The 72089-nt window shown below is 38.3% G+C and overlaps 5 protein-coding genes and 1 pseudogene across 5 annotated transcripts; all 6 read left to right on the plus strand.

The window, feature by feature from the left end:
- Positions 1-13627: 13627 nt before the first annotated feature.
- LOC110322596 (olfactory receptor 6N1-like) lies at positions 13628-14616 on the plus strand. The gene has a single exon (XM_021199290.1). It carries the CDS (start codon positions 13638-13640, stop codon positions 14580-14582), a length of 945 nt encoding a protein of 314 aa, XP_021054949.1. The 5' UTR covers positions 13628-13637; the 3' UTR covers positions 14583-14616.
- Positions 14617-21502: 6886 nt separating this feature from the next.
- LOC110322063 (olfactory receptor 10C1-like) lies at positions 21503-22441 on the plus strand. Its single transcript, XM_021198596.1, has one exon. The coding sequence runs from the start codon at positions 21503-21505 to the stop codon at positions 22439-22441; it is 939 nt and encodes a 312-aa protein (XP_021054255.1).
- A 692-nt stretch (positions 22442-23133) lies between these two features.
- LOC110321173 lies at positions 23134-23664 on the plus strand (annotated as a pseudogene).
- Positions 23665-41291: 17627 nt separating this feature from the next.
- LOC110322573 (olfactory receptor 6N2) lies at positions 41292-42245 on the plus strand. Its single transcript, XM_021199271.1, has one exon. It carries the CDS (start codon positions 41292-41294, stop codon positions 42243-42245), a length of 954 nt encoding a protein of 317 aa, XP_021054930.1.
- A 15965-nt stretch (positions 42246-58210) lies between these two features.
- Positions 58211-59153, plus strand: LOC110322536 (olfactory receptor 6N1). The gene has a single exon (XM_021199220.1). It carries the CDS (start codon positions 58215-58217, stop codon positions 59151-59153), a length of 939 nt encoding a protein of 312 aa, XP_021054879.1. The 5' UTR covers positions 58211-58214.
- An 8381-nt stretch (positions 59154-67534) lies between these two features.
- Positions 67535-68483, plus strand: LOC110322332 (olfactory receptor 6K3-like). The gene has a single exon (XM_021198962.1). The coding sequence runs from the start codon at positions 67535-67537 to the stop codon at positions 68480-68482; it is 948 nt and encodes a 315-aa protein (XP_021054621.1). The 3' UTR covers position 68483.
- The last annotated feature ends 3606 nt before the right edge of the window (positions 68484-72089 follow it).

The raw sequence follows: 72089 nt of genomic DNA on the forward strand, positions 1-72089 counted from the left end.
GAAGAAATAAATTCTGAAAAGAATTCAGAGAAACAGTAAATGTAACCCACTCTTTGAATAAATATAATTTAGTGTACACATAATATAGAGATCATTTAAATACAAAAAGAACAACCAGTATGTTCCACTCATTTCAAAAACTAGTTATATAACCAATGGAGATGAAACAGCTATACACAGAAAACAATTACACTTGTATGTTTGTTGTATTACAATCACAATAACTGAAACACATAATAAAGCTAAATATCTTTTAATGGATGAGTTATAAAGAAAATGAGAACCCAGGTAGCATGATACATGTGTGAATGTCCACTATTGGAGAAGTAGAGAGGGAAGAATCAGGAGCACATGCCCATTCTCAATTGTGAGACCCTATTGCATAAATAAATCAAAACAAAACAAAACAAAACACACAAAACAGTTGCATGGTAAGTAGACATTAAGAGCTCAGGGAGAAGTATCCGCTGTGCAAGCCTTATAGCCTGAGATTAGCTCCCTGGAACTTTTTATAAAGAAACAACTTCCCAAATTTCTTCTGTGATTTCCACGTACATACTGGGATTAGTATATAACTGCTCACAACTCCACCCCCAAACACACATCAAGTATTCATTAGCCATTCACAGCAATGAATTTCTGCCATTTGAAGTTTGAATGAGTTTGAACGAAACTGGAGATAAATATGTTCAGTAAAACATGGTAGAAAAAGGAAGACACACACATCATGTTTCAGTTATTTACAAAAATAAACTTTGTAGAAGAATGAAATGAAATAGTGGTCAGTAGAGATGAGGAAGAGGCAGCGACAGGGGAAACATGAAGAAGTTCAATAAAAGACATCAAAACACACCATAAGTCTCATCCCATAATATGAAATTCGAACACATACAATTATTCATTTTTGAAGACATGGAAATGCTTTTTACTTGGACTAGGCTACTATATATTATATATGCATATTGATTTTATAGTATGCCTTATAAAGGTCTATAAGCTAGAAAAAATAATAAATCATTTAAAATGAAAATGTAAAAGTATATAGCATCTAGGAGGCAGGAATTGCCAGAAATCTCTAAATTTGAGGCCATCCTGGTCGACAAAGTCAGTTCTAAGCCAAGCAATGTTATATAGTGTGAGACTTTGTCAAAAAAAATAAAACAGATCAAAACAAAACAAAAGCACAAAATGAGACAATTTCTAAAGTGGTTTAGAAAAAAGAATACCTTAGAATTGCTGACAAAATACTATTTGATGGTTTTCAAAAATATTAGAAAAATTTGATGCTGAAAGAGTAATTTAAAGACACTAAAATCTTCCATTCATATAGCTAAGGACCATCCAAGAAATCATCATAAAACCTAGAGAATCACTGCTTAGTAGTGAAAGATTTCAACCCAAGAAAAGTGAAACCATTTTAATTATACAATTACCAAATTATAACAGATTTTAGTTTTATAACTACATTACCCCCATGAGATTAAATACTACTATGTAGTAAAATACAAAATTAATCATAGACATTTAAGAGGGGCATGGTAGTGGATGTCTATAATTCAAGGGCTGCAGAGGCAGAGGCAGAGGCAGAGGCAGAGGCAGAGGCAGAGGCAGAGGCAGAGGCAGAGGCAGAGGCAGAGGCAGAGGCAGAGGCAGAGGCAGANGGCAGAGGCAGAGGCAGAGGCAGAGGCAGAGGCAGAGGCAGAGGCAGAGGCAGAGGCAGAGGCAGAGGCAGAGGCAAAAGCATAATGACTGTAAGTTTGAGAATGCCTCAGCTGTGCACTGAGTTCCAGGTAAACCTGGCTTAGATAATGAAATTATTTTTCAAAAAATTAATAACAACAAGCAATAACATACATTAAACAAATATCACATTGACTAATTGTGACTATGGTTTGAAATTTATGCACATCTCAACTACTGAAAAGTTAGGCAAAGCACCATAAAAAATTTGAAAAATTTTAGAAAAAATTAGTAACAGTAAACAAGCTTAATTTTGCCTCATTAGCATTCATTTCCAGCATGGAATGAAGAAGAGAGTATGACAAATATTGTCTCTAACATCGGATATAGAAGTGAGCTAAAAAAAAAAAAAAAAAAAAAGAGCTAAACATAAAAATGTCAAGACACTCTATTTAAATAACTGTATTCCCTATACTGGACATTTTCTTCTACAGGTGAATGAGAGTTTTCATATTTTGTATAAATCTCTGTTTTGCATATTCACAAAACTGGAAAAGTATGTTCACGATGAAGTGTGGTTTTCATTTAACATTATTTTAGTTATCATTTTTCTTGTTTCTGTCTTGTCTTTTACTCATTCACCACAATTACTTTACTCCCATGTCTTCTCTAGTGAAGATAACAGGAGACCAGTGTTAAACACTAACCCATGAAAAGTCATAGGAATAGAGGTGACGTCTTTATTCTGTCATCAGCCGTCTTCCTAGTGAAGCATCTGAAACCAGCTACAGCAGGTTCAGTGCTGTGAGTGCAGCTGGCACCAGCCCTGGACGTCCCTCCACTCCAACACTGATTTTTTTCTATGCTCCTTTGTATTTCTTAGATAGATATGGTCACATATTTAAGAAACAGACAGGACTCACCTCCCTGGAAATTTCGGCAGCAATGTACAGGTGCTGAGACCTTCAACAACAGAAGTGGCCTGCTTGGCTTGAGTAGGGTAGGCAGATAAGTCAGGAACTGAGAAACTGAACAGTTGGCTGTAAAGGAAGGTACTAGTGATTAGGACACGGTCAGAGTTGTTTCACTTCTTCAGCAGCACTGGCTGTCTCTCTCGCTCTGCTGTCTCCCTCGGGTGAGGAGTGCTGAAACAGCCAAGCCCCCACCCAGTTTTGTTCATAACTTTCAGTTATCCTGGCTTGGGAAACCTCTTCTCTTCCCGTAAACACGGTGGTCACTATGAACAAAAATCACAGCTTAGTCAGGCTCACGTTCTTTTCTGTTGAATCTCACTAAATAAGAAAGTCCTAACCTTAAGACTTTTGTAGCAAATGGATGTACACTGGCCATCAGACACAAAACTCACATGCATGGTGCACCCAGATCAAGGTATTAAAACTCGCTGACCAAGGTTCTTCTGCTCTACTTCGATAGGAGTCCTGGACAGCTGAGTTGGAGTTTTTATTGCAGTGAAGTACTCAAGGCCTAGGAAATGGTCTAATACATCCAGGGTTTACGAGCGCCAAACCCTTCAGAAGTCGGAGGCTTGTGGTCCTGAGGTGTAGGATTGGAGACTTATGGTTCTGGGATTTAACCACAACTGCCAGTTCAGAATTTGGAAGTTTATAATCAACTTCTGGAAGCAGCTGGTGAAAGACGGTAGCAGACAGACAGTGCCTTTGTGATCCTGGGACCTGGAGAGTGGCTGGTGTCACAACTCATTGGCTGAGGTGCTAGAATTCTTGGTCCTTAAGGGTTGGCAGTGCTTCTGGTAGTCAGTCAGCAACACCCCAGTCTTCAGCTCTTCATAGCCCTGACACCCCTATCTTCTTTGTCTCTGACACCCCTATGCCACTTCCACCACTCTATTCTCTCTCTTTAAAAAAAATTATTTATTCTTTTATTTTACATTTTCATATTTCATTCCCATCCTGGTCCACCCTCTGACTGTTTCACATCCCATACCTCCCCACTGTTCCCCTGACTCCATGAGGATGTCCCCTCTAACCCCACCCCACCAGACCTCTAAACTCCCTGGGTCCTCCAGTCACTTGAGGATTAGGTGCATCTTCTCTGACTGAAACCAGGCCTGGCAGTCCTCTACTGGATATGTGTTGGGGGCCTCACATCAGCTGGTGTATGCTGCCTGGTTGGTGGTCTGGTGTCTGAGAGATCTCTGGGGTTCAGGTTAACTGAAACTGCTGGTCCTCCTACAGGGTCACCCTCCTCCTCAGCATCTTCCAGCTTTTCCCTAATTCAACATCAGGCATTAGCAGATTCTGTTCATTGGCTGCGTGCCAATATCTGCATCTGAGTAGCTGCTTGTTGGGTCTTTCAGAGGGCAGTCATGATAGATCCCTTTTTGTGAGGGCCCAGTAGCCTCAGTAATAGTGTCAGGCCTTGGGCCTCCCCTTGAGCTGAATTCCACTTTGGGCTTGTAGCTGGGTCTCCTTTTCCTCAGGCTCCTCTCCATTTCCATCCCTGCACTTCTTCCCAACAGAAACAATTATGGGTCAGAGTTTTGACTGTGGGATGGCACTCTATTCTCGTCTGATCACTGTCTTCTTACCTTTCTTACAGTTATCAGCTCAGTTCTCTCTACCATGCAAAAACAAAAGGCAAGAAAAGGATATTTGAGTGAAACTTTTAATGGAGCCTAATGTTATAATAACATGGCTTAATCTAGGATAAGTTTTCCACTTACTCAAAAGTGAGTGGATTTCCTCTGTTTGCAGCCAAGAAAATATGTACCAATCAGGGTAAATCTTCAAGCAACCGAAAGACCGTCTTTCCACCAATCAAGACACAGTACTTTAAAGCCAACAAGAAACTGTGCTTCTTCCAATGACAGGAGTTTACCCATACAAACGAATGGCTGTGTTTGCTGCGAGACTTGAGCCTTTTGCTTGGGCCTGAGGAGAGATGCTTTCTACACATCAAGTTCCAAGTAATTGTCATTGTGAAAGACAAACATGTAGATGGAGGACAACAAAAATTATCAAGCATTACATGGACTTGGAGGAAGGAGAAGAACAGGTCATATCCAGGGCAGTGGGCTCCATAGGATGCTGTAATGTTACACATTTGCCCCAAACCACGAAATGTACAACATGAAGAGAAAAAATCTCATGCAAATTATAGATTTGACTGCCAGAAACATATCTATGTGCTCATACAGCGAATGTCTCACTGTTTTGGGAACTGCTGATAGTGGGGGTGGGGGAAGGTGGTACATGAGTTGGAGCAAAGTATATATGGAAACTGTAATGCAGACATCATTCATTCATTTTAAGTTCTCTCTCTCTCTCTCTCTCTCTCTCTCTCTCTCTCTCTCTCTCTCTCTCTCTCCTCCCCCATTGTGTGTGTGTGTGTGTGTGTATGTTTGCATGCGTGTATGCAGGTATATGCATGCCCTAGTGATCATATGGAGATCAGTGGACAACTCTCTGGCTACTTCATTGAGTCAGCACAATTAATAGAGGTAATTGGGTCTGTGGGTAAATGTTTTTATTCACTGAGTCATCTCTCTGACCCTCATACCATTTTCTTTTTTTCTCTCTCATACCATTTTCTATAAATCCCGAAGTTCCACACACAATAAAAACAAATATTCCAAAAATAACATCATAGAATTTAAAGGTAACTGGGTGTTTTTTTGCAGTAAAACATAAAATGTATCTTTTTTATGATACCAAGATCTTGCATGACTGCTCATTTGTTAAGTATTTCAGGTCTGTGAGGAACGCAACAGTAGAGAAGTCAGAACCTTAATAGTAATTGAACTTCTTTTCCATGCCAAGCTTTAAACATTTTCTGGGCTGTGATCCTTCCCTACACCTCATCAAGACAGTACTGCATTTGCTGAACTGTCACAGCGGAGCTTTCCTTCCAGGAAGCGCAGGACATTAGCTCATCCTGGCCTGTTAGCCCTTGCCAAACTGCAGTTCATATACCTGAAGAGACTCAGACCTTCAAAGGAAGATGAGTCTGAATCATATCATGAGTATCCCCAACATCTCATAGATCTGATCTCTGTCATAGATTAATGAGTTCTAAAACCCACCATGTATATTCAAAACTGAAGACCTCTAGGATTTTAGTCATTTACTGAACTCATCTCTAAGCCAATACTTCTAAGATTTAGAAATTACCACTTGTGTTTGGACTTAGGCTCATTTATGCTGCTAAGAATAATAGAACTCAGCAATGTTAGGTTTTATTCCTGTAGCAGCTTACTGTAGGTTCACTTAAGTTATTTTACGAAGTTTTCCCATTGGTCTTATACTTGGCTACTATTTTCAGTTTGCAAATTAGTTCAAATTGAATTATATAAATGGCGTGAAATTTTTTTTATAATTGATCAAGTGTGGGATTAGAATTAAAGTCTCAGGGTTTTAACAGGATATTCTATGATATTGTTAACTTGTGTATTTTACTTTTAATAGCACCCTGGAATCACAATAAACATGTAAAGTGTACATCCAAGTAGGGATGCAAAGATAGGCAATTATTGAAACTTTTTTGAAATAAAAAAGACAAGATTTCTTTTCATAGAAATGACAACTTTATCACATGTTCTAAAAGAGCAGAAAAGTACACAGAAACAGTTTAATTTGCTTGAGTTCACATGCTACATCTCTGCTCCACCCAACTCCTCCATGTGTGTATGTGTGTAATTAAGAGACCATCCACTGGACTTGATCTGACTCTTCTGTCGCTGGCACCTTGATATTAGGATGGGATTATCTTTTATCACACTTCTTTTATATTACATCTCATCTATCATAGTTTAGAAGGAGAGTTCAAAACACCATAAAGGTCATGGAGTCCAATCACCTTTGTGTTTTAAAGGTTAAGTCCTGGGAAGGTCTGTGGCTCACTTTGTACTGGCGATAGCTAGGGCCAAAGTCTGGATTTAAACTCTGGCCTGGCTGCCAGTCTAAGTCACATTATTACCTCTAATGGGTATGAGAAACAAATACATGATTTATAGGAGATCTCTGACATAGCCAAGGAAAGGGACTCCTACAAAGACTTAACCTAAAACAGCTTCTTTGACATCTTGGTCTCTGTTCCCATGATCCTAATTAGGACTAATTGGAGGAAGCAAAAGGAAATGTCCCCAAAGCTTCCTACTACGTAACTTCTTCACTGGTGGTCTCTGAAGAGAAAATGCTGATAATTACTGAAGTTGAGGGCCCGTGTCATTAATTGGGCATAGACTTCCTCCTGGGAACTATTCCCTTGCTCTGGCTTCTGACTTCCCTAGTTTAATTAAGCAACTCGTGTGTTTTCTCATTAGCAAACTTGTTAGCTTTGCACTCTGTTCCCCTGAGTTGCTCTGAAGAAAAGTTTTGTGAGAGGATTTCTGAAGCTGCTGAAGCTCTGCCTCTTCCACTTCCCTGTGAGACATATGCTTCAACACGATGTGTTACATCAGTAGCCAGACGATGTGTTACATCAGTAGCCAGTAGTGTGTGTGTGTGGGGGGGGGGTGGTGTCATAGATCCTTGTCTTGGAAACAGGATACGTAAACAAATAGTTGGACAGTCTAAACATAGGGATGGGCAAGGCAGTTGCCTGAGATCTACTGAACAGGAGCAATAGTGAAGAGATGCTTTAAACACTCAGCTCAAACATTTCCAGGATCATTTCATGTTAGTGAACCTTCGAGCAGAGAGGCACATGCATTCTTGTATCCCCTCTCCATGTCTAGGATTAGTTTAATCCCTGAGTGTGGCACTCCAGTGAAACAAGACAGGTCCTGATACATGTACATCATTCTTCATTTTTTCAAATACACACCAGAGGCTCCAGTTACTTACCTATACTAGACACTGACTGTACTAGCAGAATTTTCAACTAAGGTTAGATGAAATGATATTTATAACTGTCTATTTTTAAATCCCATTTAGTCCAGTTGTAGGATTTTAACTAGAATCTATATATTTATAAACACCAACTTTGGAATTGGAGAGCAATATTTATTATTAGGGGATAGGGCCAACATCATCTGTACTGTACTCACTAATGGAACTGTATTCACCAGGACACAGAGGAAGACCCCATCATTATTATAAGTTTAGAGAGGAAATGGTGCCTCCTGTGGTAACAGGCTGGTTATGAGTGGGAGAAGGATCTCCTGGATAGAATATAGGATGACAAGAGTGAGCTCAGCAGTCAGAAATAGTCCAGAGTGAAAAGCAAAGATGAGAGTTAAGCATGGTCCCCCCCCCCTTTTTTTTTTTTTTTTTTTTTTTTNTTTATAGTACCTAAAAATTGTTAACTGAAGTCATATCTATCAGGTTTCACTATATTACGGATCCTTTTTATTTTTATTTTTTTTCTTATTTATTTATTTATTTATTAATTTTTGGTTTTTCGAGACAGGGTTTCTCTGTATAGCCCTGGCTGTCCTGGAACTCACTCTGTAGAACAGGCTAGCCTCAAACTCAGAAATTCACCTGTCTCTGCCTCCCAAGTGCTGGAATTAAAGGCATGCGCTACCGTGCCCGGCTTTAAGTGTGGTTCCTAAGGGCACTGGATTCAGAAGATGCAGGGCCATCAACTTCTACATCCTCTCACCATTGCCACTGAGGTGTCAGTCAGTGCCATTGTGTAGGCTTGAGTCCACATGCCTGAGGTCTTAGTCTTGCTGACTGTTTCCATGGTATCAATGGATTATGGTTTTTATCAAAATGTGACTAGGTAGGCATGTGTCCTGTTTTCCTTCATTGCTTCACAGCCTTAACAAGACATGGACCCATCCATCTTACAAAAAACTGAAATAAAAATGCCTCAGAAAACACTAAATTCTCCATTTTTAAAGATTTATTTATTTATTTATTTATTTATTTATTTATTTATTTAATGTATGTGAGTACACTGTANCTATACAGATGGTTGTGAACCTTCATGTGGTTGTTGGGAATTGAATTTTTAGGACCTCTGCTCACTCTGGTCAACCCCATTTGCTCTGATAGACCCTATTCCTTCATTCCCTGCTTGCTCCGACCCAAAGATTCATTTATTATAATACATAAGTACACTGTAGCTGACTTCTGACGCACCAGAATAGGGTATCAGATCTTATTACAGGTGGTTGTGAGCCACCATGTGGTTGCTGGGATTTGAACTCAGGACCTTTGGAAGAGCAATCAGTGTTCTTACCCACTGAGCCATCTCCCCAGCCCCACTTCTCCATTTTTAAAAAGACAAATGCACAAATCACATATGAAGAAATACATATAAATATTATAAATGCAATGTGAAAACATACAAGAATAGAAATGAGAAGTTGGAGCTTAAAGATGCCTTCCTTCCTTATGCCCACCTGGTTTCCTCACCGCTTGCTTCTCTAAGGTGATTCGCTTCAGCTCTATTCCACCTGGTTTCCTCACCGCCTTCTTCTCTGAGGTGATTCGCTTCAGCTCTATTTCTGGTGATGGAACTGAAAACCAAGGAGGAGATATAAAACTGTAAAGGGTGCACAGCTCCTGAGAAAGAGCTTGGCAGAGACAGACAGACTACTCTGTGAGTCTTGAATACTCTTGATAAAATTAATTTATATTTGGTTAATAATAGTTTTAATTTCTGAATCACACCAGGAGATGCCCACTTTTTCAAAAGTTTTGTTTGTTTGTTTGTTTGTTTGTTTGTGTATATATGTTTTTGCATGTGCGTGCACACCTGGAAGTGCATGCTGCTTGCACATGTGCATTTGAGTCCATGTAGAAATCAAAGAACAGTGTTCAAGAGTTGGTTCTTTCCTCCTAGGTGAGGCTTGGAGACAGGATTCAGGCTTTCGGGCTTAGTGGCAGATGCTAATACCCCTTGATTCACCCATCTAGTCCACTATCCAATTTTACACTCCTTCACACATTCTTTCTAAGAAAAGACCATGACAATTACTTAAAGTAAATATAGAAGTGATTCTGGACTGAACTTCATATATACGAAGAGACACGCATCCATCCTTAGATGCATTTTGGCAATACCGGCTACTCTATGGCAACATTCTTGGCTTCTCTCACTCCCCGCAAAGCATGTCCTGGGTGTGGAAGTTTTCTCAGATTCTTTCTAGGATAAGAAAGTTTGGTTCTGTGATTGCAACACCATTTTGAACTTAGGACCTTAAATGTGCAAGGCAAGCACTCTGCCTCCTGCGTTTTCTTCCCTGCTCCGCTCTGCTTTAAAAAGGAAAACACCCGATGCAGCTTTAGATGAGTAATTACTGACTGTGGCAAAGAGAGGGTAATATGTTCATACAGATCCAGATATTTTTCTCCTTTAAGTCATAAAATTCTGGGCAAAAAAGTCTCTTCTGAAATATATTTCCTTATCCATAAAACATAATAATGAATTCAAACTAAATATTAAAAGAAATAAAACATACAAAGTAGCTGACAGCGATCTGGGCACTTAAGAGGGTATCTATCTGGTAACAGATCTCCTTTCCTCCAGACGCATGGCAGATGGGGCTTAGAAATGAGATTTATACATCATTTTCCATGTTTCAATCATTATTTCTTATAGTTTTTCTCCTTAATATCTTTGAATTTGTCCCTTAACCCCTTTGTTGTTCGTCTTTCCCCCTTCCCTCTTGTGAAATGAGGACAGCTGATAAGCTGGGAGAATTCTTGTGTTAAAATATTTGATGCATGTAAAACACATGGGAAGTAAATGTCTTTGAGGATGACACTATGTGAACACATATAAATTCCATAATGGAGGTTCTTGCCTGGTTTTTACACATTTCACACTTATCACGAGCAGGCCAGTCAAACTGGTAATAATTCATCTCAGCCATTGCCTTTGTACCAACATGTTCAATGACACCCTGGAGAATTCGGTCATTCTTCTTGCCTATGTGAAACAGGTGCCATAACTTAGTTTTCTCCTTACTCTCTGTCTTCCTATTTGCAGTTAGCTCAAGCCATCTATATTGAGGAGTAGTTGGGAGGAGAACAGAATATTACCCAAATAGCACATCATTTGGTGATGCCTAAAAGAAGTGCTGATGTCGCCTGGAGCAAATTAATCATCTCTAGGGTCTATACTTGATGATGAGGCCAAAAGACCTAAAGCCTTTGATGGACTGTGCTCATTGTTGATTGCTAGGGCAGCACACAGTGTCATCATGTGAAAGTGAATTTTTAAGGTGAGCGCAACTGTTTCAGTAGATAATATAACTCTATCCTTTATAATAAAGTAATCCACAGGGCATAACATGAGTGAGTGTTACTCCAACTCTCAAACCTAGTTTCCTCCTTTCTGTGCTTTGACACCCACCATATTCATCAAAACAAATTTTAATTGTGTTTTTACAACTTGAAAGCAAACTAATATAAGTGTATTTATACATTCTGGAAATTTTTTTCCATATCATTCCTGGAAGTGTGTTCTCATTTTTATAGAAAAGATCCATGGTATCTCCTGTTTGTTTGTTTTTGGTTTGTTTTTGTTTTTTTTACCAGTCTTTTGCTATAGAGCTCTTGAGTTGCTTCTGACCTCTTACAGTTACAAATAATACTAAAAGGAAATATATTTATGTGTGTATATTATTCACAGATGCACCCAAACATATGCAAGATGAATTCATAGAAATAGGACAACCTGGGGTAACCTGGTCTTTATAAAAATGAGTGTTAATTTATATTCCTATAAGGATTTAAATTACCTGTTCAATTGACATGTTCCCAATCATGTATGTTTGTAAAGTTCCAGATCTTGGACAATGAAGAAAAAACAAGGAAACATGAAGGAAATACCATAATGTTGTTTCAAATAGAACAAACCCTGTTGTGAGTTGGTTTGATACCTTTTCACATGTTTACATATCCTTGTTTTATTTTTAAAGTCTCCATCTAAAGTTTATGTCTCACACTACAAATTAAACTTTTTAGGAAAGCAATACTGTTCTCTCTACCATCTTTTCCTACATACAAGGTATGGAAAACAGAAACTGGTTCATATATATTTGGTTAATGAGTACAGACTCACTCCAATGGTACTTGTCACCAAAGGTTATTATTATTATTATTATTATTATTATTATTATTATTATTATTATTATTATGCAAATTATATCCTTTTGAACTTTGGTTCACATTTTACCTCTAGGAAATAATACTATGAATAAATATCCTGATGAAAAGGATATTTAGAGAACAATTAAATTTGCTATAAATTTGGTGCCTGTCTATGGAATATGTTTCCCTAACTTGGCTGCCTTGTCTGGCCTCAGTAGGAGAGGTTCTGCCTAGTCCTGCAAGATTTGATGTGCCAGGGTTTGGAGGCTACAAGAGTGGGGAGGAGCTCCACCCTCTCAGAGGGAGAACAAGAGATAGGAGTAAGCACTGTCTGCGGGGGGACCAGAAGTGGGGACAGTGATTTGGATGTAAAGTAGATAATAATAATAATAATAATAATAATAATAATAATAATAATAGACACAGTGATAACGGCACCAAAGGGGGAGATTCTCTGTAAAATTATTGTAAACAATTGTTCATCTCTTCCTTTGAAATCAATTCCCACGACCTTACTATTAATTAGTTGTCTCTTACTGAAGGATAGATTTCACGACAAAAGCATAATCCCTGGTAGCAAGGAGCAAAGATGTCATCTGAGGAATAGAAATGCTGTTCACTTCTCCCTGCCTAACTTCTTGCTCCAGAGGGATTCTGAGGGAACACCCAATGAGGGGCCTCTGGGAAAGCAGCCTTTCCAGGACCGTTTCATATAAGTAGATAGAGATAGGAATTGCCATTAGGGGGACAATACCAGTGCTAATGCCACCAAATGGTCAGGTGATGGGTGACAGTGGTAGAGTGTAGGAGATTACCAGAAGAGAAGAAGGCAAGAGCTTGGATTTTGACCTTTCCAAGTGAGTACCCTCAGGTTATGGAAGGAAAACTCAACCACAAAGCTCACAATCATTTCCCAAGACCCTAGGGAGATCAGAACTCCTAATAGTTTCAGAAACCAACTGTCAAATCTTGTTTTTCTTTTTCATTTTAGGGAACAGGAAGTTGGATAAGTAAAAAAAAAAAAAATCCCCTAGTTCAGAGTTACAGCTGGAGTGTGTCAGAGCAAGGGCACGCAGCCAGTTCAGAGCTGCTGAAAGTCTCTTTTCTGTCTGGGGATTCTGACTCATGCTTTTCTTCTTTGAAAATTCATGTCATCTGTCTCTCATGAAGCTCAGCTTTTAGAAGGTATGAATGTTGGGTGAACAATCAGTAGATATCATGGGCCTGAGAGTGAATACTCATAGGAGATCATGGGACTGATAGTAAATACTCATAGGAGATCATAGGACTGATGGGAAATTATCAGGGCATGTCATGGTCCTGGGAGTGAATAATCATTACATTTCATGGGCATTATATGTTAGAAATTAATCTTAGAGTGTCTGTATCATTGTCATGCATAGATCACTTAATCTTTCCCTACAGGAATAGTCAATGAAGTGTAAGACTTCCTGCAAAAGGTCACTATAACTTCCTGTAGACATCAAGCCTTCCTTAAGAACAGACCAACACTTCTAGTTATTTTATTATTATAAAATAGATGCACAGAGTCCCCAGGAAACATAGAGGTCATGGGAGAGATTACAGTAGAAAGTTTCCATTCCTTTTATTGAGAGTGGGATAGGGGAGAACTGGATTAGTAGGCACTCAAGACTTCAAGTAGAATATACAGAAAGATAAACAATGTGTCTTCATTTCTAGTTCTAGCCCAGCCACCTACTGATGTGGTAGGCAACCATTTCACCTTGATGGACATGGGAGGAGGCTGCAGTTCCGGTATCACAACATAGGGTTGTAATTAGATAATGTCCAACCTCAGCCATGTGCTCACAGATGCTACTCTTGGCTCTACGAGTATTTCATGAAGAGATGGAAGATGCTGAAGTAGTTAATCTTGGACCTTAATTCTCCCTCCTCCTTGGAATCATGGATCATGTCAACTACACCTGGACGCGGACTTTCATCCTTGCTGGTTTTACTACCTCTGGCACCCTCCGACCTCTTGCCTTCCTGGGGTCCCTGTGCATCTATCTCCTCACACTGGCAGGGAACTTGTTCATCATTGTCTTGGTTCAGGCAGATTCAGGGCTGTCCACTCCCATGTACTTCTTTATCAGTGTCCTCTCTTTCCTGGAACTCTGGTATGTCAGCACCACAGTGCCCACCTTGCTGCATACATTGCTCCGTGGGTATTCACCCATCCCCTCATCTGCATGCTTTGTTCAGCTCTATGTCTTCCACTCCTTGGGCATGACAGAGTGCTACCTGTTAGGTGTCATGGCTCTGGACCGCTACCTTGCTATCTGTCGTCCACTGCATTACCACGCACTCATGAGCAGACAGGTACAGGTATGGCTTGCAGGTGCCACTTGGATGGCTGGTTTTTCAGCTGCCCTGGTGCCTGCGTGTCTCACTGCCAGTTTACCATATTGCTTGAAAGAAATAGCCCACTACTTTTGTGACCTGGCACCACTAATGCGGTTGGCATGTGTGGGCACAAGCTGGCATGCTCGGATTCATGGGGCAGTGATTGGTGTGGCCACTGGATGCAATTTTGTCCTCATCTTGGGACTCTATGGGGGTATTCTGACAGCTGTCCTGAAGTTGCCTTCAGCTGCCAGTCGAGCCAAAGCCTTCTCCACATGTTCCTCCCATATGACAGTGGTTGCACTGTTCTATGCTTCTGCTTTTACTGTGTATGTGGGTTCACCTCAGAGCAGACCTGAGGGTACTGATAAGCTTATTGCTTTAGTGTATGCCCTCCTGACTCCATTCCTAAACCCTATCATCTATTCCCTTCGCAACAAAGAGGTGAAAGAGGCCATGAAGAGGGTCAGTGACAAGATCAGGACTTTGTTGAGAGACACCTAATTATCTCTTTTGACATTAGCCATATTCAGGATAAATGCAAAAATCAAATGACTTGTGAATCATTTTGCAGAACCAAAATAAATGCCAATAAGTGTACCACCGAGTTTAGCACTTTCAATGCTGATATGTCCAGTCTTTTAGACAGATTAATCAGGGGTAGAGAAGAATGAGCAAAAGGCATTTTTCTCTGAATCCTATTCAACATGATGATGAAGAAATATCACAGCAGATCAAAAACATTTTAATTGAGTTTGTGACTTTGGTAATTATATCTATCTATCTATCTATCTATCTATCTATCTATCTATCTATCTATCTATCTATCTATCTATCTATCATCTATCTACGCATCTATCTATTTGACTGGTACCTGGTTTCTGCCCAAGTTTTAGTTCTGTCTTTTTAACTATCAGACCATCCTTACGTGGGTATCTGATGGCTCACAGTTTACACATCTCAAAAGCGTAGGGGACAAGGTGAATTGTCATTGCAGCCTTGAAACGGCCACCGAAAACTAGCAGCAGCATCTGATTTCAACACGTGATCCCAACAGACAGTTTAAAAGACAAAAAGACAACATGGGTGACAGAAAGTACCCATTGACAGCATTGTGGAGATTCATGTGGAGCCATCAGCTCCCAGCTGATAGAGACTCTTGAGTCATTTTACACAAACCAGTTCTGAATCACATACCTCTCAGGGTGTGTGGCTAGAGTCTCAAACTGCACACCTAGTGTCTTCAAGGACAAGGGTAGCGGAGTTGAGGGTGTTGACTGAGATCTGCCAGGATCATGGAATCTTTTATTCATAGAATGGATTTGAAGCCATATTTCACAGAAGGAGTAGAAAAAAAAATCTCAGGCTCCACAGGAAAGGGAAATGCCACACAAATCTGCAGTGTCAGGCCCCATTGTCTGCTCAGTGCATGACAATGCTGTTCCCTTTAACCTCTAAGCTTTAGAGATTTGTGAATTCTGAGTCACCATATACATACTCAGAGATTGCCTGGTACTTAGAATGACAGAATTAAAACTTTGGCAGAATCTAGGAACTGGGAGAAGTGTGTTGCTTTTCTCATTCTTACGTATGTCCCACTACAAAAATAAAAACATTTAGAATTTTTTAATGTTCCCCACATCAGGATTGGTAATTTTTGTTTTTATGTATACACAGTTATGCTTATGTGTGCTGCGTGGTGTGTGTGGTGTTTGGTGTGTAGTGTTTATATGTGGCATGTTATGTGTATATATGTGGATTATATATGATATATACATGTGCTGTGTGTGCTGTGTGGTTATGGTGTATGAATTTAATAGAGGCTGAATCTGAACTTGGTTTGAAATATGCTGCATACAATTGGCCGACCTTAAACTCAAAATATACTCCTTTAGCCTACACAAAGTTTGAACAACAACCTTACAAGCATATCTATCCTGAAATAAACTGTAAAACCTTTAGAGTATCCATTCCTCTGACTGGAGAATGTCTTTCCAATCTGTTTACAAAAGAAAATTAGAAAGATTACTGGAATTGCCTTCAAGAATCAGAGCCAACCCAGATGTTATCCAGATGTCAGGCTGATCTTCACAGGGATACCTCATCTATGTGAAAACTGAGTGGCTGGCAGGAATTGCTTCTCAAATTCCTTTTAGCTGAAGACACTTCGATTCTAGCATTGTGACACTTTTCAAAAATACAATGTGAGGTGTGACGCAGGCTCAGCAGAGCATGTTCTGAGTATTCCACAAAAAGTGATGTATTGGTCAAATTCCCTGTTCTTTTTTTTTTTCCTACTTACTGAGAGAAAATCAGCTTTCTGACCTCATTTATTCTTAAAATATATGTAACAGAATACTTTAAAATTTCAATGAAGAATGAATGTTCAATAAACAAATGGACCTTATTACTGCACAGTCATAATTCGAAAAGTGGTTGGAGATTTTCTTCGTGGGGTCAAACCTTAATTCAAATATTTACTTGCTTTCTGAACTTACACAATGTAATTAAAATCTCTGTGCCTCAATTTTCTTAATCTGTTAAGTGGGGGTATTGATAGGACCTTAAGAACTACATACATAGTGATTATTATCCAACATTTCCCCATCATTTCTGCAATAGAGATTTATTTACTGGAGGATGCTTGGCTTTACACATATCTCACACTGTGGGATGTTATGCAGCATACTTAAGGCATTCAAATAAAGCATCTTTTTCTCAGCTAAGTGTCCAAAATCCTCCTTGTATGACTGGAGAACTTGTACATGATCATTAACCCTTTGCTGTTTCCTTCTGTGCTGGGTAAAATACTCTGTTCTGTTGGCTATTGTTTGGAGTTCTAATACATTTTCTCCTTATGCATCTAGCTTCACATAGGTACTGATTGTGATTTGAAGGAAAGTGTTCTCTGCATTGTCAGCATAAAAGAACTTCTAGGAATTGTTTGTCTATACTGTGACTTGCAACACTTTGGTTATTAATTTTGTGGGCCTCCATTTTTGGGGGTTCATGCTCTATGGTAGGGTATGGGTGCTTGCATATCTGCTGTGCAGCAACAAGTGGTCCGAATACGTCTGAGGGAACAATTATACAACACCACTGATTTTTATTCAATTATATTTGAAGAACGAATGAATAGGTGAATAAACAGATCTTTAAGAATTAAATGAGTGTGACACACATTATATTACTATCCCATAACTCCATAGGGGAAAATACCTTTCACAAATCTAGTCACAACTCCAGACCACCTTTGCCTTTCATTGTACAGCTGTGTCACCCCTAATCTCATTGGATCTGTCTCTTTATACCATACAGTTGAGGCTATTCTTACACAGTGATTTTCAAAGCACACAAACCATATTTGTATACTTTGTGTGTATAATGTTACTGGGTCTTCATCTCCTCTCCACGCCCTTTGAATAGACACATAGTACAGCAGGGAATTAGAGTCTCTCAGGCTATCTCTGTCCAGAAGTGGCTGTGTATTGCTACAAATGGAGTCACATTATATAAATGTCTAATGTGTTCTTTGAAGCTAAATATCCTCGCTAGTACTTTGCTACTTGTCCCACGATGGGATCTGAATAATTACTAGAACAGACAATAAGAAGAGGTCACAACTAACAGGGAACACATCATTGACTCTCCCCTTGGAGTTGGACCAACATCCCAGCATGCAGATATTTGCGCTTTGTCTTCACCCTAGTACCGTAGGTAGCAAAGAAAGATGCAATTAGTAAGCACTATGGACATCAACTGCAAACTTGCTCAGTTATTTTGTAGAATGACTTTAGACCACAAGATATCACTTATCAGTTACATTTTAACTGTACAAGATATAATTTTTGTAAAGTTTAGGGCATGATTTTAAATTAATGTGTTGTGTTTAAAGATAGCATGATTAAATGTTTAGATGAATAGAAGCCTATAATTCATTAACTCATCATACTTTCCTCATCATTCTTAGCTAATTGAAAGTTTCCTATTAAATAGGCTGATTTCTTTGAACAATTACCCCATGTCCTTCCAGATATACTCCACTTCCCTATCAACCTAACTCTGTGTCCTCTTTACCCCATCTCCACTTTAAATTTAAACCCAACAAGTCCTATTTGTGGTGCCAGGATATCCTTAGGTATGTGCCTTCCATGAATGACGGCCCATATCCCTAAAGAAAACTGACTCCACCCCTCCCTAAAGCTATCAGTTACCAATAGCTCCTCAGCTTAGACAGGGACTTCATGTTCATCACCCCTCTCCATGCTGGGATTTTGTCTGGCTTGATATTACACAAGTCTTGTGGATGCTGCCATAACTGATGTTACTAAGGATATCTGCCCTGTTATATCCAGAAAAAAATCTGCTTGTTGTACTCATCCACAATCTTTGACTCTTACAATCTTTCTTGTTACTCTTCTATAATGTTGCTAACATTATAAAGTACTCACTTATTCACTCCTTATTTCTTATAGTCATTTGACATTTTTTAAATGTTTCCTAATGGCCCCATGAAATTTTGTACATGTTATGTACAGTCTTACTTTCAAAAAATAGAATATTTTAAAAGCCACAGTTTGATCTAGATTACAACTCGATGGTACACATTGCTCTTCTACTTGATGCTAGATAGCATGAATCATTTCTATGCTCAGGTATTTATATCTGATTAGTAATAAGTTGAGAGACTTAATCAATTCAGTTAATTGGGAGATTTCATTAAATGTAGAAATTGGGTGACAACTCCTCTTAGAGTTGGCTGACCTAAGAGGAATGCAGAAGGACAAATGTGATGTGAAGGTAAGATAAATTCAGAGCATTAACCTTGCCACTCTGAGACTGCCCCATTATTAATTTAGGGGTTTAGATGAACAGCAGTCACTGGACTGTTTGGAACTGGAGAAGATACAGCACTGTATTGAAGGACAGTTGCAATTATTTACCCAAGTGAATGGTCAAGTATTTCATAGGAAGTAGGCTATAGTTCCTGCCCATCCTGAAGCTGTATTACTAGTTATATACAATGTACATATCATATTTTGGTGTCCAGTGCTAAGCTTTCCACAAGAAGCTCAATGTCAGGGACTGAGTATTTTATTTCTACTTAATGTAACCTGTTTATTATTATTAAGTCAATAATTATTACTTTCTCTTAACTACTATATCTGCCCTTGTCTTTTTTGTTGACATTAAGAAGACAGTACCTTTGGATAAATTAACAAATTTAATGCTTCACATTCAGTGGGTAAATGCAGTTATCTTGTTTTTCATCTGGACTGTAAATCTATCCAAATGAAAATCTGAGATAGTCCTCAGATGAGATAAAAAAAATCAGATACTGATGATATAAAGAGTTTTGAAGAAAATTAGAATACAAATATTTTGTAAAAAAAAATAAACAAAAAGAAACTTATTGCATTAAGATGTCCAGGATAAAAAGGGTGGTGACGTGTATTGAGAACTGGTAACAATCCTATTGATGGGGATTTAGAATACTGCATTTAGAATAGCATTAGCAGAGAACTAGAGAGATTGTGCTGCAGGTAAGTATGCTTGCTGCTCTTAAAGAGGACCTTGCTTGAACTCTCAGCACCCATCTCTGGTTGCTCATACTGTCTGTAACTCCAGCTCCAGATGATCTGATGCCCTCCTCTGCTCTTTGAGCACACGTAAATGAGTACACAGATATACAATACAGATAAATCAATAATTTTAAAAGTAAATTAAATCTGGAATACTATCATAAATATCCAGTAAGCAGCTGTTGGACCAGAGAACCCATTATGCCACTGAAGTATGAGATGATGGTATGAAGAAAGAAATAGACATTCAGCATAAAACAAAAAGCAACTATGTGGATTAGGTTGTTAGGTGATAAGCCAAATGATGCTGAATGATGACAAATATCTAGGCAAGTAGAATTTTAAAGGGGCGATCCAATTCCTCTTTCCCAAAGTTGTTATTCTTTATATGTGAATGAAGAGATGAGTACTAGATTATGTCATGTTATATGGTCATTGCAAAACAGGCAATATCCCTGGATTAGATTGCAGAACTCCAAAACGTAGATTGCAGAGGTAAGTCATTGGAGAGACACATCTCATCCGACTCACTTCTGTGGGCCTCACTTCTTGCCCCAGAGGGATCCATACTGAGAGTTAGTCATAGTAACCTCAGGGAACATTTATTAAGGAGTTTGTGCGGGAGCTTTGTTTCCAGGAGCATGAACTATAAATAAGGGAGTGTCTTGGGATAGAAGTGATACCAAGAAGAATGAGACTAGTTCTGTTGTCACCAAAGCACTGAGGTAATGGTTGGAGGTGGCACAGGAGAGGTAAGAGTGGCAGAGAAAGAGCATCAGGAGGCAGCTTTGACCTTTTCTGAATAATTTCCATTTGAGTATGAGCATGACATTCTACAGCTATTAATAAAGGCTGTCCGTGAGGAACCTAGTACACATCAATCAATAACTTGAGAATCACAAGCTATTACCATGTCAGAAGCTTCAGGAACCCGTAACTTAAACTTCTTCAGATACAGAACATCAGCCAAAGAGAGAGCAGTGGTTTGGATCAAGATTCACTCTGAGTTGGTGGTAAAGACAAATGTAGAAATACAACTCCTGAAATCAGGCATGACTTGTCCTACGTTGGCACCTCTGGACATATCTCCTAGGGGCTTGGCTTTGTACTTCTCCCTTTTTCCTACCCACTGCGGTATTCTGAAGCATATCTCCCATTAGAATACTTCCAGAAAACATATCCTCTTAGCCAATGGATTATTCATGTTGCCCCAAAGTATTTAGCTTTGAGATGTGCTCCTAAGATAACCTTGTTTCTTGTCCATCTTTTTCTCTTTAAATCTCTGATGAGAACCTTGATGAGTTCCTGGAGAACCCCCAATAAGACTTAGATGTTAATGAACAAATATAAGTCTCCTTTTCCTACCATATCCTCGTTGTTGAATCCAGTATACAGTAAGGATCATTATTTCAAATTATCATGGGACCACTTAACTAGGAATGGTAAGAGAATGAGAAACAGAATTGTCCTATCATTTTATTTGGTGGGTTTTTTTTTTTGTTTGTTTGTTAGCTTTTTTGGTTTGTTTGGGGAAAACAGAGAGGAGAAAAATCTTAGGCCTGACTCTGCTGCCATAGTCTACAAATGTTGTTCTGTGAATTAAGGAACAATAATCTATGTGGTCACTGTCACCAACAGATATTGAGCAAACCACTTCTGACTATTAAACCACTTCTGACTACTAGTACTCAAATACTCTTTTATCCTGCATTTGGAATGGATTGAGTAGACAATATGTGATTTTGACTTGTGTGTTCTATACTTTGGTCTTTGGAAAACATTGTCAAGAGGAAAAACATAAAACTGATTATTTGCTGCCTTTTTCTCTCATTCTTAGGAACCATGGATCATGTCAACTACACCTGGACCCGGACGTTCATCCTTGCTGGTTTCACTACCTCTGGCACCCTGCAACATCTTGCAGTCTTTGGGACCCTGTGCATCTATCTTCTCACACTGGCAGGGAACTTGTTCATCATTGTCTTGGTTCAGGCAGATTCAGGTCTGTCCACTCCCATGTACTTCTTTATCAGTGTCCTCTCCTTCCTGGAACTCTGGTATGTCAGCACCACAGTGCCCACCTTGCTGCATACATTGCTCCATGGGCATTCACCCATCCCCTCGTCTGCATGCTTTGTTCAGCTCTATGTCTTCCACTCCTTGGGCATGACAGAGTGCTACCTGTTAGGTGTCATGGCTCTGGACCGCTACCTTGCTATCTGTCGCCCACTGCACTACCATGTTCTCATGAGCAGACAGGTACAGAAGCAGTTAGTTGGGGTTACATGGGTGGCTGGCTTTTCAGCTGCCCTGGTGCCTGCAGGTCTCACTGCCTCTTTACCCTATTGTTTGAAAGAGGTAGCCCACTACTTTTGTGACCTGGCACCCGTGATGCAGTTGGCATGTGTGGACACTAGCTGGCATGCTCGGGTTTATATTGCAGTGATTGGCATGATCAATACATGCAATCTTGCTTTCATCTTGGGACTCTATGGAGGTATTGTGAGAGCTGTTCTGAGACTACCTTCAGCTGCTAGCCGTGCAAAAGCCTTTTCCACCTGTTCCTCCCATATAACCGTAGTGACACTGTTCTTTGGCTCTGCCTTCATTGTCTATGTGGGCCCACCAGAGATTCGAGCTGAGGGCAGAGACAAGCTTATTGCCTTGGTATATACTTTGCTCACCCCTTTCTTCAACCCTATTATTTCTACTCTTCGCAATAAAGAAGTGAAAGAGGCTTTTAAGAGGGTCACACAGAGGATTAAGGCTGAATTGATGTGAAGTCCCCTAGGTTTATTGTATTCCATCATTTGAAAATTGCAAGATTTCCATGCTTACTTGTATAGACAATTAACTAGTTGTTTCAATAACGTGGAATTTTCAACTCAAGAAATCTTTCATTCGGACACATTGAAAAATGTTGTAAGAGAAATATAGTCCCTGAACCTACCAACGTGGGAGTGGGTGAGGACACAGATTTGAAGGGGAAGAAACAAAATGAAGTTCACCTTTTCTCAGGCAGACAGAACTTAGAAAGCGAGTTGATTTAATTTCTAGAATATGGTCTGGCTATGTGTTTACATTTCAGACTGGAATTTCGAAGAAAGACCAAGAAGATATTGAAATGAATTAAAGATTTTGGAAGAGAGCATTGGGCAAATGTTGGGATGGACACCAGTGAGCTATGGAAACAGTACACAAAAGTACATGGAGTTTAGTACACTTGAGCAATATTCTGATAAATGATGTTGGAAGATGTAGTGGAGGTTTCCTCTAATACGAAAGAGAGTGGGATAGAAAACAAAGTCGCCTAGGCAATTGGCAGTATAAGCAATTTATAAAATCACTTTATGCACTCTGAATCCAGGCAACTAGGAAACATTGTGGGTGCAGCCCCTGTGGGAAGAACTGGCTTTTTGAAGCATGCAAAGATGTAAAGACAGAAGGATGAATGTCTTCAGTTCCCTGAACTCATGAGCAGACAGGTACAGGTATGGCTTGCAGGTGCCACTTGGGTGACTAGCTTTACAGTGACCTGGTGCCTGCAGGTCTCACTGCCATATTGCTTGAAAGAGATAGCCCACTACTTTTGTAACCTGGCACTACTAATGCAGTTGGCATGTGTGGGTACAAGCTGGCATGCTCGGGTTTAAGGTGCGGTGATTGGTGTGGCCACTAGATGCAATTTTGTCCTCATCTTGGGACTCTATGGGGGTATTCTGACAGCTGTCCTGAAGCTGCCTTCAGCTGCCAATTGAGCCAAAGCCTTCTCCACATGTTCCTCCCATATGACAGTGGTTGCACTGTTCTATGCTTCTGCTTTTACTGTGTATGTGGGTTCACCTCAGAGCAGACCTGAGGGCACTGACAAGCTTATTGTTTTAGTGTATGCCCTCCTGACTCCACTCTTCAACCCTATCATCTATTCCCTTTGCAACAAAGAGGTGAAAGAGGCCGTGAAGAGGGTCAGTGACAAGATCAGGACTTTGTTAAAAGACACCTAATTATCTCTTTTGACATTACCCACATTCAGTGTAAATGTGTAATGTTTTTCTGCATCACACGCAGACCGGCGCCGTGTCTGCGTGGGCAGAAAACTCCTTGGGGTGGGTTCGTACTGCAGAGCTAAGCTTCCTGAAATTAGAGATGAGCTACAAGAAAGAATACTATTTATTAATTACACGCGGGAGAACCCAACCCTCTCCCGAATGTCCCATTTTCTCTGCTGAGTGTGTCTCTCAGTCCCAATGGCGCATGTCTCAATCTCTCAATGGCGCGAGGTCTGATCCTCAGCGGAGCTGTGTCCAGAAGGCGGGTCCAATCGAGTAGGCGTGATGACATTGGTGGTCGGTCTGGGCGACGAGTGGGCGTTGACAGTGGGCGGTCCGAGGACATCCGGGGAAGCAACTCTTAGTGTGTCTGCAAGAGGCGCAATACAATGCTTAGAGTTGCCAGTGGAGGCGGGCGGGACCCAACATAAATGTAAAATTCAAATGGCTTGTGAATCATTTTGCAGACCCAAAATAAATGCCAAAAAGTGTGCCACTGAGTTTAGCACTTACTATGATGCACACACTCAGTGTTTTGGACAGATCAATTGAAGATAGAGGAGAATGAAGGAAAGGCAATTTTCTCTGAATCCATTTCAACATGATTATGAAATGTCATAGCAGATTACAAACACATAGAAAAATGTTCGAATTGTCTATCTATCTATCTATCTATCTATCTATCTATCTATCTATCTATCTATCTATTTATCTATCTGCCTGGTACCTGGTCTCTGCCAAGGTTTTAATTCTGACTTTTTAATTATCAGACCATCCCTAAGTGGGTATCTTATGGCTTACAACTTATACATCTCTAAAGTATAGGGGATAATATGAACAGCCACTGCCTCTATGAAGTTAATAGTCCACCCAAGTTTAGCATCAAACTCTGATTTCAATACACAATCCCACCAGACAGTTTAAAAGATAGAAAGTATGGGTCATAGAAACTACCCAGTGACAGCATTGTGGAGTTTCATGTGGAGCCAACAGCTCCCAGCTGATAGAGACTTGTAATCTTGAGTCATCGTACAGAAACCAGTTCTGAATCATGTAACTCTCAGGGAGCATGTCTGTTGTGGAACAAGAGTAGCAGAGCTGAGTGTGTTGTCTGAGATCTTCTAGAATCATGGATTCGTTTAGTCATATAATGAATTTGAAGCCATATTTCACAAGAGGATTAGAAAAAAAAAAACTCAGGCTCCACAGGAAAGGGAAACGCCACACAAATCTAGCTTGTACAATTTAGAGATTTGTGAATTCTGAGTCACCAGATACACACTAAGGGATGGTCTGGTATTTTTAATGTTACCCAAATCAGGATTGGGGATTGTTGTTTGTATGTATACACAGATGTGTTTATACAGATGTGAGTACAGCATATGGTGTGTGTGTGTGTGTGTGTGTGCGCGCGCGCATGTGTGTGTGTGTGTGTTGTGTAGCATTTGTGTGTGAGTGTGGTATTGATGTGTGTATATATGTATGATGTATGATATATGTGTGGTGTGGTGCTTGGTGTGTGTGGTTATGGTGTATGAGCTTCATTGAGCCTGTGTTGTGAATAGCCCTGGGGCTCATTACATTTGATGTTAATTCAGTTCTCCTGTGAGTGGTTGAGAACAAGGAATGAGTCAGCACTCAGGTGATTTCCTGTAAACCTGTGTCCCACCTTAATTTGTAAAATAAAGGAGAGCTGATGATTGGGCAGATAAAAGGGAAGGTGGAGTGGAAGGGAGAGAGAGAAGAAGGAGAAAATGGAACAGGGAGAGGATGCAGAGGTTGAGGAAGATGAAGAAAAGTGGAGCAAAAGCACGTGGCCTAGAGAAACCAAAAGTTCTAAGGGGTCTCATAAGATGTGGATGATGGTAGCATAGCAGTAGATCTGCCCAATCTAAGCACACAGCACATAATCATTTTAACTGTGTCGTGTTTCCATTGCTGGGACATATTTGGGTTGGAGATTTGCTGCAACGAGCCTGTGTCACAGCTTGGCTGGAGACAGACTGCATATACCTTGACCAGCTTTATACTCAAAATGTGCTTCTTTAGTGACACGAAATTTGAACACCAGCTTCACAAGCATATCTAGCCTGAAATAAACTTTAAAACTTTCAGAATATCCATTCCTCTGACTGGTGATTGTTGTTCCAAAATTTTTACAAAAAAAAAAAAAATTAGAAGGATTTTTGGAATTGCCAACAAGAATTAGAATCAACCCAGAGGGCAACCAGGTGTCAGGCCGCTCTTCACAGGATGACCTCATCTATGTGAGGAAACCGAGTGGATGGCAGGGATTGCTGCTCAGCTTCCATTCAGCTTCAGAAGTTTCCATTTCAGGATTGTGACAATTTCAAAGGCACGGTCTGAGGTATGACACAGGTCCAGCAGAGCATGTTCAGAATATCCTAAAGAAATGAAATGTATTGGTCAAATTCCCTGTCTTTTTTTTTTTTTCTTTGTATTTCTACTTACCGGGGGGAAACCAGCTTTTTCATTCACTTTATCATAAAATATGTATGAGTGTACCTTAAAATTGCAATGAATAATGAATGTTCAGTAAACAAATGGACGTTATTACTGCACAGTCATAATTAGAAAAGAGGTTGGAAATTTTTCTTCATGCGGTGAAACCTTAATTCTAATATTTACTTACTTTGTGAGCTTAAGCAATGTATTTTAAATCTCTGTGCCTCAATTTTCATAATCTGATTAGTGGGTACATTAAAAGGGTCTTAAGAACTACATACATAGTGATTATTATCCAACATTTCCCACACTCATCTCTGCAATAGGGATTTATTTATTGGAGAATGCTTGGCTTTACACATATCTCACACTGTGAGGTGTTATGCAGCATACTTAAGGCATTACAATGAAGCATCTCAACTAAGTGTCCAAAATCCTCCTTATATAGCTGGAGGATTCATACATGATCATTTTGCTGGCTATTGTTTGGAGATTTAAACCTTTTTCTCTTTATACACCTAACTTCATATACGTTCTGATTGTGATCTGAAAGAAAGTGTTCTCTGTATTGTCAACATGAAAGAACTGCTAGGAGTTGTTTGTCTATGCAGAGGCTTGCATCACTTTAGTTATGAACTTTGTGGGTCTCCATTTCTATGGGGTTCATACCCTATGGTAAGCTAGGTGTGATTACATATATGCTGATGAGCAGCAGATAGTCTGAATATGTCTGAGGGATCAATTAGTTCAACACCATTGATTTTCATTCATTTATATTTAAAGAATGAACGAATAACTGAATCAATAAACATTTCTTTAAGAATTGAATGAGTGTGGCAGACACCATATTACTATCCCATAACTCCATAGAGGAAAATGCCTTTTGCAAATCATTCATAAATCCAGACAACCTTTGACTTTCATTGTACAGCTGTGTCGACTCCTAACCTCTTTGTATCTTTCCCTTTATAGCATACAGTTGAGGAAGTGAAAGAGGCTTTTAAGAAGGCTGTGCTGAGTTGATTTGAAGTCCTATAGGTTTATAATTCACCATTTATAAATTGGAAAATTTAGCTGGATTCTTATATAAATCGTTAACTAGTTGTTCCAATAATATGTGAAATGTTCAGCTCAAGCAGTCTTCAATTAGGACAAATCAAAAATGTTGTTGGAGAAATATTTTCTCTAAAGTACCAATGTGGGAGTATGTGAGGACATATACTTGAAGAGGAAGAAAGAAATGAAGTTCATCTTTTTTAGACAGACAGAACTTAGCAAGAAAATGAGATATGTTTATTTCTAGCATCTGGGCTGGATATGGGTTTGCATTTCAGACTGGATTTTTGGAGAAAGATCCAGAAGATATTAAAATTAGTTAAAGATGTGGGAAGAGAACATTGAACAAATACTGCAATGGAAACCAGTGAGATGTTAAAATAGAACACGAAGAGTTCAATATTCTTGAGCAATATTGTGATAAAATATGTTGGGAGACAACATGTTTTCCTCTACTATGAAAAAGAATGGAATGGGAAACAAATGTGCTTTGGCAATTGGTAAACAGTTGTAAAATCACTGTCTGCACTCTGAATTCAGGCAACGAGGAAACATTGTGGGTGCAGCCCTCGTGGGAAGAATTGGCTTTTGAACCATGCAAAGATATAAAGACAAAAGTAAGGATGCTTTCATCTCCCTGTTTTCATGAAGCCTATGACTTTATTTTATTTTTAATAATCTCATAAATATATGTAATATGTTTTAAAGATATCCATTTGCCATTCTCTCCTCTCCAGTTCTGCCCCCTCTCCCCCCTCAACTTTTCCTTCTCAGCTTTATCTGTTTTTAATATATATTTAATTTTTTATTTGAATATTTCATACAATATACTTTGATTTTGTTTCCTTCTTCCTTGAATCCTCATTGATTCTCCTCACCTCTCTACCCATATCCCAAACCAAATTCCTCTCTCTCTCTCTCTCTCTCTCTCTCTCTCTCTCTCTCTCTCTCTCTCTCTCCCTCACTCTCCTCTTCCCTTCCCACTCCTTCTTCCTTCTGCCTTCCCTCCACTTATGCCTTCTCTGCACAGCATATGTGGTCCCGAGAACCACAAAGTAATGCAAGCTTCCATGATCCATATACATCCAGGTCCATCTTTCCCAGGAAATGACCTTGAGATCCATGGTGAATGTGGAGTACCATAGATCTTTCAACTTGCCTGGCGTTTGAACAACTTATGACAATTATGAAGCTTTACATTCAATTGCTAATAAGATTACCAGCAGTAGTGTTCTGATTTCTTTTGTTCACTATTTAATAAAAGTACCTGAGTGCTGTATTTAAGAAAGACTGACAGAGGTACTAGTGATCTTGTTTAGTATGTCTAATATGGTTGCCTCAATTTGACTAGCATTCACAACTGCCTAGTGATGGGATCTTAGAAAATCGTATTTTATATAGTTTTATTGAGAAAAAGAATAAACATTTCTGACAAAGTAACATCTAAATGATTGGCTTTATGTTTTGAAGTTAGTGTTTATTATCTTCAAAAAAGGTGTCTTGGTTTTACTTTTTACTTCTTACTTAAGAAGGAGGTTTAAATGACATTTCCCCTTTGACTTCTGCCCTCTTCAGCTTTATGGAGTCATCTCTGCCAAATCCACTCATAGAAAGGACATGTATATTTGTTTTGTCTGTCAGGATGTGTCAATAACATTTATAAAAACAAACCCTTAAATATTATATGAAAGCAAAAATAATAGACAACTTTTGTAAAAATAAATCTTTTCTCTGTGAATTTGGAATGTTCTGGTTACGTTCTAGACAGACATGTTTTCTCAGCGATTATTCCAAGTGATGGCATTCCTAGACCACTAAGATGAGAGAATGTTATTCAAAATAAAATTAAAATAAAATTGTATGTATTCTTGTGCATGTGCTTGTTTTGTGTATTTGCTTGTGTGTGTGTATGTGAGTGTGTGTACCTTTGTATGAGCTCTACATGAATTTATAGATTGCCAAGATGCAAAACCTTAGTTTATCTACAGTTCTTGAACCAAATATAGCTGCAATCTGTTGCTGTAGGTATATTTCTACAAGAGCAGAGCCACAGGCCACCCCTTTTTGTATTGAAAATGGATAGCTTCGTGTTACAAAGACAGAGATGAGTACTTGTGATAGAGTATGGAGAACTGACAAGTCAAACTATCTGGCTCTTGAAGAAAATTAATTATCTGATCCTTCCCAAAAGTCTATGCTATGTGTAACTACAGCCTTGGAAAAATTGTGAATGCAGCTATAATCTGAGAAGAAATGGTAATCTTAAGACAAAGAACTATGCTTTTGTATGCTGATGGATTGACCTCCAGTGTGACTTCTGTCCACTGCTGATTCTGGGTCCTGACATTGAATCCCTTTATACTTTATATCAGGCCTTTCTTACTCTATTTAATTATTTTTAAGCCTTCTGATATTTTATTTCCTCCTGCATTTTTTGATCCCTGTCCTAGGTACATGAAATGTATATACTTAGTGAGAAACACAAAGCTATAAGATGAAAGTTTAATTAGTGACCATGAAGGAAAGAGCTACAGTTCTGTTAAATCAGTTAGTACATAATCAACAGGCTCATCTACAGCTTTTGTATCAAGATAGATGGAAATTGAAATGATATATTTATCAAATTTAAAGTTAATGTAAAGTTAGTGAAATGTACAAGAAGAGAGAACAAAATCTAAACCCCAAAATAAGTTAAATATTTTGGAAAACTGACCAAAATTTACAGAATGAATTGTAGTGGAGGGAGGATGTCAAATGAAAACACCAAGTATAAATGAACTTTCCAAATATAAGCATATAGAAAAGATTTTAAAGGTAAAATATTTATTAAAAATGTTGGGTATATAGCCAGATAGAGTACTAGGCAATGTAGATACTGAATTCAATAGACACACAACTGTAGCTGTCCAGCAGCCACGGAGAACTGGGTATACCTGAAAAGGAGGCTGGGAATGAAATAAGATGGGCAGGCGAGAGATGAACCCAAGACAAAGATTTCTGATTGTGGCTCAAAGTTTAATTTTCAGTTTTACCTGTATATATAGGGGAAAAACCCAAAGACCCATCCTTTGTTTCATCTGGATTATGTAGCTTTGTTTTGACTGGACAATGTTGCAAAGCAAGCTCAGCAGATGGTCAGCTCCTCAAGGCTCCAATTGGAAATGCAAGTGGAGCAAGGCCATGTGCTGACTCCAGCTAGGTTGTAAAACTACCACTGGAGGTGTGTTAAGCCTATTCAAAGCTGGGGGAAGGGCATAATTCCCCCTAAAGATGATCTGGACAGGGGCATAAAATTGATAAGTACTTCATGATCCTGTCTAGGAATTATGGTGGCTAAGTGGCAGTGTCTGTCTTAGGTCTGGGTCTATACTATATTGCTCCTTCTTACCCACCTCAGAGAACAAGTGCAGCTTGTTGGTGTTTGTTTGGACAATCACAGCCTTTTAAAAGTGTTTGTTTGGACAAAACAGCCTTTTGGAGCTTGTGTTTGTCTTATGTGGATAGGAGCACAAGAACGCCAGTTGCCTGTCTCTGGCCACTAGCCTTCATAAACACTCCTTTTTGCCATTCAGACCAAAGCCGCCAAGGACTTTGAATATATATATGAATAGTGAATAGCTGAGTTTGCCAAAAGCTAGCCTGTGTGAAGGCAACCAATCTGCTTAAGATACAAAGTCAAAGTTTAGAAGCAACAAGATTAAAGTTGTCTGCAGGGATGTCTCAGGTATTCAATTCATTCAGCTGCTAATTAGCATAGATCAGATGCAAAGTCTGGCTACCAGGTGTATGGGGGGTGGCTTTGAAAACTGATAGAAAACACTTGCTCTCCAGTAGGAGTGGAAACTAAACTCCAAGTTAACTCAGCAGGCTGATAAGGATTTTGAGCCATCTTCATCTTTGGAATCTCCAATATTGAATTGATTTCTAGACTAGTCCATGATTGAGTCAAAAATAACTGGTCACAGTACAGGAAAGAAAAGACTAATTATATCTTCTCCTATTGATTAATTTTTCTAAGTCAGTTTCCATAGTCTTTGTGTTCTCTGTCCCACAAGGTCTAAAAGTTTGACGCAAGGCAGCTTCTCCAAACTGGGATATAGGCAAGCAAAGGTGGGTCAAGAACATATTACCAACACAACTTTCCTGTCACCATTGTCAGGGTACTCAGCAAGCGCACAGGTCAGCATCATCCTTTGTCCCAGCATCAGCATGTCACACCAATCACTCTGGCAGTTAGCATATTCCTGCAGTATCCTGCAGAAAAATCATAACCATGCTCTCTTTCCCATACTAAGTACCTGATCAAGGGAATGCCATGTGCCAGTAAGTGGATCGATCCTTCCATCGCACCTAGGCATACGTATACCTAGTCGCCATAGACACTCACCAGAGAGTTTCTTTGGCATTCAAATTTTGAAATTTAAAAAGAACATTATTTAAATAAATTTGGGGTGTATGGGGATATAATTCCCCCGTTTTTGTTTTTTAAAGAAGATATTATTTTAAAGTTCCACAATACCTTGCCCTTAAGAATTATAAAGAATCCAAGTAATATGGGTAATATTAAATGATCTACAAAACCACTCAAATGCTTGACTGCAGTAGCCAGTTCTATTATCTGTTTTAATCTTATTGGGAACACCAAACATAGAAAAACAATGCAGAAAATGACTGATTACATTTTTAGTTGCTTTTCCTGCTAAAGCAGTTGCAACTAGAAAGCCTGACAAGGTGTCCAATAGCCACATGTGTGTATTTTACTTTTCTAAAATCAGGAATATGATTGCCATCCATTTGTAATAATTGATAAAGTATAAGTCCTTGAGGAGTAACACTATTACGTGGTATAGGTAGAAACTGACGACATTGAGAAGAAGTCTTTATAATGTGACTTGCATATTTTCTAGGAATACCAAATTATTGTCTCAAGCTATTACTATTTTGAAGATGTAAAGAATGATATTTTATGGCCATTTGTTCCTGTGTAAGGCCTATAATCTTCCTGGTATACAAATCACCTGTGGCATTGCACTAAGGGGTCTTATCCAGGCAATCCAGTATGAGCTTTTACATTTCTAGTCCTTTAAAGGAGCAGTACTTTTGGCTTGAGTTGTATTTGCATAAATAATTGCAAAATTTGAGAATTAGCAGTATCTAAAAAGGAACAATTTCAAGAAATTGCAAAACCATGAGCTATGTATTGTCTGTCAGCATACAAATTAAAAGCTTGATTTTTAATATTTCAGAAACAGTGGCTACAGCACAAAGTTCAATTATTTGTGCTGAAGTGGTGGAAAACTCAAGAGAATAAATATGTGATCCAATTATATATATATGCTGCCTTCCCATTAAATAAGCCATTTGCAAATACAGTAAGCACTTTCTCTATTGGCTAATACACAACCTTACAGGAAATACAAAAACGTTTATAGAAGCAAATTTTAACCACTAGACTTTTGGATAATGATTATCAATTTTTCCTAAATGTTTGCCATGCAATATGCCAAATATCAGTATTCTGAAATAACCAATTCAATTTCTGTTTGGAATAAGGAATAAACATTTCATCAGGTTCTTAAGACATTCTTTCCAAAATATCTTCAAGATTCTATCCTACAATTCTGTATTAACACAGCAACAGTTTCATAATAGGATGTTAAAACTTTACTTGGAGATGAAGAAAGATGAATCCACATTAATGCTTCCTTTGCCAATGAATTGCTGTGGGCACATAATATAAACAGCCAGCAATTGATTGCAGTAGCTATCTCTACTATGCGCAAAAGTATTCATCCCTCACCAATTTGCATCCCCCTTGAGATTATCAAACAAAGGCTTAAATGCCCCTGTGGTGAGCTGAAGGTGAGGTCTTAGCCATAGAGCCTTTTTAAAGTAAACTATCTTTTCTTATTTTAATTATCTGTGCCACAGTTTTTCTAGGATATAACTGAGGCCCCAAATACTGAAAAAGATATTGCCTTTGAATCTTTTCTGGTGCAAAAACTGCTCCCCAAATTTTTTAAAGTTCATTGTATAAGAGCAAAGGATTGTAGTAAAATTCCCCTTCAGAGAGATTAGCTAACAAAATACCCATGTAATAAATAACATACACTGGCAGATTCAAATTTCTTGTATTAAAGCAGAGACAAAAAGAATTCTTACATAATGTAAGGCTATTAGCCATACCTTGAGGCAAAACTTTCCAATGATATCGCTTCATGGGCTCCTTCAAATTACAAGTTGACTAAAAGCAAACCCTTTACAATTATCAGAGTGCAAAGGAATAAAAAACAATCCTCCAAATCCATAATAATCCTATATGAATTAGGCAGGCCAGATTGTAATGCCTCTCCAAGTTCTCCAAGCCTTAAGTCAAGAAAAGCACTAAACATTACAGTATTCAGGGATTAAGAAAAGGTCTGCTTGACCCCTCCCACCTTCCAACACAAACACATGTACATAAAGCTTATATCCAGTATTTTACAGACCCAACAAGACAATTGTAAGTATAAACTCACAGCAGTTGTGACAGCATGCACAATTCCTTTATCAAGCCAGAGAAAATTCTACCACATGGGGAGAGGAGTCATAGAATTCCTACCCCTTGCTAAAGAACTACTGGCAGTTGATATCTCTGCCATTTTCTTAACAGTCCCTTGGCAGGTTGACCACACTCTAGTGGGGCACCACAAGTAAAAAAGTACATGCAGAATTTATTGCATTTGACTTTTTTCCCCCAAAGGATATAAAGTTGGGTATTTGGGTGGTTCTGAAATGAGTGGAGTTTGTGAATATGATCAATATACAGTGTAGAAATTTTTCATGAATCCATGAATTCATTGTTTTATTAGCTGAGTAGTACTCCATTGTGTAAATACACCACATTTTCTGTATCCATTCCTCTGTTGAAGGTCATCTGGGTTCTTTCCAGCTTCTGACTATTATAAATAAGGCTGCTATGCACATAGTGGAGCTTGCACCCGTGTGATATGTTGGAGCATCTTTTGGATATATTCCCAGGAGTGGTATAGCTGGGTCCACAGGTACTACTGTGTTCAGTTTTTCTGAGGAACAGCCAGATTGATTTCCAGAGTGGTTGTACCAGATTGCAATCACACCAGCAATGGAGGAGTGTTCCTCTTTCTTCACATCCTCTCTAGCATCTGCTGTCACCTGAGTTTTTGTTCTTAGCTATTCTGACTGGTATGAGTTGGAATCTAAAAGTTGTTTTGATTTGTATTTCCCAGATGATTAAGGATGTTGAATATTTCTTTAGGTGCTTCTCGGCCATTCGATATTCCTCAGTTGAAAATTGTTTAGCTCTGTACCCCATTTTAAAATAGGATTATTTGATTATCTGAAGTCTAACTTCTTGAGTTCTTTGTATATATTGGATATTAGCCCTCTATTGGCTGTAGGATTGGTAAAGATTTTTTCCCAGTCTGTTGGTTGTCATGTTTTCCTATTGACAGTGTCCTTGCCTTACAGAAGCTTTGCAATATTATGAAGTCCCAGTTTTTGATTCTTGATCTTAGAGCATAAGCCACTGGTGTTCTGTTCAGGAAAATTTCCCCCGTGCCCATGTGTTAAAGGCTTGTCCTCACTTTCTCTTCTATTAGTTTCAGTTTATCTGGTTTTATGTGGAGGTCCTTGGTACACTTGAACTTGAGCTTTGTACTAGGAGATAAGAATGGATTGATTTGCATTTTTCTACATGCTTAAAACCACTTGAACCAGCACCACTTGTTGAAAATGTTGTCTATTTTCCACTGGACGGTTTTTAACTTCTTTATCAAGTGACAATCGATGTCTGAGTTAATTTCTGGGTCTTCAATTCTATTCCGTTGATCTTCCTGCCTGTCTCTGTACCAATACCATCCATTTTTTAATCACTATTGCTGTATAATACAGCTTGTGGTCAGGGATGGTGATTCCCCCAGAAGTTCTTTTATTGTTGAGAATAGTTCTCGCTATCCAGGGTCTTTTGTTATATCAAATGAATTTGCAAATTGTTCTTTCTAACTCTACAAAGAATTGAGTTGGAATCTTCATGGGGATTGCATTGAAGCTGTAGATTGCTTTCAGCAAGATGACCATTTTTACTATATTAATACTGCCAATCCATGAGCATGGGAGAAATTTCCATCTTCTGAGATCTTTCCTCAGATCTTTCGATTTCTTTCTTCAGAAACTTGCTCAGCTATTAAAACAATGAATTCATGAAATTTTTAGGCAAATGAATGGAACTAGAACATATCATCCTGAGTGAGGCAGTCCAATCACAAAAGAACACACATGATATACACTAAATGATAAGTAGATATTAGCCCAAAGCTCACAATACCCAAGATACAATTCACAGAACATNTGAAGCTCAAGAAGAAGGAAGACCAAAGTGTGGATGCTTCAGTCCTTCTTAGGAGGGGGAACAAAACAATCATGGGAGTAAATACAGAGACAAAGTGTGGAACAGAGACTAAAGGAAAGGCCATCCAGAGACTGCCCCACCAGGGGAATCCATCCCATATACACTCACTAATTCCTGACCCTATTGTGCCAAGCTCACTCCAGTTAAGTCTGCTTGACAGGCCGAGAGGTCTGGAAGCACTCATGAGGCAAAGAGTTTCAAGGAAACAGCCTTCTGGAACCTTGGCATTCTCATAACTCGTATACTCAAACCCTATCCCCACGTTAGTATGGGGTATGCTCTCTTTCAGTATTATAAGTGCCTTTAAAGATTGAATTTTATCATAGGTGAACCTCCTCCAGTGTTCCAACATCCTAGAAAATCCTTGAAGCCTATGAGCTTGGAATTCAGTAGGAATTCAGTGAGAAAGTTACCTATTCATTAACATTCAAATTTACTTCAAGTAGAGACAGTGAAACTAATTAGGCATTACAAAGAACAGAGCCAAAATAGCTCAGGGCTAGTCTGCAGAGTGATTACTTAGAGTAGCCAGTCTCACCCAAACAAGGAATTACACAATGGCCTAGCAAAACTGTGGGTTTAAAATGAAAGAGTTAGGGAATCCCCCTGAAAAAGGTTGTTTTTTTTTTGTTTGTTTTTTGTTTTTCACTAGGCCCCAAAGAATAGCATAGTCAGGCATTTACTAAGAACCCCTGGTGGTGGGTTTAATAATAGACTAGCTTTATGCCTGGCTCCCTTCTTAGTGGTAAACAACATCTTTTGAATTATACTTCCCCTTTGTTTTGTGTCTCTGTAACACTGAGGATGTGTCCTGCTTGGCTTTTCTTGTTTTTTCTTATGTATGAAAGTTTGATGCTCAATTTGAAAAATTACATTCAGATTCTTTTCTCTCTCTCTCTCTCTCTCTCTCTCTCTCTCTCTCTCTCTCTCTCTCTCTCTCTCCGTTTGTCAATTCCCATCCGACTCCATGGGTCTGTTTGTCAATTCCCATACGATTCCCATATGACTCCATGCGCATCTGTCTGAGACTCTGATTCTTATGGATTGAGGATTGAGGGGGGCCCACTGAGCTCAGTCCGTGGCACTATTGTAGATGCCAAGAAGTGCATGCTGACAGGAGCCTCATATAGCTGTCTCCTGGGAGGTTCTGCAAGAGCCTGACAAGTGTAGAGGCAGCTCACACCCAACCATTGGACTGAGCATGGGGACCTCAATAGAGGAGTTAAGAGAAAGGACTGGATGAGCTGAAGGGGTTTGCAACCCTATGATAAGAACAATACCAAACAACCAGACCCTCCCAGAGTTCCTAGGGACTGAGCTACCAACCAAGGAGTACACATGGCGGACCCATGGCTCCAGCCACATATGTAGCAGAGGATGGTCTTGTCAGGCATCAATGGGAGAAGAGGCCTTTGGTTCTGTGAAGGCTTGATGCCCCGTGTGGGGAGTCAGGAATGGGTTGGTGGGTGGGGAAACACCCTATTGGAAGCTGGGGGTAGGAGCTGGGTTAGGGGGTTTTGGAGGTGGGTGGGAAGGGGTAGCATTTGAAATGTAAATTAAGAAAATATCCAAAAAAAAAAAAAAAAGAAAAAAGAAAAAAAAAAGAAAGAAATAGCAAACCAAGCTATACAGTATCACACAATAAATCATAATTCTGAGTTGCATGGCAATTAAGTGTGAATATAGTTGTAGTGCTTTTGAATTGTTTGTTGGTGTCTTGATTTCAAGTGAGATTTTATGTTTTGTAATTAGCATATTTAACTAATTAAAATGTCTGAATCACTTTTATATCTTTATTTAAAACAACACAATAAATTTAATTTGTTTCAGTATAATAGCCCATGAATTAAATTTGATTCATTTAAACATGACACCATCAAGAAATATTTTCTAAATAAAGTTTACACAGAAAATTCCATTTATTTTATAATTAGATAAACACTAATATAAGTCTTTATTCATGAAAGTCAAAAAAGGAAAGCAAATTTTCAAAGAACTAATACAAAGTGAGAAAACAAAACAAAAAATGGAAAATATTTTTAAATTCATATTTTTTTGGTATTTTATCTCATATAATTCTTATGATACATATTAAATATAATACAGAATTAAAGCAAATAAGCACCTAAGGGCAGATAGGTAATAAATACTAGTTAAGAACACAGATCATGAGACAGGTATCTGTCTGTGATTTTGTGATCTTGGTTACATTCTACCAATTATTGCTAACACCGTGAGAGGCATGACAAAGACATGGTCTCCTTTTATGGTGTTTTGTTTGAAATGCTGTATGTGACCCAGGGAACAGTGTTGGATGCTCTTCTTTAGTTTGCTGAGACATTAAATGGGCGCAATAAGTATAACAATACTGAGGATTAATTGTGAATATTGTATTAGCTCATGCATGCCCTATGCTTAGAGAACTATTTGTTAATCATCAAAAGCTCAGAAAACAGATGTTTTATTGGAAAAAAATTAAGGATCTATACCTATTCTTTATTTCAAAATTGGTAGCCATTATCAGTGAGACTTCTCAAAGAAAGAGAATTATTAGGCAATATTACACTTCCTTTTTGTTATGAAGTCACTAGAAACAGGGTTGCCAAGGAGGGAATGAGATGGATAAATTTTCTGAAACTCCATCTCAGGAGTGAGCAGACTATTTTATGCATCCTCCGAGGAGCTCAATCTGAGCCTTATTCTCGCATGCCTCGGGAACTAAGGGTTTCTCTTGTTCCTGTGTCCCAAGTGACCTAAACCTTTTTTGTTAACTCCAGGGATTATGGCTATGGGGATAAGAGTCATGTAGGAGGAGAAAATTCTGCTCTATCCAGTCTCTGTCTATTGCACATACGGAGCCTGGCAAGGCAGAAACAGAGGCTGTACCATGGTTTGTCAGTTAACTGGGGCTTGACTATCGACAGGGATCAGGGATCAAAGTGGAATAATGGATTTGAAAGCAGATGCTGTTTTAAACTCAGAGAGTTAGATCCAGTGGAAATATAACTTACTTAGGAAATCTGGTTTTACAAAACTTACAGAATCAGATTTAAGAGACATTAAAGGTCATCTTGACCAATCCTTACCAGTTTACACTTCAACTGAGAGATTGTCTACTGTCTACTCTGTGGAGTGTGTGACGATGAAGACAAGGTATGTGCTAGTGTAGATGGTTTAAGGGGTTCAGGTTTCTGTAGGATCTATAGCTAACACTTTATGAAGTCTTGCAGCTCTCCGGAGCAGGTATTTTAGAAAGATTTCACTAAAAGAGAGCCTTACTCAGTTTTTTTTTTTTTTTTCTGAAAGTATTAAGCATTCTGGGTATAAGAATTTAGGGTCCAGAGGTTTTCATAGTAGTTCTGAAAGCATCTAATAACTTTCTAGACATTCTTTTATATGAACATATAATTAGATTTAGATAAGGTTTTTTTTGTAGAGAGAAGGAAAGTTATCTAGCAAACAATTCCTTAAAAAACAGATAATTTGTCTATGTTGGAGGTAATGAAAAGAAGGTCTTTAAACAGATCAGGCAAATTGTTTGAATATTTTCATCTTGGTGTGCTGAGTGGATAGAGATGTGTTTGTATGCAATTGGAAAGATGTATTGGAAAATGAATATGCAAGAAACCTGAATCCTATGTTTCTCATTGCCATCATTCATTGGGGGAAATGCATTAGTCAAGTGTTATGTATTTGCTCTCAAGGATCTCCCCAGCTTATAAGGAAGACAGACTTATAAAGACAGCAACTCTGTGCTAATTGGGCATTATTAATGTTATGATGGTATAGAAGGAATAAATACCTTTTTCTAGGAAAACCAAAAAAAAAAAAGTTTCATTAAGGATCTAATATTTGAGTTAATTGTTAAGGACACAGAGGTAGGTTCCAGAAGAAGGAACAGGGTGAGAGTTAAATCAGAGTCCACTGGTCAAGAGGAGTAAATGTACTTATAATGTAATGAAGCATGAATTACTGTTTTGACAACCACCTTTGGTAATTGGAGAGGTAAATGTACAGTTTCTTTATGAGAGATTTAAAAAGAATCCTCTAAGCAGAAATTGCTTTGCATGGATTTAACATTTTAAAGTATAAAATCTGTAAATTTATCTCTACAGCGTTTTATGGTGGGAAGGATTTGGATTAGAATGAGTGGAATAAATCAAAGGGAAGGTATCTTGTATGCTAAAGATTTAATTAGTTTGATTAAATAACTTTTACTTAATATGCCTAAGGTGACAACCATTATTCTGAGGGTTAAGTTGAAAAAGATAAAAAGCAATTTTTACTATGATGTCTGGAATTAGATTGTCCTTATCAAATAGAGTATGATCAGTGGTAGGCACAGTGACAGATTCAGGTTACCATTTTTCCCCAGATAAAGTAACACTATGATCTCTCCTCTCTTCTTCCCCTTCCAGTCTTTCTCTCTTTCTATTTTCCTTCCTCTCTTTGCTCTCTTTTCCTTTCCTTTCTTTTACATATTTTTTATATTATGCTTGAGAACAATGAGAACGACCAGGGCATTTTTAGATGGTATTACTCCAAGCTATCTGCCTCTTCCTTATTTGTGTTATCTGGTCAGTTTTCTGAAAACACGGAGGTTTTTACCTATGAGTACTTTATCATTCCTAATTTGAAATGCCTGTTCCCTCACTAAATGTGTTGCTCATTCATCTTACTTTCCTTTCAGGGGTACCCATAAGACACCTGTGTTCATCTATCTCTGAAGTTCTTCACATAAGAACTACATTTCAGTCGTGTTGGTGATCTGTCTGCAACTGATTGTAACACTCTTTTGTGATGATTCCTTAGTAGCACCTTGCATCGTTTGAGATAGGGTCCTAGTCACTGGGTAGGTTTTTCCAGTGCCCTTTCTAGGTGTTTTGCAACCCATGAAAGATAGTATTTGTCTATAGTGTTTCTTTCCCCCTGCCATCAATTCTTACTCTGCTTAGACAAGTTGGTTCAATGCTGCCCTTTTCTCAGAAATCCCCTTTCAGTAACCCTGCTTTGATAAATGACCCCTTTCCTGTCACTCCATGATGTTTTCTTATATCCCAGCTTACACTGAGTACAGTGAGAGGCACACATACAAACTTGTGGTGAAATGGCCGTGTGAGTTCTGCTACCAGGGGTTGTACCTTGTTTTGTATTCCTTAGTCCAGAGATTTATTTGTTCAATGAATATTTATAGATTTGAGGTGAACAACAAGAAAAAAATCTTGTTACTCCAATAACGTATACTAATTCATCATTTTAGGTTGGCTGAGAGAAAGCCCATGTATGACCTAGAAAAAATAATGTTTTGGGAAGATCACATAGCTTAGAGATGAACACTATGGAATACAGAAATTAAAATTTTCATGCTATGAAGTAGTGAGGTATCCCAATCTTTCCAACCTTGTTAGGTTTCATTTTATAAAATAGGTATAATGGGTGCCTTTCCCACTTGGTGTATTTAGAACAAGATCTAGCTGTTATTTTTACTTAGTATTAATAGCATTAGCATTAATGACAGTAATTAAAAATACTGCCTTTCAATTTATGAAGAATGACAATAAATAAGATTCTGATATATATTGGTAATCCCTCTAATTTGGTTCTTCAACCTTCCTGTCCTCTTCAGTCTCTCATGGATCAACACAACTTCTCAAGCCTGACTGAGTTTGTGCTTCTTGGCTTCCCCAATGTGGAATACATCAGAAGCTGCCTTTTTGTCTTGCTGCTGTTGGTATACCTGTTCACCATTGGTGGTAATATGCTCATCTTCCTAGTCATACGACTGGATGCAGCCCTCCATAAACCCATGTACCACTTTGTCAGTGTTCTCTCTTTCTTGGAGTTATGGTATACAGCCACCACCATCCCTAAGATGCTAGCTAATCTTCTCAGTGAGAAGAAGACCATTTCTTTTGCAGGATGCCTCCTTCAGACCTATTTTTTCCACTCCCTTGGGGCCTCTGAATGCTACCTTCTTACAGCCATGGCCTATGACCGATACCTGGCCATCTGCCGACCCCTGCACTACCCTTCACTTATGACCACAGCACTCTGTGTAAAGATGGCTGCTGGTTGCTGGACTTGTGGTTTTCTGTGTCCTATTTCTGAGGTTATCCTTGTCTCTCGGCTCCCCTTCTGTAACTACAATGAAATCCCTCACATTTTCTGTGATTTCCCACCTCTTTTGAGCCTGGCCTGCAAAGACACATCCACTAATGTTCTGGTGGACTTTGCTGTCAATGCCTTCATCATCCTTATCACTTTCCTTTTTATTATGGCCTCTTATGGGAGGATCATTGGCGCTGTGCTGAAGATAAAAACAGCAGCAGGAAGAAGGAAGGCCTTCTCTACCTGTGCGTCACACCTCATCGTGGTGCTCATCTTTTTTGGGAGCATCATCTTTATGTATGTTCGACTAAAGAAGAGCTACTCATTGACTCTTGATCGAACTCTAGCCGTAGTCTACTCTGTGATAACACCTTTGGCCAATCCCATTATCTATAGTCTTCGAAACAAGGAACTCATTCAGGCCATCAAGAGGACCTTCTTCAAGAAGGTGGAGAAAGCTAGTCCAACTCATCATTAATTAACTTTTTACAAAGGTCCTCCCCTTTCCTCAATGTTCACCTCTTGAATGCTCTATGTATATTTGAACTGGTCTTAATCAATATTTCCTCCTTATTACACAGTCTCTGGACTCCATCTCCTTTCACTTGAGCAAAGACTTACTTGTTTCTTTGTGTTTTCTGTATCTATACCCTTCTTATTTTGACTCAAACAGTGTTCTCAGCATTAAGAAAATTCAGTATCTTAGTTCCAAGTTTTAAACATGTCACACATTTCTGACATTTTTTTCTCCCTTTTCCACCTAAATGGCCCAATATGGCCCAATACTTACATCTTCTTCGCTTTTGTTCACTTTCAACCCATTGCCCTGTGTGTTTGTTCCAGTTCTTCCAAGAAGCATTTCGCCAAAGATATTAATGATGATGAATCCATCAGAACTGCCTTGTCCTCCATTCTTTAAATCTTAACACACGTAACTATTTTACTTCTTAAAAATGTTTGTCTCAACTTTCATGATATCACTAAACTCTAACTTCCTCACTTCTGTAATAAGTCTTTTTTGGTATATTTTATTTTATAGAATGGTGTTTCTAGATTCTCATTTATTCTTACAGTATCAGATGCTAATATAATTTAAATTTTTGGTGCTATGTCTGATATCTCTTTGGAGTTCTAGAATTTGTAAGAGATGACTCACCTACAGGGTTGCATCCCCCTTCAGCTCCTTGGGTACTTTGGTACTTCTAGCTCCTCCATTGGGGGCCCTGTGTTCCATCCAATAGCTGACTGTGAACATCCACTTCTGTGTTTACCAGGCACTGGCATAGCCTCACAAGAGGCTGCTATATCAGGGTCCCTTCAGCAGAATCTTGCTGGCATGTGCATTAGTGCCTATTTGGCCTTCATTGGGAAGAGAGGCCCCTTGGTCTTGCAAACTTTATATGACCCAGCACAGGGGAAGGCCAGGACCAAGAAGTGAGAGTGTGTGGGTAGGGGAGCAGGGGCAGGGGGAGGGTATAGGGAACTTTTGGGATAGCATTTGAAATGTAAATAAAGAAAATAATAATAAAAAAAAAATTTAAAAAAAAGAGATGACTCACTTCCTTTTCTAGATATCTTCCAAGAAATTAAATCTTGACATTCCATAAGTGAAATGTTCACAATCTCAACCTTAGAAACTTGATGCTTTTCCATCTCTGTGTCAGTAATATAAAATTTAAATTACCATATGTACTTCATTTTCCTTGACCCTATGACCAGTACATAATTAATTCAATTCCTCAAAATCCATTGTAAAATCTGTTTCTTATTCTCTTTAGTGTTGTTACCTGTTGTAAATTCCAACCCTTCCCAACTGAACTGTGTTATATGTTTTTATATAAGAGCTGCTATTTTAAGGGCTGGAGAGATGACCCAGGGCTGGGAACTTAGCCCTGACTGAGCTGGGCTGGATCTTCTCTGAAGCAGCAATGGGAAGAGTGTCTGTGGGGCAGGGGGGATAGGGTGGACTTGGTCTTGAGAAAGCTTGGGTTGCTTTCTAGAAGAAAGTTTACTTATTAACTTAGAATTACTGATGTACTCTGGAGCCAGAAGTTGCAGGCCTCTGGGTGAATTAACACTTGATGGTAAACAGCAGAGGATTAAGTAAAGGATTAATTCCTAGTGCTCCTTTTTCTCTTACCCAGAAGCCTCCCCTATTGCTTGTCAGGCAGTATGGAGGTTTGGAGTAATAAACTTTTACTCAATAAGGAAAAGAGAGTCATGGTCACAGAAGGAAAAACTTTTACACAAGCAAATATACATACATTCATATATACATCCATGCACTCACTCATACAATTTCATGCATTCCTGTTGGGTCCACCTACTTAACTATCTCATAGTTACATACTCCCTACGCACACAACCTTACATATACATATGGAACAAAAGGCCAAGCACCAGAGCAGAAAGAACTCCCTCATTCTGAATGAAAATGGAGCTCCAGTCTTTATTGCATAGAGAAAGAAAAGGCTTCTATCCTTTTATTGCTAAATGAATTAAATCCAAACCTGTAAGAAAAAAGCTTTGTCTTCCTTAGTAAGACTAAGCCTGCCTTACTGTTAAGAAAAGACCTGTTCTGCCCCTTGGTAAGGAGAAGGATGCCTGCTTTCTCTACTGTCTCAGCATCTTCTTTGTCTGTGTTTCTCTCTGCATTCTGTACACTGCTCTCTTCTTCTGAACTTGCCTGTGTCCTCATTACAAGGTTTGTGTACCATTTTTAGAAGAATAGATCACTTGGTTTTTCCAAACATCAGGTTTTTTTTTTTTTTTGAAACAGAAGATCACTAAAAGTTCAAACATAATTTCAAATCATAAAATGAATAAGAAGTTTACAACAAAGGTGTTTTCATGGGTTTCTATTAAGAGTAGTTATCTAACCAGTCATTTATTTTGTTTCACTAGTTCTACAGGTTTATTGAAAGTTAAAAACCATAATTCTTGTGATCAAGCTAGCACTGAAGTTTTGAATAGCAAATACTTTACCTTCTGTCTTTGCACCTATAATAAATTGTTTGTTCTCTTTTATGGACTTTGGTTAATTGCCATAGCTCTAAGGAATACATCCCTATCTCAGGAGCAATTAACTTGTGACACATGAACACTGGCAGAGTGTTCTAGTAGCAGTTTTCTTATTAGAGAGGGCTTTACTAAAAAGGGCTTGATAATTACTAGGATAATTTTACAATTTCTTATAGAATTGTCCTTATGAATTAAGAAATCATTGATTTGCTTATATAGCATCACTGTTGATACGTGCATCTTCATTGAAACGTGGAAATCTTCCCAATAGGGAGGGCTAATGCCCAGGGGCTGTGCTATTATTTTTATAAGGACAGAAAAGGCATGTCAGCTGCAAAATCATTTCCTGAGATTTTGTCCTTTGGGACTTGGCTCTCAGAGTCCCTTCCATATTAGTTCCATGGTGAAACATCTCTAGAAGATTACCTGCTAGCTTTTCATCTTCACTAGAGACTCCTGACAGTGAAGTGAAGCAATTAAAAGCATTGGCTTTTTTTTTTTTTTAACAGAATGCCTGGGTTTGTTCCTAGAAGCCACATGATAGCTCTCAACCTTCTGTAATGTCAGTCACAGGAGACTCAGTTCCCCTCTTCTAGCATCCATTGGCACTAAGCATGCACATAGTCCACAGATATCCATGCAGGTAAAACACTCATACACATAAAAAAAAAAAAAAAAGGTCTTTAAAAGAATCTAATATTTTAAATCTAAACTAGATAAGCCATTCCAAAACCCAGGAAAAGCAGTTGTTTGTGAGATTAAATCAAAAGCCTTACCACACATTTTAATGGTAAACAAAGTTCTTCTCTGCAACCCTCTCTGATATTCACTGTTCTCCATCCTTCATCTTTCCCATAGGGAGCCCAGGTGTATTTCCAATTTTTTTTTAGGTATTTACTTCATTTACATTTCAAATGCTATCCCAAAAGTCCTCTATACCCTTCCCCCCTTCTCCCCTACCCACTCACTCCCACTACTTGGCCCTGGCCTTCCCCTGTACTGGGGCTTATAAAGTTTACAAGACCAAGGGGCCTCTCTTCCCAATGATGGCCGATTAGGCCATCTTCTGCTACATATGCAGCTAGAGACACGAGCTCTGGGGGTACTGGTTAGTTCATATTGTTGTTCCACCTATAGGGTTGCAGACCCCTTCAGCTCCTTCGGTAATTTCTCTAGCTCCTCCATTGGGGGCCCTGTGTTCCATCCAAAAGCTGATTGTGAGCATCCACTTCTGTGTTTGCCAGGCACTGGCATAGCCTCACAAGAGACAGCTATATCAGGGTCCTTTCAGCAAAATCTTGCTGGCATTCGCAATAGTGTCTGCATTTGGTAGCTGATGATGGGATGGACTCCCGGGTGGGGCAGTTTCTGGATGGTCCATCCTTTCATCTTAGTTCCAAACTTTGTCTCTGTAATTCCTTCCATGGGTGTTTTGTTCCCAATTCTAAGAAGGGGCAAAGTGTCCACACTTTGGTCTTCATTCTTCTTGAGTTTCATGTGTTATTAGATCTTTGAAATAATATATTTTGAACATGTTCACTTTACCTTCCATCTCCTTTCAGATCCAGCCCCCTTCCCTACCCACCCAACTTTGTATTCTCTCTGTTTTTTTTTTTTTTTTTCTTTTAATACTTAGTAAGTCCATATATTCTTGAATGGTTTGGCCTTCTAGTGGCTTACAGTTAACTTACCAAGGTTTACGCTGTGGCAGAATCAATAGCCAAAATCCTTTACTAATATTGGACTTAATGCCAACCCCAGCCCCTCCATGCAGAAAAGGTGTCTGAGTTGACCTTATGTGTTATGCTTATGTACATGCTATTACAACTGCTCTAAGTTAAAGTATGTGGCTGCCCTGTATTACATTATATTTTTCTTTCTTTCAAAATATGTAAAAATATTTCTGTGTGTAGGTGTAGTTGCTTATATGTAACTAGAGAATTAATCAGTTTTTTCTGTGGTGAAGATTTATGTTCTTCACTCTATTTATATAATGTATTACTTTACAGATTTGCATATGCAGAATCAACTTTGTATCTTTCGGATGAAACATACATAGTGATGATACATGATTTTTTAAATGTGTTTTTCAATTTGTTTTGGAAGTATTTTGTTAATGTTTGTATCTAAGTATACCAAGTAATTTCCTTTTACTTTTATTTCATTTTGTCCTTATCTAGCTTTGATATTAAAATAATATGGACTTTCTAGAATGAGTTTGGGAGAGTCCCTCCCTTTTGTATTAGGTGGGGTCATTTTTGAAGTATTGGCATTACATCTTAAAGGCTTGGTAGAATTCACGTGTGTTCAGGCATGGTCTTTGTAGAGGAACTTTTAATTATTCCTTCAATCATGTCCTTCATTATGGGTCTATATAAGTTGCTAATAATGTCTTAGTTTAGTGTTAGTAAGCCATATATGCTTAGAATTTATAAGTTTCATATATATATATAGGATATATATATATATATATATATATATATATATATATATATATATACTATGATCATTTCTTTGGTCTGTAAAACAATTCCTTTGCATTGTTAATTTTGTCAATTTGCATCTTGTCTACTTTAATGAGTTTTCCTAGTAGTTTGTCAATCTTGGTTCTTTTTTATGTATTATTTATTGCATCCCTTTTTCATCAGTTTCTATCCAAATATTTATATATTTTTGCCATCTACTATATTTACATAACCTATATTTTACTAGAAATATGAGGTACACTATAAGATTATTTACGTGTGATCTCTTATATTTTTGATGTAGGCACTTGTAGCGTTCAATTCATTTTATAAATTTCCCTTTGCTTTATCCCAGAGGTTCTAGATCTTGGGCTATTTTAGCAGGATTTTCCCTGTCTAGTTACATTAGTGCAGAGGAAGGAGTTCTGTGATTGGACAGGGATAAGGAGGGAAGAGCTAAGAGTTGCAGAGAGAGGGAGAGAGAGCAGTGCCAGAGGGTAGGGAGAAGAACCAAGATGGCTTTGGACATGTACCTGCATGCCATTTACCAGCTACAAATAGCTATGATTTCACAAGGTTGGAAATAGTGGGATGAAGCTATTATTATTATTAATTGGCTCTGAAATTATTGTATTGGAACCTTGTAAATTGTGATGTTATTGATACGCAAATCTGATTGGTTAATTAAGCTTTAATAGTCATGATTCTATGGGTGTACTGGGTGTTGTGAGATGCAACCGCGAGGTTGGCAGTCCCATTAAAGTTACTGGAATGTGAGATCAACGGCTACGTGGGTTTGTGGATGAGGAAGAACTAATCATGAAGAGAGAAGCGCAGCAGGGCTAGCTGGGAGAGAGTAGGCTGGTGGTGAGAACACTCCGAGCGAGACCCCATTGGGCCGTAGTGCCTTGGCCCCCCAGTGCGGGTTCTAGAGCTGGTACAGGTATTAGAGCGAGAACGTGGCCAGGTGGAGCAGGAGAGTTGGTGTGATCCTTATTTATTATTTCCTGCAACAGGCTACTCTTGTCATTTGATTCCAGGTAATTTTAAAATATTTTTGTCACTGATATCATCAGTGAACCACTATAATTCTAAAGTGCATTATATTCACACAGTCTCCAAATATTCATGCCATTTCTGTCACTGTTGACTTCTAGTTTATTTCTCTATGGTATGATGTTATATTAAATTATTCCTATTAATATAGTTGTATTTAAGACTTAGATTGTGAATTATAATGTGACTGGTTTTAAGTAGTTTCCATACTACTTAAAAGAATCTATGTTCCCAAATATTGCACTTAATATTCTATAGGTATTTCTTAATTCTAGTAGATCTGTGATGTAATTTAACCATAAAGTTTCTTGCTTAAAGTTTTTACTTTGGTAGAGCTATCTAAAGATGAGAGATGGATTTTATGTCACCTACTATTAATGTATCTGGGTATATCTGATACTTGATTGTTGTGGTAAATATTATTTGAGGGTTCTTACCCCACCTTACATCATCTAGTTCCCAAATAAAAGATACAAAACCTTTATATTAATAATAAACCTTAAAGTGTTAGATCTGGGCATAAGTGCTGCCTAGGCTGCGCCTACTCCAACTGACCTGCCCTCGTGACCATGCATTCATTCATGATCCACATTTCCCATGGTGACTTCTTTCTTCTTTCTCTCTCTCCCTTGTGGTCTTTGCCTCAGCCTGGGAACTGAAGCTTTGCCTACTTATCTTCTGGCCAGCTACAGGCTGCCAGCATCATTATTAATCAATCATGGATAAATTGGAGTGGGGGGAGACAACGTTTATACAACAAAGGTTGCTATATATGAGCATTTCTGCATCTTGTGTTAACTAGACCAAATACAGAATTTAGCACTGCAAAACAGAGCAAGGGGTCTAACTACAACACTTGGTGTTCTTTAGTGTTTGTTTTTATGAAATTAGAAGTCTAAGGGTCATTTGTATTATTTGGTAAATTTCTCACTTTATTAATACTGAATTCTTCTTTATCTCTTTTGATGAATTTTAGGTTGAAGTCAAATTTATCTGATAGAGACTTGTGCTAGCTTCTTTATAGCTTCTATTTCTTTTGTAGGTTAATATCCTTTGAGTTTCACTTTATCAGGAAGACATGTTTTTTGGAGACAAGAAGTAGTTGGATCTTGTTTTCTCATCTAATCAGTCTTCCTCTTTCACATGATGAGATGAGTCCATTTACATTTAAGGCTTTGTTCTTTTCTCGGTTTGTTAGTTGTTCCAATTGCCTAGATTATTGATAATCCTTTTCTTCCTCTGTTGGATAATCTATTTTCCATTAGTCACGTACCTATTTTACATCTATTCATTGATTTCTTCCATGAAATATGTTCCTGCCTATGCTCATATGGATGAGACCGTCTCCAGTCTCCGTTGTTTGTAGCATTCTGGAAATATATCCTGCAATTCTTATTTCATTGCTCTGAGTCACATTAATTTGTGCTTGTTTTTAAATGTTTCTTCAATATTTTAAAAAGATTACCTTATTAATTACCTTATTAAAGCAATCTTGGTTGACTATTATTAACTTGCAAACCTTGGAAAATATCAGCTAATATTTTCCTGGATCTCTGGTTTGTTGGTTAAAGATACAGTGTTACTTTGATGTCAATGCCTTTGTTTATGAATTAATATTTTTCTCTCAGATTTAAATCACTTATTTTCTTTATATTTTCAGAACTTTTATTACAATTATATTCATTTGTTCTGGTGTGTGTGTGTGTGTGTGTGTGTGTGTGTGTGTGTGTGTGTTGACCAGTACACACAGGCTAGAGAACTTCTGGTGGTTGATTCTTTTATTGCTCCACATGGATTCTTGTGATCAAACTCAGTATGTCCAGCTATGCAGAGAGTGCCTTTACTTGCAGAGACAGCTTGTCATTCTACTTTGTTTGTCTGGGACTTTGGCTCTGGATAAATTCTGCTCTGATCATGTCTGTTTAGGACTCTAAATGTATTCAGTTATCTATTTAGTTCTCCAGATTTTGCAACATTTTGGCTACTACATCATTGAATATGTTGTCTATACATTCAGTCTCTATTTATGCTCCTTTTTCTACTCTACTGATGTTTTTTGTAAACAATGAAACTTTTTATTAATACCATAGTAGAATAGGAAATTTATATTATCTTCCTTACTTAAAAAAACAAAGAAAGAAAAAAGAAAATATGCTTTTTTAAATGAGGTACTTCTCCATTTAGCTAATTTCATTCCTTTGCTCTTAATTATTTATTATCATTCTACTGGATTATTTATCTTCTATTTTCTTATCTCATGTATATGAGTGTTCCCTACATTCATATTTGTGTACTACTTGCATGCTGATATACTTCAAGGCCAGAACAGCATGTCAGCTTCCCTGTGACTATAGTTATAGATGGTATTGTGCCACACTGTGGGTGTTGATAAACATACTTGGGTCTTCTGCAAGAGCATCTGGTGATAGTAATCAATGATCAATCTCTCAATGTCCCGTAAACATCTTAATAGTATTCAGTTGCAAATATATTTTTATATAGTCAAGATACAATTTGTATAGTAGGTAGATAATTTTAAACAATTGTTCTTATGAAAACATGTGTTCTTTGAAGCATTTTAAAATTTTTCTTATTTTGATGAAGGCTTTTTATTCTTTGAGTGTCATACTACAGAACACTTGACCTAATACTAAGAAAAGTAGATTTGCTCCCAATTTCTGTCTTGAGATACTTTTTTTTGTGTTAATTCTTTCATTAATATCTGAAATAGAAATTTTTGACAGAAAAGACAACTAGAGTTCATTCTTCAAATATATAATTGATTTGATACTTTAACTGGGATTTTCCATATATGTATATACTGTTGTACTTTAGCATATCAAATGTATACTTTCATATTGTATATTGCATGATATTAAGAGAAGTAAGAAATCAACAAATGATTAGACAATAAAAACATAGTTAGGCCAGCTGTCAGATACCTAAATTTAGACTCTGTCCTCACCACAAACATTAAGACACTTCAATCCATTAGTTTTTAGGTTCTCTTAGAAAAAATTAAATATTAACTACAGAGCACACACATGTCAACAACACAGATCAGTTAAGGACATTTTAGTAATATAAAATAGGTGATTGTAAAAAGGGGTGAATGCCTTAATTTAAAGTTGAAAGAAATGATGAGAACAGGTTCAGTGGTTAAAAATACACATCAAAACAATCCTCACACCAGTCAGAATAGCTATGATGAAAAACTCAGGTGACAGCAGATGCTGGCAAGGATGTGGAGAAAGAGGAACAACTCGTTGCCTACATGAAGTTCAAGGAGAAGGAAGACTGAAATGTGGAAATTTCAGGCCTACATGGAATGGGGAACAAAATAATTCCTGAAGGTAGGGATCCTGGAGGGAGAAAGGTGGGAGAGAGAAAAAGGAGGGGACAGGATCAGGTGTGGGAGGAGATTGGGAAGAAGTACAGAACCTCAAGAAATTGAATGGAGATGTGAAGCAGTGGGGGATGGGAAACTGGGGATAGCTACTAGAAAATCTCAGATGCCAGGGAAGCAAGAGGTCCCCAGGACCCAAATGGGGTGACATTAGCTGAAATAACCTAAAAAGGGAAATATAACCATATTGAGTGGATAGGCACAGCCTGTGGTTAAGGGATGGGGCCAATCACCCATCTCAAACACTTTAACCCAGAAGGAGCAAAGACTGAAAAAGCCATCCAGAGTCTGCTCCACCTAGGGATTCATCCTATCTGTAGACACCAAGACACTGATGCCAAGAATCACTTGCTAACAGGAGCCTAATATAGCTGTCCTCTGAGAAGCTCTCTCAGAGCCTGACCAATACAGATGTGGATACTCCCAGCTAACTATCAGACTGAACATGGGGACCCCAAAGGAAAAGTTAGGGGAAGGAATGAGGAGCTTAAGAGGATTGCAACCCCATAGGAAGAACATCAGTATCAACTAACCAGACCCCCACAGCTCCCAGGGACTAAACCACCAACCAATGAGTTCACAAGGAGGGACCCATGGCTCTAGCTGCATATGTAGCAGAGGATTGCCTTATCTGGCATCAATGGAAGGGGAGGCCCTTGGTCTTGTGGAGGATAGTTGCCCCAAGAGTAGGGGGATGCTGGGGGGTGAGGTGGGAGTGGTAGGGTTGGGAGCACCCTCAGGCAGGCAGGGGGACAGGGGACAGGATGCGCAGGTTGAGGAGGGGAAACCAGGAAGGTGGACAATATTTGAAACTTAATAAATAAAATAACCAATAAAAATGGAATTTTCAAAATATGATTGTAATGAGAAGGTAGAAAAACCTATAAACTTCTTCACATATGACTCAGAGTTGATAATTTTTCACGTTCATTGTCACACTTGGATATCATTTTGGCATGAGGAAAACCTATCATTTATAGGTATATTCAGTTGACAAATCACAATGGAATGTATTTACAAGAAATGTAATCTTCTGACATATGTATATATAACAGGATACTCAATACCTTTAATACTTAATTCTTTATGGAATGAATCTGTAAACTATACTCTTTGGGAAAGTTTGAAAGTAAACATTTGATGAGGTAGCCAAGATCACATGAATAGGTGAAGTTGCAATTAGATTTAAATCCAGAATCCTGAGGTAGAGACAATTTCAGGGCAGGATAACACTGGCGTAAACTGGAAAAGGGCAAGGTATAAAACTACCAATAGTCAGAATTAGGACCTGCCTTGTTAGCATCTCTTTTCTCAGCTTGTACCTCTCTTTAGCATCTCTTGGATCAGGAAACTCGGCCATATTTTGGAAAAGTCATATTGCAATGGGAAAGTGTATGATTTCTTTCTCTAAAGTCATGTTACCCAGGGACCTAGTTTGCTCAGGAATTTTATGATGCTAATTGTTTCCATTAATGAAAACCAATGCAATAAGAGAGGCTTTTTGCAACTTGGATGGGTAGTAATTGCAGGAAAGAACTGGTAAGAGGCAAAGAACTCCTGGGTAATGAATATCACGGATGACAGTTGTCTTCCCAAAGGAACACCTTAGCAACCTCAGGGGTCTGCTCTGAAGGCCCAGAAACTTCTGCCCAATCAAAAATATAGATCATGAGAGAGGAATGTTTTATGGTTTGATTTACTCCCACAGGTTTTCTCAAAGTGAGAAAGCTCAACTCATGCAGCACCCATGAGTGGGAACACAGAATGCTACAAATAAATGAAAAAAAAAAAAAGAAAGAAAGCGATCAGGTTCCTTTCTTCCTCTAGATACAGCAGTGACCCCAGGGCGGAACCCTAAAGGATCCTCGCTCTTAAGCGGCAGGTAAGATTGTGTCAGGTAAACACTTTACCATGTCTCTTTCTAGGTTGGTCATGAGGAAAAGAACAAGAATATTCAGAAATACTAAGTATACAGAGTAATTCAAATACATTGGGATGGACATATACTTTAGAATAATACTGCAGTTGAAAAACTATATATTCATGCTGCCACAATACATTCTTTTTGATATGGATGCTCATTCTATAGTCCAGAATGGACCAGGATTATGAGTGTGAGCCACCATACCAGGCATATGTTGTCCTTTGTAAATATTTCTCTGACGTGCCTCATCTCAGAATCAGTATTTTGGGTATGTTTTTAACCTAGAGTGTGACCGCTGACAAGGTATGTTCTGTTTTTCTTGATCCCCACTTCCTTCTTTGTACAATGGAGAAATCGAGTTGATCTCTTAAGACGTAACTATTTGGATTTAAGCCTCAACAGATAAAGGCCAGAACCAATGTAACCATGTGGAGAAGAGAATGAATTGCAAGGCACTAATGCTAAAAGCCTCTTGGAATATGGGAAGTGAGATACTACCTAACCAAGATAAATCCTAATTTGTAAATATGCTAGCATTTCTAATAGCCCTCACTCCAGCCCTCACACCAAAGGAGGAGATGTAGCATGAATGAACCAGACGATCATCTTAGTTGACATCATATTTTTCATTAGCCAACATATCTGTGACAAATCAGACATTTTACTAAGCATTCTAGGTCATAAGTAAAATATGGAATTTATTAATTTCAAAAAGCTCAGACAGGGGATAGAGAGATCGTTAAGCTGTCGCCCAGTCAGAAGACCTGAGGCAGGCTACATTGGCTAGCTCTCTGTTGTTTGTTACTCCTGTTTCTTGAAATCTGGTACATCTGGCATCTGTGGAAACCATATTATGAGCATACCTATATGCAGATACACCCACACCTATATATAACCAAAAGTGATAAAAATAACCCTTTTTTTTAAACAGAGGTCATAGAGAGATGCTTTGGGATGGTAAATACAAGGATAAAATAATTTCAGTACCTGAAGTAGGACATAATAAATGGACCGTGGGGAAGTACTGGTGGACAGCCCCCTCTAATCTATCTGTATTTTTTTTTGTTTCTCTGTGTGTGTGTGTGTGTGTGTGTGTGTGTCTGTCTGTCTGTCTCTCTCTCTCTGTCTTTCTGTCTCTCTGTCTCTGTCTCTCTCTCTGTCTTTCTCTCTGTCTCTCTCTGTTTCTGTCTCTGTCTCTCTGTCTTTCTCTCTGTCTCTCTCTGTCTCTGTCTCTCTCTCTGTCTCTGTCTCTCTGTCTCTGTCTCTGTCTGTCTCTGTGTCTCTGTCTCTGTCTCTGTCTCTGTCTCTCTCTCTTTCTCTCTCTCTCTCTCTCTCTCTCTCTCTCTCTCTCTCTCTCTCTCTCTCTCTCTCTCTCTCTGTGTGTGTGTGTGTGTGTGTGTACAGATTGGTATAAGGCCAGGGCAGGATTTTGGGATGTTGGGTGTTTTCCTCTACCACTTTCTGCCTTAATGCCTTGAAACAAGGTCATTAAACTCAAATTTCACCATTTAAGTTACAGTGACCACCCAGTGAACTCTCGAAAACCACCCATTTTTGGCTCCCAATGATCAGGTTACAGGAACTAGTAGACAAGCTTGGCTTTTCAAGTGAGTGCTGGACATTCAAACTCAAGGCTTCAAGCTTGCAAAGAAATAGTTCTTATGCACTGAGACATTTCTCCAGGTCATGACTACTGGGAGTAGCAGGAAAAGTTAATTTTAACCTGTATGCCTAGAGAAAGAAATGACCTTGTGGTCAATGAAGATTTAAGGCTCTTCCAGGTACTTAGCATGAGATGAAATTTTAATGAAAGAACACTACAAACAGATGAACCAAAATTGAATGCAGGGAACCACCAACAGTGAAACTTTGATGATCACAATGAACTTGATGATACTGATAAAGTTTTAAACATGGTCGCAGCCAGAACAGCAGGGTTATTCCACAGAATACAAGCTGTGCTTGAAAGTCAGATTTTGTATACAGGGAAGAAAAAGTTTTATCTAAGCATTTGTACAATAGAAAGGCTGTCATATGACCACCTCGCACCATGAGTACTGACAAAAGTGTGATCCCATCTGTAGGATGTTTGGAGGACACTAGTTTCCTCATGCATTAGAGATTAAGTGTTTTAGCTGGTCTGAGTCAGCAAAGGCGATGTTGTCTTTGGTGTGATGATTTATGCTACTATTTTCCTTGTTCCTTCTTTCGGGTGAAAGCTCTTTCGTCTTCGCGAATTGATAATAATAAGTGATTTATTTAAAAATTCAAGCACTTCAGTGCAATTCAAAATTATGATGGTCCTGGAGCTTCTGCCAAAGTTGCAGCAGTGTTTATCGGTTCTGAAAATGATTAATTAAGTAGAAATGATAGAACATTTAAAATCCGCAGTGTAAGGAAAGAGCTCTAAATCCTTTTTTAAAAAAAATCTATATTATGTGAAAAGAGTGGTCAAATTATAGGAATATGATATAGGTATTGTGAACTGGGAGGTTGGCATGTGTGTGTGTGTGTGTGTGTGTGTGTGTGTGTGTGTGTAGTCATGTGCATGTGGTTATGCCTGTTTAGTAAGTTTAGTGAGATTAATTTCATTTATATACAGAAAAATAATTTGGAAAATTATTGTAATTATTTATTTTCTTAGAATTAATAAATTCTTTGGATAATAGTGTGAGTTCAGTTAATAACAGTATATTGTGTTTTAAATTTTTTATTTACTTTACCTTCTAATAGCAGCAGCTTCCCCTTTCTCTCCCCCTCCCAGTGTCCCTCTCACCTCACCTTCCCCCTCCTCCAACCTTTCTACTCTGAGAAGAGGAGACCTCTCATGGAAATCAACCTACATATCAAGTTGCAGTAGGACTGGGACATCTCTTATTGTGCCTAGACAAGGCAGCCCAATTAGGGAAAGAGATACAAAGGCAAGCAACAGTGTCAGAGATAGCCCCTGCTCTAGTTGTTAGGAATCCCACATGAAGACCAAACTACATATCTGTTATATATGAGTAGAGGCCCCAGATCCAACCCATGTCTGCACTCTGGTTGGTTGTTCAGTTCCTGTGAGTCACTATGGTCCATTTGCTGGGTGAAGTCTCTTAAGTGGCATTTATGCTAGGTTGCTCTCTGTGAGTATAAAAGAATATCATTGATAGTGTTGGAGGTGGGCTCTCTCTCTCTCTCTCTCATGGTATGGGTCTCAAGTTGGGCCAGTGATTAGTTGGCCATTTCCTCAATTACTGCTCCATCTTTGTCCCTGCTCATCTTATAGGCAGGACAAATTGTGGGCCAAAAGTTTTGTGGGTGGTTTGGTGAAGTATAATTAATAACAATATATTGTATTTTTCCAATCATATTTCCTTGTTTCTGTTTGTGTGTGCATGTGTGAGCCATGGCAGGGGTGTGGAAGTCAGAGGAAAACACTGAGGAGTCGCTCCTCTCTTTCTACCATATGAAACTCCAGATCAAACTCAGATCTGTAGGCTTGGCACCAAGTGCATTTACCTGCCAAGCCATCTCATCATGCCAGGATATTGCATTGTTTGAAACACCAAGCGAATAGATGGCAAGTGCTTTCACCACTGAATGACAGCTATCTGACACAATACTTAATTTAACCGGTTGTGTCTATTCCTTCTTCACTTGCGGCACCATGTCATACATGACAAATAAGTACATTTTTGTATAACAGCTAAAATAAGGAATAAACAAAGTAGTTTCTTGGCATTGGTCACTAAAATTTACTTATTCCTTGAGTCCGTGTTTAGTTATAATTTTCAGAAAATATTCAATAATATTTAGTTATATTGACCATAACTGTTTATTCTCTACACAACCAATGAATAGGAAAAAATGCATTTAAGATTGTGAATAGGGAGTATTGAGGAAGTGGGCATTTTTGAAGGAAAGAAAGGAGGTATAGGATTTGCTTCTGGTCTGAGTCCCATTCTTTTACTGAACTCACCTTAATCTCTACTGCAAGTTTTACTAGTGTCCAAAAGACCTCATAGATAGGTTGTATTAGATCTGCTTTCACGAAAGAACATAAGGAAATAAGAGATAAAAATTTTTTTAGAAGCCAGAAACTTGAAGAAGCAAACAAATTAAAGGTAGAAACCAGGAAATGTAATGTGAACTGAACATCCTTGGTCTGCTACATTCTCAATGGTAAGGATGTTCCATTGGTACTGTTACCAATGGTAACATTTCCACTGTCAGTGTAAACAATCTTACACATTCAATGAGAATTGGCAATATGCAATCTGAACAATGAAATTACTGAAGCCTACAGTAAGCAGGATGAAGGGGTTATTAAGTGGGGTGTGATATGAAGATTGGTTGTACTGTTCAAAAAAGGGCAGTTGCACTGGAAGCAATGGGTAGAAATTCTGACGAATGTAGTTGATTGCAGGAGTGGGTGGTGTGGAATGGAAATGCCTGCTTCTCCAAGCAAGTAGCAGAAGTAATTTTCTCTGGAAGACAGCGGACATTCAAATTTTCCTTGAAAGGATTCCAATGGTTACTTTCTCCCTTATCTCTTGTATATTTTACATTATATAGGTACAGGAATAATGAACAATGGGCACTGGAAACTGGAGCCAAGTAACAGAATTCATCATTTTGGGCTTCCCTCGCTTCCAAGGTGTCCAGATTTACTTGTTTCTCTTGTTGCTTTCCATTTACCTCACTACTATATTGGGAAACTTGCTGATATTCTTGGTGGTCTACCTGGACTCTCGGCTCCACACGCCCATGTACAGATTTGTCAGCATCCTTTCCTTCTTGGAGCTGGGCTACACAGCTGCCACCATTCCCAAGATGCTAGCCAACTTGCTGAGTGAGAAGAAGACGATTTCCTTTTCTGGGTGTCTCCTACAGATCTACTTCTTTCACTCTCTTGGAGCTACTGAGTGCTACCTCCTGACAGCAATGGCATATGACAGGTACTTAGCCATTTGCAGGCCTCTCCACTATCCCACCCTAATGACCCAGTCACTCTGTACCAAGATTGCCATTGGTTGCTGGTTGGGAGGCTTGGCTGGGCCAGTGGTGGAAATTTCCTTGGTGTCCCGCCTCCCGTTTTGTGGCCCCAATCACATTCAGCACATTTTTTGTGATTTCCCTCCCGTGCTGAGTCTGGCTTGTACCGACACATCCGTCAATGTCCTAGTAGATTTTATTATAAACTCCTGTAAGATCCTGGCCACCTTCCTGCTGATCCTCAGCTCCTACTTGCAGATAATCCGCACAGTTCTCAAGATTCCCTCTGCTGCAGGCAAGAAGAAGGCCTTCTCCACATGTGCCTCCCATCTCACTGTAGTTCTCGTCTTCTATGGGAGCATCCTTTTCATGTATGTGCGACTGAAGAAGAGTTACTCCCTTGACTATGACAGAGCCTTGGCAGTAGTCTACTCTGTCATTACTCCCTTTCTCAACCCCTTCATTTATAGCTTGCGCAACAAGGAAATCAAGGAGGCCCTGAAGAGGCAGCTTATGAGAACAGGGATACTGAGGTGATGGGATGGCTAAATGAAGGCCACGGACAGATTTGATAATAGGATGGTTGAGGGATCAATAGCCAAGGAGTGTATATGAAGCATCTCATTTTTCTCATGTCTGGTATTGATACTGTGGCAAAAGAGGCCTGGCCTTCAATGTTATCATAATATTACAACATCTTCTGGAGCCATATACAGCTTGATCCCAAAGACTTCAAAGTATAATGCTCTCTCAGCATCATAGGAGGCTGTGATTTTTCTAACTTCACATATTTGTGAATTGTGCTTAGAAATTTTGCCAAATATGTTTCTTCCCTAATACATCCAGGCTCAAATTTATTTGTTTTAACATAGATCATTTAATTATACCTTAAACAGAGTTATTTATTAAATAAAATTTGGAGTAAAATTAAATGTTTCTTATATTAACACAATTTTTTCATGTAGAAAACACCAGTGTACTGACCATATTTTTAACCACACATTTTTTGAAATTCCATGAATTTGAACTTAAGTTCTATCTTATTGAATGACATATTAATTACTTGGTATTGATAAAGTAAATTAAGATTTTTAAATCTTAATTTCACTATACAATAGCAATGTTTTCTGATAAGAATTTTTCACAGTGACAACAAAAATCTCTAAAATATAATACAGCTTCTGGCATATAGTTCACAGTAAAAATTGTTATTTTTTTCTTAGTTTTAATAACTTGAATCTGCATGATTCATCTTTATTCTGTGATTTAGAATAACTATTTGTGAACACATAATATGATATATGCATATATGTATAATATACATATATATGAACATATATATCATAGGGTGGAGTATCTTGTTGTCTGTTCTGATCTGTTATTATTAGAGGTCCCAAATGTCTACATTCCTTATAAAGTGTGAAAGCATAGAAGCTGGGCTAGTGTCAGAATACAGGTTTACCTTGTTCTAATTATTTTATTTAACTAGCTGTTTGCTATAAAATACAAAATATATGAAAATACTACTAAAACTTAGACTACCAGAAACTTGGGATTTACATACTAGCCAGTACTAAGGAATGCATCTGAATTCTGTTTCAAGTGGAGAATAAAATCTTGATTATAAGAAAGCTTCTAGGGGAATGGCGAGAGGGTTTATCAGTGAAAGAGCTCTTTCCATTCTTATATAGTACTGGAGTTCAGATGCTAGTACCCACACAAGGTAGCTCACAAATGCCTATAATTCCAGCTCCATGGTACTCAATTACTTCTTACATCTCTATACACAGACCCACAAATAAACACATTGTTTAAAAATAAATATTTTAAAAAGAGTACTACTACTTCTATATATCTAGAGAATCCTTCAAATCAACTGTACTACCTTAAAGATTTCCAGCCACATAGCCATTTTCCTTATTTTTAATGCAGAACATTTTATAATAATGCTTTTTATTTACCCTTTGAAAGTTTTACTTAGTACATTTTGATCACATTTATGTCTTTCCTACAACTTCTTCCAGATCTACGCCCAACTCCCTACCTCTCAAACTTTATGCTCTCTCTCTCTCTCTCTCTCTCTCTCTCTCTCTCCCTCCCTCCCTCCCTCACTCCCTCCCTCCCTTCTCCATCCCTCCCTCCTCTCTCTTTTAATCTCATTGAGTCTTGTATAGACTTACTGCTCTTGACCATAGGGCCTACTGTTGAATGTGATTTACATTCCAGGGCTCATATTATTAAAGAAACCTAACTCTCCCCCAGAATCTATCAAATGACAATACCTCATGAGCATGGGGTAAGACATTGTGCCTACCACCCCTCCATCATACTGAGATTTCATCTATCTTAAACTGGCCAAGATCTTGGCCATGCTATCACAGATATTGTGAATTCCTGTGGCTGTGCCCTGTGTTTCTGGAGAGCATTGTTTCCTTGAACTCATCTACCACACCTGGCTCTTATGATAGTTCTCTCTCTACTCTTCTGCATAGATTCTTGAGCTTTGAGTAGGGTAGTTGTGTTGTAGAACACACTTTCTAAAAGTGGGAAACTACAAATTCTCTTGTTCTCTACACATAGACCCATTGTGTTTCTCTGTGTTAGTTACCACCTACAGCAAGCAGAAACTTTTCTAATGATGATGGAGTGATACTCTGATTTATGGTATAGTGATAAGTTATTAGAAATCATCCTAATGCTATATTTACTTACCAGAATAATAGTAGAAGGTTCACTCCTTGGGTCTATGCCACTTTGCCTCTGAGAAATCTCTGAATCCTAGTCATTGAATCCCTTTGTTCAATGATATTCCCATGATCCACAGTCACTGAAATAGAGAAAAACGTGGAGGGGAAAAGACCCATTACTCAAGAAAAACAACAAGAACTGCTAAGGTTCCTTAACATATTTGAAGAAAGAAAACTTAAAAGTTCCCTTTGTTAAAAACCAAGTATATTAAGTAAATTTATCTATTTATTGGAGACTGAAAATACAGTAAAGACACCATGAGTGCATTAATATGTTCTGTGAGGCAGCTGAACATGTGTATGCCTGCTTGGTGACCTGAGTTCAATCTCCAGATGCCACAAGATGACAGGAGAAAACTTACTGTCCCCTCAGAGTCGTTCACTGACTTCCTCATATGCCTTGTGTCATGTACACTGGCCACAAACAGACTTACACACAGAGAGGAAATGAATGACATAAATAAATCAGAAATCCTAAGCAGGTGTTATAGCTACTTACATAACCTTAATCATGTTATTAAACTGATTTGAGCTTTAGTTTTAGATTTGATTTAGTTTCAATGTTGAAATAATGGTGATACTGACAAATTTATGTCACAGTGTTTTGATCTACAAAGAAGTCCACATAAAGAAAATATTGTGAATGGTAACATGAAATATTATGGACTACTAAGGTTAGAAATCTTTGTGAAACCCCTTTGAGCCTAAAATTCTGTTTCACATCATTCATTGGCCAGTCTATAGCTGCTGAATTGAGTTTTGCAATTAAAAAAGCTTCACAAGGAGAAACCTTTTTCTTTCATGTCAAGAAACAGTATTTGAGGAATGATGGATGATAGGGAAATTTATTGCTGGAAGAGCAATAGGGAAGCAGGAACAGTATCAGATTATTTTATTTTTGAGATAATAATATAATTACATCATTTCTTCTTTCACTTTTTCTCTCTCCAAATCCTTCCATAAACCACTAATTGCTCCTTTCTAAATGAATGGGCTATTTTTTAAATTGAGTATTGTTACATGTATAGATGTATATGTATCTACATTTCTAAATATAACCTGCTACTTCTAAATAATGTTACTTGTCTATATGTAGCATTTACCTAAAAAATGACATCATTAAATTTGGAAGTAAATGGTTCACAGTAAAAAATATTCATCTTGAGCAAGGCGATTTAGACTCAGATAGATACAGTATATGTGGATATTAGTCATTAAGTAAATGACAAGCAAGTTACAATCCCTAGACTTAGGAAGACTGAGAATAAAGGAAGTGACAGGAGTAGGGCACAGTGATCTCCCTGGAGGGAGAAATAGAATACATTTGATAGGTGGACTGGAAGAGTGGGATACTGAAATGGAAGGATCAGGTGGGAGGCAGGAAGAAGCAGCATAAATTGAGGGGCATTTGAATGGTGGTGGGGAACTCTAGTGCCGAGGAGATGCTTTAAAATATATGTAGTCAATCCTAATGAAGTCTCCAATTGGCTAGCTCTAAACATCAAATAAAACTTCAAGTACCAGGACTGGATTACAAACAATTGAGTTATTGTCCAAACGGTTCCCATGGAAATCCCCAGACAATCCAGGCTGTTGCCACCATAATTGGTCATTCTCTGCAAACTGACAGCAAGGCCCCATTGCTCAAGCAAGACAAGGAGCACAAAACTCCTTGAATTGCTGCCCACACAAAACCTTCACCCTAACGTTCTAATATCTTGTTTATAGTACGTTCTCTACTCATTGGGTATCACAGAAAGCTGTGTCCTGACAAGAATGTCCATTCACAGATACACAGCAAGTTCTCTATTATCCAACCATGAGAAAGTCCAGACTTTGAATGCCACCAACAGCTGGTTCCTACTACATCTGTGGCTTCTTCCTAGTACACTCTGAGATTGTAAGGATCACCACTCTGCCTTTTTTGTTGCTCCAATCAGATGCATCAGATCTTCTGCGACTTGATCCCTGTGGTAGGTTTGTACTGCACATCTACATCTCTGATGGTCATTGTGATGCCAGCCAAAGAGCAGTGGTCTTTTCCTCCTTTCTAGCAGTTGCCTCAACTTATATCCAGACTACTGTGGTGATTGTGGGGCTATATTTAGAAGATAGAAATCAGATGTCCATATCCAATTTGTATCGCCTGATTTCCATCAATTATCTTATTGTTTTATCTAATACTTGTAATAGTATTGTACTAAATAGACATGGAGATATTGGACAACTTTGTTTTGTTTCTGATTTTGGTGGTAGGAAGTGAGTGTGATTAAGGGTGCATTATGGAAAATTCCCAAATAAACAATAAAAATTATGTTAGAAAAAAAGATTTAAAAAATTGGAAATACTTTAATCTCTCTGAAGGCAGGAGGCAGATTTAAGTGTCTATTAAGATAATTTACTTTTCTAGCATAAAGGGTAGAATCTATGAACTTTTTTTCCATGCTTATTAACTTGCATGTAGAACTAATTTATGTATAATAATGCAAGATGTTTTACATACATACGTCACAACACTCATACATGTATGTATATATGCTATTCCCTGTCTATGCCTACTGGAGCCATTACTATATATATATATATATATATATATATATATATATATATATATATATAAATTAATATTTTATTTATATGGTTTTACAGATTCATTATGTGGATTTACAGAACTATTATCATTCCGTAAATACATATTAGCTCCAATTTCAGTTTTGAGAAGATTAAAGTGTAGGGAGATAGCCAGGGGCCTCCACTCACTCAGAAGAAAAAGTGAGGAGGTAGAGAGAGGGACTGTCTGAGAGGTGGCAGGGAGGCGGGCAGTGATCAGGATGTAAAGAGAATAAACAAATCAATGGGGAAAAAGGAATAAAGGAATTAAAAAGTAAATTTATTCCTCTACTTGTATATTCTACCCATTATATAAGGGACTTTCCCAGTCTTTTTATGTGCTTACTCATGTGATTATCAATGAACCTTTTATGTAGAAGGAAATGTTGTTCTTGAATCATTTCCTTAAATAAAACCTATGGAGACATCTTTAGGGTCACTAAAATATGACAAATCTTAGGGAGAACCTACGTCTTCCATTGCTACCAATGACCCTGAGATCTTCTGGATATTTCTGAAGAAATTCTACTGAAGCTGATTCTATTTCATATACTTCAAAATTGTATTGTGTTCATAAGCGGTTACACTGGCTACTACATAAGAGGCCGAGTTTGATGGCTGTTGTTTCTAGATCATCTTCTGACTCAGTCTGTCTGACATTGTGTCACAGAAACAATTCTTTCATGCATTCTACACAAAAGAAAATCAAGTATCAACGTACTTTTGCTATCTAGCTAGTCTTAAAACCCTAGCTTCCCATAGGTATGGAGTCCTTGTGAAACAGAAGTGTGGCAACAATTTCCTAATTAGGCACTCGGGGTAAGAGTTGCTTTTCCCTAGGCACTACAGAGAGTGTATCAAAATAAAGCCTTTATCCAATTTTTATCCCCAAGAAATCCAGTGTTGTGGCTCCAACCTTTCTATGTGTTCGGCTGCAAAGAAATGAAGATCATTGGGAAAGGGGATTCTAGCAGAGGTGGGTATAAGATGGAGAGACCTGCAGAGTCATTCTGAAGGACATACAAACACAGTGAGATGGGGGGACTTTAACTGAGGTAGGAGGACTACAGCTGAGGTGGGAGGACTGTAGCTGAGATGAGCAGACTGTGGCTCAGGGCTGGGGTTTTATGCAGGTCAGTGTGCTCTCTGACTGTAGAGAAGCAGTACAAATTCAAGAAGAAATGACCTACTAATTTCATCAGTGAAATCAACCTTTTCTGTGTAAATTAACCTATTAAATTATATCTGTGACACAGAATCTATGACATTTCACATTAATACTTAATCCTGAGATCAGCTATAATCTAGGATGCCAAGATGATGTGTTGCAGAGTCAGGAAAGACAACTATGAATAATAAAATCCCCAAACAATGATTGTAGCTTACCACTTGAGTTTCTAGCTGTTCCCTTTCCCTAGGAAATAGAAGAGTCTTTTGGTAAAATTCTTCCCTTTTCATTCTTCCAGACTTTGATATTGTGATTGTGAAGAGTACTACTGACAGAATAATTTGACTCATAGCATATACATGTATTATGTCATACCATATGTGCAAAAACCACAAGATCATAGATGCAAAAGATTCAGATATTGAAATTGTTTTAAGAACATTGCATGTATACACATTATTTCTTAGGCTTAGTCATAAGCTTTGGAGACTTTTAATTATTCTTACCCTCTGCAATTTTTTTGGTTTTATTGTTCATTGGCTTGTTTGTTTTAGTATACCCACATGTTTATATGTAAAAACTTGGAGCTCAGTATTTGAGTGATTAAACTAGACCAAAACATAGTTGAAGCTAATGCATGTTGGGAACAGTATAAAGCAAGAAATAATTATAGCATAGCCCATATTTCCTGAAAGAATCAATTTTTAGTAAAAGTTTTTATGAGGAAATGCCAAAAGGAATTTTGTCCTTTGTATTTCCTATTTTAATTATAGATCTACTATTCTACAGGATCCCTAAAATGCACATATCATCCTTGGATTTTGCTTGCCAGGGTAACTTTCTTTGGTGTGTGGACACTTTTCTGTGCTTTCAAGAGTGTGTGTATTGTGTCTAAAGTCAGTTTTAATATGGTGGACTCTTTTTGGTAGTTATCACTAGCTTTTTCTTTCTCCAGAACCAGTCTTCAGATCTCTCACAATCAAGAACTTAAGTGTGACAAAGACAGAGCTTACACTTCCATCATGCAAAACATTTTAGCAAACAGTCGCAAGTATACCTTCAAACCTGTTGTTAGCAGGTAACTGTTGGCCAGCTTTAGGTTAGTAGAATAAATGGAATTTTCTGTAAAGACAATATGTCTCAAAATGCTTACTGGTAAAAAATATAACTTCCTGATGAAAGTAGGTGATGAATCTCACTCCTCAGAATGCAGCACAGAACTGACTGAGTCAAGGGCATGTTGGATGTGCACTTAAGGGGCTGTTTGGTCCCTTCATATTCTTGTACCTTTAAGGCAAAGGTCCAGGTACATTTCTATTAAATTATCAGATTGTGGTCATCTTGTGTAACATCAAAAATTTTTTTTCTATATGTGGCTGGTTCTTGACATCAAACATTTATGTCCACTTGACTGCAAACATAGCAGATTTGCTTATCAAAACTAGGAATGGGTTGAACTATTGACATCCAATCGATTGTTAAATGGTCTTGCAAACAACCTACTCTGCATAGAAGCACACATATATTCCCCAGTAAATAATTGTATGACCAAAACATCAATACTATTTATTAAATATGAGAAACGCTGTGGCATGCTGATTAATGATCATGAGGATACAGGTGACACTTTGGCTAAACCTGTCTCTGGATATTGACTCTTGATTGCAGCTTTTCAGGTATTATTCAATCACACTTACAATGCATCATCTGGGTAATACTTTTGAAATTATCAAAGCCCTCCTTTGTGCAAGGTAGTACAGACTAGACTACATTGCACACACAGATGACTATAAGCTGTTGCATTTCAAAGGAAGTGGTACCTAGTAAACCTCACTTCTCTTTTTAATGAGATGTTAACAAAGATGTTAACCAATATATAGCAATATGTGTCCTAAACCTTTAAAATATTTAATTTACAATGCTCTCCTATTGAACCAAAACTATTTAATTAACATTCATTTTCTTTCCTGAATATTCCTCTCAAAATATATCCAGTTATTTCAAAGCTATGAATTATTGGAAAATTTAATATGTTGATTGTCTCTGTAAATCATTTATTGTAAAATAACTTTCCTTATATTATGTAGTAAAAGGCAGTTACTAAACTACTACCCTTTAATGGAAGTTGCCAAATTGTCATTCAATAGTGTATACAAATTAATATTTCTAAATGCACAGGTTACTAAAAAACAGAATAGCTGACTACTAAATATCTTTAGTAAAAATTTTTTGCAAATATGAGAAGACTAATTATCTTTTTCCAAACAATTTAGCATATATGTTATTTAACTGGTTTAATATTTTAGCTGTTTAGATGATTAATTTTTTCTTTCTTCCTTTACTTGAGTTCTGATTTTCTTATTCCTTCAGCCATCCGATAAACTTCTGAAAGTATGGATAAGAAGAATCAGACGAAGGTGACAGAATTTTATTTTTCTGATTTCCCTCAGTTTGAGGATGGTGGCCTTTTGCTCTTCATCCTTCTGCTCTGTGTCTACCTGTTCATTGTTGTTGGGAACTCTATGATCTTCTTGGCTGTGCAGCTGGATGTCCGTCTGCACAATCCCATGTACACTTTCATCAGCATCTTCTCCTTCCTGGAGATTTGCTACACCACAGTGACCATTCCCCAAATGCTCTACAACTTGGTCAGCAAAGAGAAAACCATCTCCTTCATTGGCTGCCTCCTGCAGATGTATTTTTTCCATTCCTTTGGAGTCACAGAAAGCTTAGTCCTCACAATAATGGCCATCGACAGGTATGTTGCCATCTGTAACCCACTTCGCTATGCAATCATTATAACTCCAAAGCTGTGCACACAGCTTTCCACAGGCTCTTTCATCCTTGGCTTCCTCATGCTCCTCCCAGAGATTGTGTGGATGTCTACTCTGCCTTTCTGTGGCCCCAATCAGATTCACCAGCTCTTCTGTGACTTAGAACCTGTGCTCCTCTTGGCATGTACAGACACATCTATGATTCTGGTTGAAGATGTCATCCATGCTATCTCCATCCTGAGCTGTGTCTCTGTCATCAGCCTTTCCTATGTAAGAATCATCACGGTGGTTCTGAAGATTCCTTCTGGTGAGAGCCGTCAGAAGGCATTCTCCACATGCACAGCCCATATCACCATTTTTGTGCTGTTTTTTGGGAGTGTGGCTCTCATGTACCTGCGCTTCTCTGTCACCTTCCAACCAATACTGGAGAAGGTCATTGCACTAATGTTTGCTGTCCTTGCCCCATTTTTCAATCCTATAATCTACAGCCTGAGGAACAAAGATATGAAAGATGCCATTAAGAAAATGTTCACTTCTCAAAAGATATTCACTGTCTCTGGGAGCTGATGTCGGTTTACCCAAACCTCTTTATAGATATCTCACCCTCTAAGTATGTTTCTAAGAGCAAATTATCCATTTCCAAGATTACTATGTAAACTTTTTTATGTTCTTGGTTTAATTTATTTATCAATTAATTTATTTACCTTACATCCTGATGGTACCTTCCCCTCACTTTTCTCCTCACAGTCCCTTCATTTAGAGAAGGGGAAGCCATCCATGGATATCAACCCACCCTAGAATATAAAGTTGCAATAGATCCAGACACATTTTCTTCTATTGAGCCTAGACAAGACAAAACATTTATGGGATTGGGAAAATTAGAGACAGCTCCAAGGAAAACCATTTATGGCATAGAGACAGCCCCTACTCTAGTTGTTAGAAGTCCCACACGAAGACCAAGTTGTTGGTTATTTATACAGAGGTGGTCTACATCTGTCACATGTGTGCTCTTTAGTAGGCAGTTCAGTTCCTGGGAGCCCCTATGGGCTAAGGTTATTTAATTCTGTAGGTTTCTTGTGATGTTCTTGACCCCCCCACCCCAGCTCCTTCATTGCTTGCTCCCTCTATTCCATACGATTTTCTGAGCTCTGCCTTATGTTTGGCTGTGGGCCTCTGCATCTGTTTCCATCAGCTGCTGGCTGGAGCTCTCAGAAGACAGTGATGCTAGGCGCCTGTCTGCAAGTATAGAATATCATAATTAGTGTCAGGGATGGCTTCTCCCTCATGCTGTGCTTCTCAAGTCATTGGTTGGCCATTTCCTCTCTTTTTACCCCATCTTTATCCCTGAACATCTTTTGAATATATGACCAGGAGATATATAGCTAGGTCTTGAGGTAGAGCTATTCTGAATTTTCAGAGAAACTGCCAACTTGATTTCCAAATTAACATTACAAGTTTCTACTCCCCCCAGGAATAGAGGAGTATTCCCTATGTTCCACTTCCTCACCATCATGAGCAGACAATTGTGTTTTCTTTTATCTTCCCCCTTTTCAATTACATAAGATTGAACTTTAGTGTTGTTTTGATTTGCATTGCTCTGATGACTAAGGATGTTGAACCTTTCTTTTTTTATACAGGTTATTCTATTTATTTACCTTTCAAATGTTATCGCCTTCCCAGTTTCCCCTCCACAAACTCCCTATACCCTTCCCCCTTCCCCTTTCTCTTTCAGGGTGCTCCCCTAGCTGCCAACCCACTCCTGCCGCAGTGCCCTAGCATTCCCCTAGGTTGGTCATCAAGCACCCACAGAACTAAGGGACTCCTCTCCCATTGATGTCAGATAAGGCAGTCCTCTGCTACATCTAGAGCCATGGGTTTCCCCATGCTGGACACCAGATATCCCTCTGGTGAAAATTCTCTTGATAGCTCTATACCCCATTTTTAATTTCATGATTTAGTTTGCTGGTGTGTCTAACTTCTTGCATTTTTATGTGCTTTCTATACCACACCTCTGTTGAGTATAGGGTGGGTGAAGATCTTTTCCCATTCTGTACACCTCCAGCACAGTGAGTAATATTTGTTCTGACAGAGAAAGTCATACACATCCCTACACTACCCAGGTTATCAATAGAATCTTATTTCAAAACCACAAATATTGCAGTACCATCTTTCCCAAGTCAATCAAAGATCATTATGTAAGGAATAATATCATTTATAACTGGCACATCTGAAAGCTCCCTTGGTATATGCTTCCACACTGTACTTAAAATTGATTGCTACTTATATAGAATGTTAACAAAATGCACATAACAAAATTGACTCAGATTTTTGAAAGGAGAATATTCCTGATATGTTTGTCTGGAGACAGTTGCCATACTATCTGTAGTTGGATAGTGATAAAATGTCATGATTTTATGGTACATATTCACTGGCTTGTAGTAGTTACTATTGTCATCTCTTCTGTGGGACTTTGTGTTTTTTTTTTCAAGATTCCAGAGAAAACATGCTAGAGCTCTTAAAGATTAAGTAGACTTACTATACTGCTTGGAGACTAAAAATTATAAGCATATAATATTTAAATGGCTATTGCTGGTCTTTCAAAATATTGGGAATATCAATGACTCTGTGGTTAACATTTACTGTCCTTTTGCAGAGGGCCTGAGTTCAATGTCAGCTTCTCACAATGACATGTACATCCAGCTTCTCCTTGTCACGTTTTAGGAGTTAGATTCTTTACAGACAGATAGGGGAAGGGACACAGATAGGTAAGAAATATCTGGCTTCTTTCTGACCTGAAAAATAAAGGGAATGGTTGCTTGACACTGAGGCCTCATGTGGCCAATTAATCACTCCTGCCAGAGAACACAGATTGGGAAATGTTTTTTCTATTCTGTGAGCCTATCCGTCTCTCACAGTTTGTCCAATTGATTAAACATCCACTTTAGGAAGAATACATGCCACACACACAAAAACACATAAATAGAGGAAAGACAGGATTTTACTTCCAAATTCCACACTCTGTTTTGTGGTGTATCATTATTTCTGTTCATCCTTCTGTGTGCAATGTGGTGTGTGTGTGTGTGTGTGTGTGTGTGTGTGTGTGTGTGTGGCCAGTCTGTGTGTGTGTGCACTTAATATGTATGATTCTATGTGTATAACTGTGTTAGTATATGGGTGTGTACATGTGTAAGTGTGTATGCTATTGTGTGTATGTGTGTGTGCATGTATGTTTGCATGTGTTTCCTCACTTTTAATAAAAGTATTTTTCATCATTGTTTTTACCTCATGAGTCAGATATATCCCTGTGTTTTCCAGTTGTTTGCATACTTTATTCTTCCCTTTAATTTCTTGACTGGCAGAGAAAATGAACCCAATAGAACGTCCTAAAAGGTAATACTAAGGAAACACCGTCTTCTGGCCTCTATGGCCATCCATACACGTGCATCACACAAACACACATGCACACGCACACTCACACACACACATGCATGCACACACACACAAATACTCACATAAATACAAAATTTTTAAAAATGTTCTTCGGAAATTTATTATATATATATATATATATATATATATATATATATATATAGTGTAGCTGGCTTCAGACACCAGAAGAGGGCATTGGATCCCATTGCAGATAGTTGTGAGCCACCACGTGGTTTCTGGGAATTGAACTTAGGACCTCTGGAAGAGTAGCCAGTGCTCTTAACTGCTGAGCCATCACTCTAGTACCTAAAAACAAAAACAAAGACAAAAATAGCAATAACAACAAAAGGGTTAATGAGGCCATTAAAATGTTCAGCATTTTGTTATGCTCTGTTAAAGTGTTGTGACATCACAATAAGTCATTTTCTTTATTCCTACTATATTCCAGCTATGGTTTGCTTCTCCATTCTCTGCCCTAGATCTTGCACTTGTCCATTACAATTTTTCTACATTTGGCAACTTGTTCAAACTTATTTTATTTCTTGCTACAAAATTACTCCAAGAGTTTGAAGAATAAAGTAAAATCTCCAGAAAATTACTTTGCCTAGCTCCTAGGAGGAGAAAAACAGGACTGAAATGTTACCAGTGATCTTAAAAGAGCAAGATGCCATCTAGTGGTACAGAAATTCAGTCTGCAATGGAAATCTCAGTAGCATTGGTTTTCTTTTGTTTTTGTAAACAAGGT

This window comes from Mus pahari, chromosome 5, assembly GCF_900095145.1.
Source record: "Mus pahari chromosome 5, PAHARI_EIJ_v1.1, whole genome shotgun sequence".
Lineage (NCBI taxonomy): Eukaryota > Metazoa > Chordata > Mammalia > Rodentia > Muridae > Mus > Mus pahari.

Coding starts and splice junctions, on each gene's coding strand:
- LOC110322596 (XM_021199290.1), top strand. CDS start 13,638: ATGGATCATGTCAACTACACCTGGACGCGGACTTTCATCCTTGCTGGT.
- LOC110322063 (XM_021198596.1), top strand. CDS start 21,503: ATGGATCATGTCAACTACACCTGGACCCGGACGTTCATCCTTGCTGGT.
- LOC110322573 (XM_021199271.1), top strand. CDS start 41,292: ATGGATCAACACAACTTCTCAAGCCTGACTGAGTTTGTGCTTCTTGGC.
- LOC110322536 (XM_021199220.1), top strand. CDS start 58,215: ATGGGCACTGGAAACTGGAGCCAAGTAACAGAATTCATCATTTTGGGC.
- LOC110322332 (XM_021198962.1), top strand. CDS start 67,535: ATGGATAAGAAGAATCAGACGAAGGTGACAGAATTTTATTTTTCTGAT.